Source organism: Pseudophryne corroboree, chromosome 10 (genome assembly GCF_028390025.1).
Source record: "Pseudophryne corroboree isolate aPseCor3 chromosome 10, aPseCor3.hap2, whole genome shotgun sequence".
NCBI lineage: Eukaryota > Metazoa > Chordata > Amphibia > Anura > Myobatrachidae > Pseudophryne > Pseudophryne corroboree.
The window spans coordinates 71,480,020-71,552,108 of NC_086453.1; the positions used below are offsets into that span (position 1 = coordinate 71,480,020).

At 44.4% G+C, this 72,089-nt stretch overlaps 1 protein-coding gene across 1 annotated transcript; it reads left to right on the forward strand.

Moving 5' to 3' along the window:
* The first annotated feature begins 397 nt into the window (after positions 1-397).
* On the forward strand, positions 398-33,945 carry LOC134967025 (phospholipase A2 inhibitor and Ly6/PLAUR domain-containing protein-like). Its single transcript, XM_063944017.1, has 5 exons — positions 398-505; positions 927-1,043; positions 9,204-9,353; positions 26,007-26,150; positions 33,769-33,945. The coding sequence occupies exons 1-5, from the start codon at positions 454-456 to the stop codon at positions 33,900-33,902; spliced, it is 597 nt and encodes a 198-aa protein (XP_063800087.1). The 5' UTR covers positions 398-453; the 3' UTR covers positions 33,903-33,945.
* Positions 33,946-72,089: the final 38,144 nt, after the last annotated feature.

The following is a 72,089-nucleotide window of genomic DNA, read 5'->3' on the forward strand; positions in this document are numbered from 1 at the left end:
TTAATAAGCACAAGATTCTAAATGCAGATGAGGCGTAATGAAGTTCTGGGGTGAAGCGACGATTCTAGAATCTTCTACCATGTGTGATATTATGAAATACTGCATGAGGTGATACGCCAATATTTGTTCATATTTTGGAAGCCAGGCTGTGGTCATTACACACATCAACATCTAAACCAGCAAGCCACTCTTTACATGCTGTGTGCAATTCTCCACTTCCTTTTAATTTTTATGCAAATCCCGCTGTGCCTATTTCCCTAGCCAAACAATGGCAAAAATAAAAATTTTCAGAAGGTATCTCTTGCCAAAGAACGTCAAAGAAAACAGAACTCTTGGCACATTGTCATATAGAAAAAGGTATAAGTTTCAGTTCTGCAGTGGGAGACTCACAACACAAGAGACACAGAAGATACAAGATTTACTAATCTACATATTACTGCAACATCATTAACCATGAAGCTTGTCCCCGTCTTCATAACAGTCATCGCTGGATTTATTGCTACAGGTGAGTGATTAAACCATCCCATAATTTTATTGCTGGCAAATTAGTTGTCTGCCTCAGACTTTATAGCATAGATACATATATTCAAGCCAACTCTGTTTTGGTTGTGCAAAGAACACATCCATAATGGAGATCAATGCTCTCAAATATAGCTGTTCAATCAAGCAGTATTCACAGGAAGATTGCAAATAAAAGCACCAAGGACAAACACGTTTGGATAACACTGTACTGGAGAGAAGAATACAGTGACATAAGGACAGTACTGTATGTAAGTCACTACTGGTGCTACTTGAACTTGTGTTAATGCTTTACCTTAGTGTTACAATAATTTAGTGCATCAGTGACCTGTATATAGTGCTGCAGCCCTTCTCTGTGATATAAAGAATTGTAACATAAATAATACTTTCTCATCATTTTGCTTTAGGGAAAGCTCTGAGCTGTAACACCTGTAAGGCGTTTGCTCCGGACTGTATAGGGGAGTCTTGTGAATGCAAAAATGGAGAAGACACCTGTGCAAAAGTGATTGAATACAACACTGTTTGTAAGTACTGAAAAACATGTGGTCTATGCAATTTTCTGACAAAACAAGTAGAAATGTACAGTAGGCATGAATGTACAGTCTATGGTGAACATAATAGCTTAGGTAATTAGGATTAAGTATTTTAAAAGCAGTCCAGACACAATAATGCCCTTTATTAAGTAGTACTATGCTAGGCATCATATTGTTATCTCACAGTTGAGGTTAAAAGCAAATTGAAGGAATTGTAACCTGCTTCTTTGTTACCTGCTCTGACATACCAGCTGGGTACACACCTAAAGATTTATCTGTCCAATCTATCTGATGGGAACAAAACACTGGTAATGTATGGGAGCATATGACAATCAACGATTTTCTCCCAAACACAGGATAATAGATGTAACCCCCCCCCCCCCTTTTAATCCCAGGGGTATATGGGGTACCTACAATACTGTCAATGTGCCTCCAACCAAGTATTGCGAAGTATTTATGGGCCTACTTGGGAAAACACATGTGTAATGGTACCATTGGAATGTAATGGTGCAATAAGAATTTTGTACAAGAGTACACAGTTAAAGAAACCAATAGTGGTGTTTATTTTCCACTGGCCCCTTTAGCTGACCTTTTCTCAGTAACCGCTAACACGTTCATGCGAGAATCACATTAACATGACATACAGATATTTATAATGGTTTGATGTATTCTGAGTAAATCATAAACTGCTTACTATTCATATTTGTTATGTATTCAGTATATAGCAGAATGTACTTCTATAGGTATAAAGCTTACATTACAACACAATGAACCTCTGAAAATATAATGTTGCAATTAAACCCAGGTTTAAATTAGCCTCTTTAGGTACTTTAATAACTTTAGTGCACTCGTTGGGGCCCTTCTTTTTTGTAAATCCAATATAGATGTGGCTCATGACCAATTGTCATACGACTTTAGCTGAAGAAATATGTAACATTCCCATATCTTGGGTTACTCCTGCGGGTATATTTACTAAAAATCGATTTTGATCAATGTTTGGATGATTTTTGATTGATTTTGTCTTTAAGGGTCTAAATCACACATTTACCAACAGATGATGTTTGACATTGTTTTAAAAAAAATTCAAAAATCATCTATAAGTAAATGTGGAATTTAGACTTTGAAAAACAAAAATCGACCAACCATCGACCAAAAATCTACACATATTTGATTTTTAGTAAATACATTGATTACCACATTTACTAACATATGCTTTTTGGCATATTTTTTTAACAGGATTTCAAAAATCATCAGTTAATAAATGTGTGATTTAGACCCTGAAACACAAAATCAATCAAAAATTAAAATGAATTAAAAAAAAAAAAACAATAAATAAAAATCGATCAACATCAACCCAAATTGACTTTTAGTAAGTATACCCCCTGATGTCCAGATAAGGTCTAATTTTTCAACTTTAATGCATGTTTTTGACATTCACAGAATACATTTGTGTTAAAGATTTTCTTACTCTAAGCCATTTTTTTCACTTTATATGTCTCTGGTGCTACTGAGAGTGTGAATTCCAGGAGACAGAATATGAATTTGCCATCAAAACATATTTGGATAGTGTACAAAATCTGTATTAGACATAAAAAGTAATATTAGTTGTCTACACATATGGTGGATTGGGTATGGGATCCCAAAAGTTAGAATGCCAACCAACGGTGCAAGTATGCGGGTACGCTCGGCTATGGAATACCCATAAGAATTTGGCAGCGGGTATGCAGTACCACCTGCCACACACTTTGCCATTACCACAATTATAATGTGCCACAAAGCAACAAGACCATGGTGCTTGGCAGCATGACGGCACCTCCCACTTTGTCAGGGTTACTGGGAGTGCGACAGTGGCTGTATTTTACTGTTATAATGGAGGCTTTACTATCTATTGTTATTAAATTGGGGGCATTACTATATATTTCTATTATACTGGAGGTATCACTATATATTTTTATTATACTGGAGGCATTAGTATATATGTTTAGCCTTGTCTCCAGATTTAAAAAAAAAAAGGTGCTGTCGTGTGGCCACGCCGCTAGTGTCATGTAGCCACTCTCACTAGCAGTGTGTGGCCACGCCCCCTCACAACACATGACCACGCCCATTTTTCGGCACTCAGTACCACTAAGAAAATATTTCTACTTGCACCACTGATGCCAGCAGTTAGAGGACCGGCAGCGGTATCCCGACTGTCAGAATCCCAATTTTTTTTAGTAGGTACTGTATGCTATCCATACCCCTTCCCCTAACCCTCCCTGCCCACAGTCTAACCCTAACCCTCCCACAGCCTATCCCTAACCTTTGCTACCTGTAGCCTAACTCTTCCCTCCCGCAGCGTAACCCTAACCCTCCCTACCTGCAGCCTAACCCTAACCCTCCTCACCACAGCCTAACCCTAGCCCCCCATCCCACAGCCTAACCCTATCCCTCTGACAGCCTAACCCTCCCCTCCCACAGGCTAACCCTATCCTCCCCTCTAGCTGCATATCCCTAACATCCCATCCCGCAGCCTAATCCTAACCATCACTACCTGCAGCCTAACACTGACCCTCCCTACCTGCAGCCTAACCCTAACTCCCCCCTACCTGCAGCCTAACCCTGCCTACCTGCAGCCTAACCCTAACCCTCTCCCTACTGTCTAACCCTAACCACACAGAGCTGTTTCTTCCAATGGGCTTAATGGGTAGTTGCGCGAGGGTCCTAAGAATTTCAAGGACCCTGGCCGATACACGCCACACCCTTACACCCGACATCACAGCTGACTATAGCAAATCCACTCACTGCCCCCGCAGATTGCAGCACCGCAGATCAGTGAGAGCTCCAATCTGTGGCGGAGGGGCCCTTTTAGGAAAGGGGTCTGGGGTACTTACCCCCAGGCCCCCTACCCTAATCCGGTTCTGGTCTGCAGCAAAAGGGCATCAGAAAAGTTAAAAAAAATGGTGTCCCTCACCCGCTGCTTTTGTAGCTCTTCTGCCACCTTCGATGTTTTCTTATGAATTATATTTTTAATATTGTGAATAAATTTGTTATCTTTTAATAACTGGCCAGCTGACCTTTTTCTGGGTGATTCTTTTTTGGTGTGAGGGTATCTCTTGCCTCTCTACCTGGTACTGGATTGGATCAGCAACATAAGAGGAATGGCATATCTATAAGGAAACCGTATATATATATATATATATATATATTTAAGAGAAATTACCATCTCTATGGATAATTAAGTGTAATTTTTTAAAAATATTTTTTAAATATAACTTAATCTCATTCTACTATTTGTATGTGCACTTTGGAAATGTGTTTGTGTTTATCTATTTCTTGGTCCCTACTAACAGAGGTTCCTCCAAGAGTTGCAGCTAACTTACTAATCAGGCACGAGATAAGGGTATTTTGTTGTGTGTGTATGTATGCAGAATATATATATATATATATATATATATATATAAAAAAGAAAAAGATTCCCCGGGAGCTAATGTGAATCTTTGGTATATCTAACGTTTTTACTTATACAATGACACAGTCATAAGAATCAACTTATTTATTTTATAAGATACAATAAAATAAGCTGTACCACAATGTATCCTAAATTGACAATAAACGATGTTTTTTACAAATGTTTGTATTGGTGACAATTCATTTCAATCATAGATTGACATAATGATTATTCATCCTTATAGAAATGACAAAATCGCTGTCTCAACCCAACGCGTTTCGTCTACAGACTTCATCAGGGGTTTATTGAAATCAAAGGTTCACAATATGGATAAGCAAATTAAGTGTGTCTTCAAGAGATAATTAAAACACTTAAAAGTGGTGTCGAATTCGATTTCACCACATGGAATATCAATTGGACAAAACATCAGATGTGACCAGTTCAATGTGTTATCCACTATACGGACTTAGTTTGATGATTTTAAAAAATATTTTGTATTCGAACCAATTGTATGAAAATTAGCTCGTAAAGCAGCTATTCAATAAATCTCATCCAAGCGTGAATTCAACATAAGGTAGACAACTGTAATCGTACCTCTCCACCTTCTGCAATGCTCCTAGCTGCTGAATATTATTATTATTATATATATATATAAAAAAGGAAAGAAGTTATAGCGACACAGGACGGAAAACCTAAACTTCCATCGCATAATTGGGAAAACCTATTAAATATTGGAATAATGATACAAAAATACATAAACTCAGATAACTAAATAAACCATATTGTTATATCATAGATGTCACATATGCTCTATAATCGCTAATGTTGGCCCATGGAGATCCATGCTGTGTCGCCCATAACTTATTTCATGGTAAATCTAATTCACTATAATCACAAGATACCAGGCCCTGCCTAGGCCTAGGGATCATTAGATAAATAGCTCGTAAACGAGCCATTCATAAAAAGACATTCATGGCAGAGTGCTCATTGAGGCCTTTTGGTGAGACAGTATTTAGGTGTGAAATCCAGAAGCTTTCTCTTTTACGTAAGGCTAAGGTACGGTCACCCCCATTTGGTAGGGGCGGGACCCAATCAATCAATCTGCATTTCAGATTTGCCACCTGATGACCTCTCTGGAGGTAATGTCGGGCTACCGGTTTATCTGTGATGCCCGTTTGGATTGCTGTTCTGATGGATAGCCGATGATTTGCCATCCGTTCCCTAAAGCACCGGGTTGTAAGCCCTACATAGCATAGTCCACAAGGACATGTGAGTGTATAGACCACAAAATCCAGTCTACAATGTAAGTGGTACGTTATCTTGATTTTCTTCCCTGAATGCGGGTGGGGAAAGGTAGAACCGGTAAGTAGGGATCTACATGTCGTACACTTCCCACATGAGAAGCAGCCAGGTTTGCTGCTCATAATCTGGAGAAAATTACGTTTAATTTCAGGTACCATTGTAGGCCTCATCAGCATTTGTTTAAGGTTGGGTCCTCTTTTGTATGCCATCATAGGTGGATCCATGTGTACAAAGGTTGGGCGACACAGCATGGATCTCCATGGGCCAACATTAGCGATTATAGAGCATATGTGACATCTATGATATAACAATATGGTTTATTTAGTTATCTGAGTTTATGTATTTTTGTATCATTATTCCAATATTTAATAGGTTTTCCCAATTATGCAATGGAAGTTTAGGTTTTCCGTCCTGTGTCGCTATAACTTCTTTCCTTATATAAATATATATATATATATATATATATGTTTTTTATAATTAGTATCCAGTGAGTTTTGCCTGTATACTATGACTGCCACACTCCACCTATAGCGTCTATTTGTATTTGTGTCTCTGAGCATGCTTGCTAGGTGTGATTGTACCGGTACGAATCGGCAAACGGACCGGTTCTTATGATTTAAATATATTTTTGTCCCTATTAGCAGATACGGAATTGCATGAGTGTGCATCCTTTAGATTTTATACTAATCCCGTGATAACCTAGTACTGTCTAGAGATTTTATCCCCCTAGGTATTGGATCACAATGGGTATTCCTTCCATTATTTGGTCTGCTGTGGTGTGCCAGATGAGGGAACCTTTTTTGCACTTAATTGGCAGTATAAAGCCCCTGAATAGCGGAGCGGATTATGTCTATAGATGGAATACGAGTTCTGTTTTGTCCCTCAATGGTCTCCGTAGACTGTGACACGAGTGAACATGGCACTTCCGGGCTTGGAGCTGTGGAACGCATTGCGTTCCACACACGGCGCGATCAGGTATTTGACCGTACCGAGCTGTGTTAAGCAGCTCGGATGGTCTCTATGGTTGCACCGTAAGTATGTTTGGCTGTGGGGAAATGTGCACATGTGGGATATTCACACTTAAGTGGGAAAATGTGGAGGGGAATTTGCTGTGGTCCGTCCCGGCACTTCCGGGGTAGGGGTATATAAGTCTGGTCTGTTTGCTAGTTAAAGATGTGGCTGTAGAGGGTGTCAGCATTGCTCACATTGTGGGTGAGTACTGAACTATACATGAAGGAGCCGTTAGTAGACCTATACACTTTTGGTCATTGGAGGATGTATGAATTGTTTGTATTATTATTTTTACAGTGATTTCCTATGTTGTCTGAGTTGCTCCGTGATTGTGTGTTTAAGTAACCACACCAGTAAGTATTGCAGTCTATGTTGTCTCACTGGTGGTACTTGGAATATGGGGATTTATTTATTCCAATGGTGTATGTGGTTATGCACATGCAGTTGTGTGTGTATATATATGTGTATGTATATATGTATATGTATGCATTTTTATATATATATATATATATATATATGTATATATGTTTTATCTAATTCATTTTTGCAGAATCCCATTAGAAGTAAGCCTGACTAAACCATACAGCACATTTATTGTCTGAACATGACATATTGATTTTCTGAGTAAGTGGATGTTGTTACTAACACCCCCTTTACAACAGCTGTTGCACAATTCTGAGATATCTATACCCCACATTGGTGTTAATTGACTAGTATCTGGAGCTGGTGTGCACACTTGGCAAGCATTGACAGAGGCGTGGTATTGTATTTGAACCACATTGGGTGTTAAGAGATTTCTGCATTTAAATGCTGTCGGAGTGTGGTAGTCCATATATGTGTTTTGTGTTTTGTGTGTTTGTTCCTGTAAGTGAGTTATTTTATTTATTTTTCTTTGTTCTTTTGTAGTAATCAATATATGATGCTTTCAAAATATTGTATGTAAATCGAAGCCTGTCTTGAGAAAGATCCCTGAATGAGGATCGAAACGTCGACCTAATGAGCCGAATATAGACTGAAATAAAGCTGTTGTGAACAAATTGAAGTTGCTGACTGTTTGAACTCGACGAGTGCACCTCCACACTGTTGGATTCTTGTTTAAATTTTGTGGGTCTACCCGGTTAGGGAGATTTCCACTAGGGAGCACCTCACTGTTGTTTATTTTTCTGATGTGAGTGCAGGAACATACATGTTATATATATATATATATATATATATATACATACATATACCAACATATGACTTTCTATCATTTTACAGGCTGTGTTTCAAAGATAAAAGGATTTTTCTCATGCACTCTGTGGGCTATTAGTAACAAGAACTATATACTATATAATAATAGAAAATTTAGAGCTCTTCATTACATATATTTTGCAAAAAATATGATAAGACTAGTCCACTTCACGGCGGCTCTATTGGTGGAGGGACCTTCAGCAATAGAGCCGCCGTGAAGTGGCCTGGGGGTTTATCATATTTTTTGCAAAATATATGTAACAAAGAGCATTAAATTTTCTATTATTATATAGTATACAGTTCTTGTTACTAATAGCCCACAGAGTGCGTGGGAAAAATCCTTTTATTTTTCTTGTCTAGAAGTAACCCCCTCCGGCAGCACCTGAGGAATGTTACCAGTTTGATTAGAGCAGTTTGCCATTATATATGTGTTTCAAAGATGATGGGAGCTGATTATCTCTCCCCAAGTGTGTGTTTGGTGTATGACCTGCACTAGAACTGTTTTACACATGTTGTTATATGGTGTACACGTGTCTGAGGAATGTTCCCATAGTTTCCCTTATTTTACAATTGTTACACAAAATAATGTTGCTTTTTAACAGGAAAGGAAATACAGGGCTTTATTCAGACCTGATCGATGTGCAAAATCGAACGGTGGCCATTATCAAATGACTGCGCGGGCATACAGATCGTAATGCGCAGGCGCGAGGCCAAACTGTGAAAAAATCCTGAGTCTTTTTTGATCGCTCTGCAAATGCGGTTTTATTGACAGGAAGCCAACATCTGGGAGGGGTATCTGGCCGTTTTCTGGGAGTGTCAGGAAAAACACAGGCGTTCCCAAGCGTTTTTATGGCGGGTGTGTGATGTTATCTCTGGCCCGATCAGCTTGATTCTATCGCACTGTAGGAGTAAGTCCTGGGCTACGCACAGACTGGAAAAAACATTCGATGGTGAGTGAGTTGCGAATGGATTTGCAGCTGACCGGCGTTTGCAACGTTTTTTGCACTGCATATGCAGACATGCACAGGGCGGATTTTCACTCTGAGCGGCGACTGTCTGATCGCAAACCTCTGCAATTTCACACAACAGCGATCAGGTCTGAATTAGGCCTACAATTAGATTCAAGTTACAGAGCGATTTACAGCAGATCTACAAGATGTTGCTCTTTGTTTTTCTCCCAGATGATGACTTGATAATCACAGTGAAGAAAGGATGTTTGAATGGTAATATGACTTGCGGCAATTACTATGGTTTGGATACATATGGCTTTTACCTAGATATATACACTGAGTGCTGCACAGGAGACAACTGCAATTGTGGTTTAATTGAAGGTGAGTATTTCACTTATTCTACTCATTAATCTGTAAATCTGCTTACAGAAAAGTGGCATTAATATTACATGGGCTAATGTGTACAAAACATGTGAGGGGTCAATGGCAAATCAATAGTAGTGTGCCTCATATCTCAGTGTGCCTCATGTCTCCACAAGGGAACAATGTAGCACATAAATGTTTCAGAACTGGTAAAAATATTTTAATGATGGAGGAGAGGCAAACCTATACAGACAGGCAGCACTACACAGACAGGCAGCATTATGCAGATATACAGACAGAGAGCACTATGCGGACAAGCAGCACTATGCAGACAGGCAGCACTATGCAGACAGGCAGCACTACACAGACAGGCAGCACTACACAGACAGGCAGCACTACACAGACAGGCAGCACTATGCAGTCAGGCAGCACTATGCAGTCAGGCAGCACTATGCAGTCAGGCAGCACTATACAGTTTTATGAGCCACGGCAGTGGCTCATTCCTGTTTTGCATTTTGGTTATGAATCACAAGCAGTGGTTCATTCCTGTCATGTATTTCATGTTACAGTTCTCTTGCAGGCCAGGATTTCCCTTTGCTCTGGTTTAGAAGATTCTTGTTTGCTGCCGGTGGTGAGTCTGTGTAATTGCAGCCTGTTTCCATGTGTTTAGCCTCACCTGACTGTTAATTGCACCTGTCAGTTGTGCAGCAGGGCAGCTGCACAACATAATTAATTAGGTTCTCTGCAGCTATTGGAGGGCTGCCTGTTATATTCTGTATCAGTGCATTACACAGACGCCGGTGATAGTTTCTGTCCAGTTTCTGTCTAGCTGCTTCCAGCCTTGAAGCATTCTGATCCAGTGTCTGATCCAGTGTCTGATCCAGTGTCTGATCCAGTGTCTGATCCAGTGTCTGATCCAGTGTCTGATCCAGCTTCTTGCCTTGAAGCGTTCCTGTCCTGAAGTCCAGTGGCTGTTCATGAGTCTGATCCCGCATCCTGTTCCTTGGTGTCCACTACTCAGTCATTGGAACTCTGCCTGTCCTCCGGTCCTGAGAGCCTGTGTCAGCTACATTGGGGGTTCCTGTCCGTTTGCCAGTATTTGTACCGGTTTCGTGAGTAGCGGCTTTGCCGCGTCCGTCGGCCAAGGCCGCTGTATTCTTTAGTTATTCTAGTTACTGGTGTTTTGCAGAGGGTTCTGCATACGCTGTCACCGCCGGTACACAACAGTATTGTGTCGGCGTGTGGACAGCATTACCTTGGTTGTTGTTTATCCTGGCGGCTGTGCCGCATGTACGTTTCGTTTTAGGTCTCTTTGTAGCCCCTAGCTCTCAGTTTGGTTTAGTTAGAGGTCCCCTTGTTATCATCCCGTCTCGGTTCACGCCTTGTCTCACATTAAGACCTGGGGGCATCGGAGTTGGGCAGACTTAATCCGCCTTTCAAACGCAGCTGCCGGAGGCCCAAGAAACCATAGTCTCGCAGGCGCGAACTGACCACGCGGGTGAAACAATGGAGGTAGGTTGCTAGGGGTTACCATCACACCTGGCCATTACTTCAGCGTCACGTTCTGGTGCTTTGGAGTTGCTACACTACACCTCTTTGTTCAAAGAACCAAGAATGTAACATACAGAGTCAGACAGGCAGCAGCACTACACAGACAGGCAGCAACACTACGCAGTCAGGAAGCACTATGCAGACAGGCAGCACTACACAGACAGGCAGCACTCATAATAATAATAATAGCACTATAATTATACATATGTTACCTTATACTGTACAGGACTATGGGGGTAATTCCAAGTTGATCGCAGCAGGATTTTTGATAGCAATTGGGCAAAACCATGTGCACTGCAGGGGAGGCAGATATAACATGTGTAGAGAGAGTAAGATTTGGGTGGGTTATTTTGTTTCTGTGCAGGGTAAATACTGGCTGCTTTATTTTTACACTGCAAATTAGATTGCAGATTGAACTCACCACACCCAAATCTATCTCTCTCTGCACATGTTATATCTGTCTCCCCTGCAGTGCACATGGTTTTGCCCAATTGCTAACAAAAATCCTGCTGCGATCAACTTGGAATTACCCCCTATGGTGTATTTTCTACAGTGCATTTGTCATGAAGCAGTGATTGCCGCGCTTACTGCTGCATCCCTCCCTTGGTGTGCGGCGGATGTTTGGCGGCTGCAGTGTAGGTAGGCATCCTTCCTGCACCTCTGTCTTTTGGTCCGTTGGCGGCTGCGGGCCTATGTCGCAGCCATTGTCCCAGCGGTTAGCTGAACATAGAGGCCAATCACAGGGTCAAGCAGGTCATGTGACCTCCTGCTCCAATGCGAGTGGGACGGGAGGTTTAAAGGAAGTGCTGGGCAGAGCCTCGACGCCTGGATATCACCGCTCCCCAGCTACAGTCAGGCTCATGCTGGTTCTCTGTTTATCCCTGGAGGATTCTGTTGTATAATCAGTTGTATTCAATACCAGTCCAAATCTCCGTTACGCTACCAGTAATACTAGTACCCAGCACGGTTCTCAATTTGTGTTGCCAGTCATATCCGGTACCCAGCCCAGTTCACAGTACACTACCAGTAATACCGGTACCCAGCCCGGTCCACAGTTGCGTAACCAGCAGTATCCGGTACCAGCCCTGATTTTAGTGCACCACCAGTAATACCGGTATCCAGTCCGGTTCCCAGTTGCATTATCAGATATACCGGCACCCATCCCAGTTCTGAAGTTGCGGTACCAGTTATATCCGGTACCAGCCTGGATTGCAGCGCACTACCAGTTATACCGGTACCCAGCCCGGCTCTCAGTTGTGTTACCAGCTATATCCGGTGCCAGCCTGGATTGTTGTGTGCTGCCAGTTATACCGGTAATCAGGCCGGTCCAGTCCTTTCCGGTGACCAGCCCTGTTCAGTCCTATCCATTAATCGGTCTTGAAAAACAAAAGGTTTGAAACTAGCGCTGTAAGGAGGCTAATGATCTATAAGAAATTTTGGATACAAAGTGGAAGAAATGATTCACACTGAAATGGAGACGTGGATTCAATTATCCTCATTACCTGCAAAACATTGTGTTCTTTTCTTATTGGAATGGAACTTACATTGCGTTCCTTCCACGAATGCACATAAAGGTATCTTTCACTCAGCTCAAAACTTCTATTCTTGGAATACAACAGGGAGATATCATAGATAGATGACACATATCATTTTTGTCACGAGTGCATGTAACAGTATCTTTGGTTTTTCTAATCACAGAAACGTTGATCCTCATAAGGATTTTTTCAAAGGAATTTAATAACAAACAGGGTTCCACATAAAATCACAAAACAGGAGCAGAGAATGTCAGTGTGTGCCAGATCCCTTGGAGCGTTTTGGGCTCACACATACGTCTTGGCTGCAAACTCGGATTCATAGTGAAGATGACAAGAAAAAGTCCAAATCCTCCTGGGTATTAGTCTGATACACACGTTCCTCCTCACACGGACAGCTTCAATGCGTTTCTGGGATCACTATCCCCTATGTCAAGAAGTGCTGTCCCACTAACAGAGCAGGGATTTTATCCCTCCTCACTCCCGTCACATGTCATCCTTCAATTAAAAACACCTGATCATATTATCTCGGCACCATACAATTCTCATTTTAGCTTCTTTTCAAACCCTAGTTTGATTTAGTGCCAGTTTTAGTGACAAGCTAGAATGGAATAGTTTTTCATTATTTTAAAATGAGAAATACTCCGGAATTAACCCTTTAAAATCGTAGATACATTCCCATTCCTACTTCTAGTAAAAATAGTATACTACATCCTCCTGCATTTATAAAAGGCGGTGTAGAGGGATTTATTAATATTATTATAAAAGTTTTTTAAGAAAAGTTTTTCTTATATTTTTTTTTTTAAAGTAAGTCTGCGCCCGATATAATGCTCGGGAGCAGATACCACGTGACTACTGGCAGCCAATCAACAGGCTTGAAAACAGCTTTACAGCATCAAATACAAAGTATAAATACAAGTAAAACATAATGTATCACTTTTAAACAAATTCCATTTTTTTATTTAGTACACATGTATCCAAATATACACGTGTATCGAATTAAAAAACCTGCCCACATAGCAGGACTCAGGGAAGTTCATTGAGTACTCAAAACGGCCACCCGTGAGTCTCCCCTGGGCCGATAGTAACATTAGTCCCGATCCACTTTACTATTGGTACAAAGAAATACTGAATCCATATTCAAAAACAGGATATCCATACAACATAAGATGGTTTCTTTCAGATGTGTATTTAATCCACAAGCCTGCTACAAACTTAGTATGATCTTCATAATGGACATATAGGGGTATATTTACTAAGTTCCCGATTTTGACCGAGATGCCGTTTTTTCTTCAAAGTGTCATCTCGGTAATTTACTAAGCAAAAATCACGGCAGTGATGAGGGCATTCGTAAAATTTTGGAAGTCCTAGGAAAAAATCACGAATCAATATACCATCGGTCAAATACGCCTGCAATTTGGTAGAAATCGGGAATTTACTAAAAAGTGCAAAACACAAACACTGCCGACAATAGCCAAACACTGCCGTGATGAAATACAAATCGTGAAAAAGTGCTAAAAAAAAACAGACCTGCTTTTTTATCCCGTGTTTGTATAGGCATGCACGGATCCATGAGATCCGTGGATGTTTTTCAGTGGGAAGGGGTGGGAAATGTTTTAATTTTTCCCAAAAAAAAAATGCGTGGGGTCCCCCCTCCTAAACCAAACCAGCCTCGGGCTCTTTGAGCCGGCCCTGGTTTCAAAAATATGGGAAAAAAATTGACAGGGTTTCCCCCATATTTAAAAAACCAGCACCGGGCTCTGCGCCTGGTCCTGGTTCCAACAATACGGGGGACAAAAAGCGTAGGGGTCCCCCGTATTTTTGAAACCAGCACCGGGCTCCACTAGCTGGACAGATAATGCCACAGCCGGGGGTCACTTTTATACAGTGCCTTGCGGCCGTGGCATCAAATATCCAACTAGTCACCCCTGGCCGGGGTACCCTGGGGGAGTGGGGACCCCTTCAATCAAGGGGTCCCCCCCCAGCCACCCAAGGGCCAGGGGTGAAGCCCGAGGCTGTCCCGCCCATCCAATGGGCTGCGGATGGGGGGCTGATAGCCTTTGTTGAAAGTTATGAATAATGTTTTTAGTAGCAGTACTACAAGTCCCAGCAAGCCTCCCCCGCAAGCTGGTACTTGGAGAACCACAAGTACCAGCATGCGGCGGAAAACTGGGCCCGCTGGTACCTGTAGTACTACTACTAAAAAAATACCCCAATAAAGACATTACACACACACCTTGAAAGTATAACTTTAATGCATACATACACACCACCATATACACATACTTACCTTATGTTCACACGAGGGTCGGTCCTCTTCTCCATGTAGAATCCATGGTGTACCTGTTGAAAAAATTCTACTCACCAAATCCAGTGTAGAGGGCTCCTCAGATAATCCATATGTAATCCACGTACTTGTAAAAATAAAAAAACGGGACACCCGACCACGAACTGAAAGGGGCCCCATGTTTTCACATGGGACCCCTTTCCACGAATGCCAGAAACCCCCTCTGACTGATGTGCTCCATTGTAACCAATGGTGGGAACTTTGTGGTCAGCGGTTGACCGTAAGTGACCTCACCGCTGACCACAAAGTTCCCACCATTGGTTACAATGGAGCGCATAGGCGCTACATTGTAACACTGCCGTGTGCCGCCTGTCAGACAGTACAGGAACACACAGCCGATCAGGAGGGTGCCACAACGTGGCGCTCCCTGATTGGCTGAAGAAACCCACTTAGACATCAGTCAGAGGGGGTTTCTGGCATTCGGGGAAAGGGGTCCCATGTGAAAACATGGGGCCCCTTTCAGTTCGTGGTCGGGTGTCCCGTTTTTTTATTTTTACAAGTACGTGGATTACAAATGGATTATCCGAGGAGCCCTCTACACTGGATTTGGTGAGTAGAATTTTTTCAACAGGTACACCATGGATTCTACATGGAGAAGAGGACCGACCCTCGTGTGAACATAAGGTAAGTATGTGTATATGGTGGTGTGTATGTATGCATTAAAGTTATACTTTCAAGGTGTGTGTGTAATGTCTTTATTGGGGTATTTTTTTAGTAGTAGTACTACAGGTACCAGCGGGACCGGTTTTCCGCCGCATGCTGGTACTTGTGGTTCTCCAAGTACCAGCTTGCGGGGGAGGCTTGCTGGGACTTGTAGTACTGCTACTAAAAACAATATTCATAACTTTCAACAAAGGCTATCAGCCCCCCATCCGCAGCCCATTGGATGGGGGGACAGCCATACTGTCCGAAACAAAAAAAGGGTTGATTTATAAAAAGGGGTAAAAAAAATATATGCCGTAAAAAAAAATATATTTTTGTTTTAGCTGGCTTGAGGATTATATATCCATACATGATATAGCATATACAAACATTAGCATGGATATTATATTTTCTGGATGTATGATCTTAATATCCTTTTCCAAATATGGCATATCGAGTTCGCAGTCCATTAGAATGGTGCACCTGTAAACAGCTCATTTGATCATGAAAATATCGACAGACATACATATAAAGAAATTCTGTTAGTACACAGTGGTAAACTAAATTCATACAAAGGGCGGGATTCAATTCTTTTCACCCCTTTCCACACCCGTTCTGTTTCTGCCCTCAGGGATGTTGTATCATTACTTCAGCCTGCTACTTCCGGAGTAGCGAGGCATCCAACCCTTTACACAGCTAAACCTGATTACTATGGGCGCAATATGCGCCATAACGGAGATCATTTGAATCTCACCCAAACAATATTTTACAAGAACCATTTTGTCTCAAAATCCATGTTCAGGCCGTGCGGTGTAAGTGTCTTTAACTCATAAATAGTTTGCATTTCTTATTTGGCCAATCTTTCTTCCGAAATTTTTACCCTCCAATTCCCTTTAGCAAATCTGATTCCACAAAAACTGATTAGGTTCCAAGTATAGAAGTTTTGAGCTGAGCAACAGATACCTTTATGTGCATTCGTGGAAGGAACGCAATGTAAGTTCCATTCCAATAAGAAAAGAACACAGTGTTTTGCAGCTAATGAAGATAATTGAATCCACTTCTCCATCTCAGTGTGAATCATTTCTTCCACTTTGCATCCAAAGTTTCTTATACATCATTAGCCTCCTTACAGCTTTAGTGTCAAACTTTTTGTTTTTCAAGTTGTTCCTAGAGTTTCGGGTGTACTCTCTTTTTGTTTGAAATCTGATGCTACTGTTTGCTATAGGGGCGCAAGGCTTTTTCCATTGTTTTTGTGATTACTCATTAACCGATCTTGTCCAGTCCTATCCAGTAACCAGTCCGGTTCAAAGTCTCCAGCTTCCTCTCCAGTGCCAAGCCACTCCGGGAAGCTCATGGTTAAGTTATATTGAGTTTCTGCATGAAGAAGACTTACATCCGACCACCACAGTTCCGTCATGACACCAGTTCCTCTTCCCGACCATCGGAAGAATCCCAGGGTGCACTAACACTTACTCCTGTGACAGCATTGCGTTACTAATCTGGTACATTATCATGCATGTACTAGCAGTATTTACTATATGTATGTATTAAGGGGTTCAGTCCACGTACCCCAACTAGAGATTGGCCACAATCCTAAACTGGGCAGCAAGATGCAGTCAGGCAGCACTACGCAGACAGGCAGAGATCATCTTAATTATTATTTTTGCTCAGTATTCACTACTGAAAGAGAGGCGAAGGGGCCACAGTTCAGTTGCTGGGATATTCTGGAAAATTAAGTACATTTACAGAGGAGAAGGTCCTAACAAAACTCTCAAAGCTGAAAGTGGACAAATCTATGGGGCCAGATAGGATACATCCAAGGATACTAAAAGAACTTAAAGAGGTGCTGGCAGCACCATTAACAGAATTATTCAACCAGTCATTAGCTACAGGAGTAATTCCAGAGTACTGGAAAAGGGTGAACATAGGGGGTAATTCAGACCTGATCGTAGCAGCAAATTTGTTAGCAGTTGGGCATAACCATGCGCACTGCAGGGGGGCAGATATAACATGTACAGAGAGAGTTAGATTTGGGTGGAGTGTGTACAAACTTAAATCTAAATTGCAGTGTAAAAATAAATCAAGCAGTATTTACCCTGCACAGAAACAATATAACCAGCCAAATCTAACTCTCTCTGCAAATGTTACATCTGCCACACCTCCAGTGCACATAGGGAGTCATTCTGAGTTGATCGCACGCTGCAACTTTTTGCAGCCCATGCGATCAACTTGACGTCACCTATGGGGGAGTGTTTTTTTGCATAGCAAGACTGCGATCTCTTGTGCAGCCCTGCTACGCAAAAAAAGTTTTGTGCAGAACAAGACCAGGGTGAGTGTTACTTACCCTGTACGATGAATCCAGCGTTGAAGGTCCCGGATTTGACATCAGACATCCACCCTCCAAATGCTTCGACATGCCTGCGTTCGCCATACTACTCCCAGAAAATGGTCAGTTTACGCCCCGGAACACCTTCCTCTTGTCAATCTTCTTGCGGTCGCTGCTGCAACTGCTTTTTTTGACAGTATAATCACTGCCCAGCACCGGCCGGCTGCTGTGTATGTGCAGAAATGACCAGTTCGCACCACTGCGACAAACAGCAGCGTGCAAATGGGTCAGAATGACCCCCATGGTTTTACCCAACTGCTAACAAATTTGCTGCTACAATCAGGTCTGAATTACCCCCATAGTCCCACTGCACAAAAGAGGGAGTAAGGAAGAGGCAAACAGCTACATACCAGTGAGTCTTACTTCAGTAATAGGGAAATTCATGGAAACACTCTTCAAAAGAAAGAGTTGTAGATTATCTCAAATCCAGCAATTTACAGTATGTCATGACTGTGGTTTTTGTGAACCTGGCATGTTTATGAAGTCTGTGCGGGTAACTGGAGGACTATGTGTATATTTGGCTGGTCTGTGGGAATCAGTGAGATGAAGTAGTAAGGAGCAATCCCTGACCGGGGATCGAACCCAGGCCTCGGCAGAGGGAGCTGTATCCTGACCACTGGATCACCAGGGACTTTGTGTTGATATCAGGAAGGTGAATGTATTGGTGAGAATGAACTGGATATACTGTCACAGAAGTAGGTGTTTGTGTAACTATAAAATAGGTTATCTGGAGTTGCGCAGATCTGGGGAAAGAGCTGAAGACGAACCGGACTGGTTACCGGTGAGACTGGAACTGGGCTGGTTACTGGCCAGACTGCGAACCGGGCTGGTTACCGATGAGACTGAGAACCACATTGTGAACCAGGCTGGGTACCGGTATAACTGGAAACGCAACTGTATGTAGAACAATGGCTGTGACTTTTAGATGAGGCTGAAGATGAACTAAAGACTGTGGCTGTGTCTTTAAGACGAGACTGAAGAATACTGCAGCTGTAGCTTTAAGATGAGACTGATACTGGATATAACTGGTAACAAAACTGTAATCCAGACTGGGTAACGAAAGAGCAGAGTTTTACAGGAACTAGTAAGTGACTGATCAATACTTTGGCTGTGGCTTTAAGACGAGACAGATGAATACTGCAGTTGTGTCTTTAAGACGAAACTGAGGAATACTGCGGCTGTGGCTTTAAGACGAGACTGAAGAATAATGCAGCTGTGGCTTTAAACCCAGGTATCCACTGCCTACAAAATTGTGACATGCCTAGAAATGCGCGCACATCTGTCTGTGTTCTAGGTAATGGATGTTTTACCATCAGCTCCACCCTCTGAGGGTCTAACTGTCTTTGGCCTGGTGCCAAGTAATGACACAAATGTTTAACTTTGTCAGTACACAGCTGAATTTTGTCCTGCGACACCTTGTGACTTGTTTCTGCTTGACACCTTGTGACTTGTGACTTGTTATCTGACACCGATGCTTCAAAATGATTTGAAGCACATCAACAGGTCATTCACATACTGGATAAGGACTGAGACAGCTGTTGGTACAAAAGATTTCAGGTTATTTTGCAGGTATTGCGAATGCAAACTTGGGCTATCTATATAGCCTTGACTTAATCGTTTCCAGGTATAATGAACTCCCTTAAAGGTAAAAGCAAACAGGTATTGAGAATCAGTATGTACAGATGGAGCCTCCTTTATCTTTGCCTGCCAGAATGCAGGCGTGCACTCCCGGCGTGACTAGGTGATCCGTCTGCTTAGTCACACCGGGAGTGCACAGAGCCACTTCTCATTGCATTCTCATTGCTTCTCATTCTCATAGGCGCGCACGCCTGTATGGAGACTCTCTCCATTCAAGTGAATGGGGTGCATCTCCATCTGGTCGCGCACGCCCGTCCAGACAGAGATGCTCACAGCGTAAAGGCGTGGTCGCACCTAGTCACAGACAGAGCCACGACTAGTGTGGCTCCATCTGTATTGGCACTGAGAAGGCACTACATAGATCTATAACCATGAAATACAGATGGGTCCACGGTTATCTTGGCTAGTTTGCTGTGCCTAGGCACAACATGGTTTATTAACATAAACCCTTCATCTATTGTTCTCAGCTGCAATACAATACAGAGAACAATACAGCAGGGGATTAAGTCCGACTGGCCAGTCTCAGTTAATCCTATTAAAGGTCAAGATAAAAATGGACCCATCTGTATGTAGTGTCTGTGGGAATCTGCATCAAAATGGTGTCTGGATTAGGCACCACTGGAAAATGCAATTCCACCATCTTATTCAAGGCCCTTAAATCCTGAGTAAGACGCCATTTAGTTGGTTATCTCTCTACAAGTCTTATAACATCTGCCATTATTAGTCCATGGGGTATATGCAATTGTGGTCGAATTCTGGCTGGAATTCGACCGTTTTTGGATTCGACACAATTCGACAGGCGAAACTCTCCCGCCGGGACCCGAATTCAACATATTCAGTAAATAACGAATTCGACAGTACCACTGTCAAAAAACGGACCAAATGACGAATAGTGTGCGGCTTGGATTCGACTTCATGGACGGCACAAAAGTGTTCAATAAATCCAGAAAAAAAAATGCGTGGGGTCCCCCTCCTAAGCATAACCAGCCTCGGGCTCTTTGAGCCGGTCCTGGTTGTAAAAATACGGGGGAAAAATGACAGGGGTTCCCCCGTATTTTAACAACCAGCACCAGGCTCTGTGCCTGGTCCTGGTGCCAAAAATACAGGGGACAAAAGACGTAGGGGTCCCCCATATTTTTAACACCAGCACCGGGATCCACTAGCCAGAGAGATAATGCCACAGCCGGCGAACACTTTTATATTGGTCCCTGCGGCCGTGGCATTAAATCCCCAACTAGTCACCCCTGGCCGGGGTACCCTGGAGGAGTGGGGACCCCTTAAATCAAGGGATCCCCCACTCCAGCCACACAAGGGCCAGGGGTGAAGCCCGAGTCTGTCCCCCCCATCCAAGGGTGGCGGATGGGGGGCTGATAGCCTTTTGTGTCAAAAAAAAGAATATTGTTTTTTGTAGCAGAAATACAAGTCCCAGCAAGCCTCCCCCGCAAGCTGGTACTTGGAGAACCACAAGTACCAGCATGCGGGGGGAAAATGGGCCCGCTGGTACCTGTAGTTCTACTACAAAAAAAATACCCAAATAAAAACAATACACACACTGTGACAGTACAACTTTATTACATACATGCACATCAACATACATACATACTTACCTATGTTGACACGAAGAGTCGGTCCCCTTCTCCACGTAGAATCCATGGGGTACCTGTAAATAAAATTATACTCACAACAATCTAGTGTAGATCGGTCCTCTTCTTGTTTGTAATCCACGTACTTGGCAAAATAAAAAAATGAAAAACACGATCCGTGCACTGAAAGGGGTCCCATGTTTACACATGGGACCCCTTTCCCCGACTGGCGGGACCCCCCGTGACTGCTATCAAAGAGGGTCCCTTCAGCCAATCAGGGAGCGCCACGTCATGGCACTCTCCTGATTGGCTGTGCGCGTCTGAGCTATCAGTCAGGCAGCGCACTCGAGATACAATGTAGCGCAGAGGCGCTCCATTGTATCCAATGGTGGGAACTTTGCGGTCGGCGGTAGACCACAAGAGTGACCCCACATAACCTTGCGGTCTACCGCTGACTGCAAAGTTCCCACCATTGGATACAGATTGTATCTCGAGTGCGCCGCCTGATAGCTCAAATGCATGTCAACATAGGTAAGTATGTATGTATGTATGTTGGTGTGCATGTATGTAATAAAGTTATGCTGTCACGGTGTGTGTGAATTGTTTTTATTTGGGGATTTTTTTTGTAGTAGAACTACAGGTACCAGCGGGCCCGTTTCCCTCCCGCATGCTGGTACTTGTGGTTCTCCAAGTACCAGCTTGCGGGGGAGGCTTGCTGGGACTTGTAGTTCTACTACAAAAAAAAATATATTTTTATACACAAAAGGCTATCAGCCCCCCCATCCGCCACCCTTGGATGGGGGGGACAGCCTCGGGCTTCTCCCCTGGCCCTTGGGTGGCTGGAGGGGGGGGGCTTGATTTAAGGGGTCCCCACTCCTCCAAGGTACCCCGGCAAGGGGTGACTAGGTGGGGATTTAATGCCACGGCCACAGGGACCGATACAAAAGTGTCCCCCGGCTGTGGCATTATCTCTCTGGCTAGAGGAGCCCGATGCTGGTGTTACAAATATGGGGGACCAATACGTCTTTTGTCCCCCGTATTTTTGGCACCAGGACCAGGCGCAGAGCCCGGTGCTGGTTGTTAAAATACGGGGGAACCCCTGTCATTTCCCCCCCGTATTTTTACAACCAGGACCGGCTCAAAGAGCCCGAGGCTGGTTATGCTTATGAGGGGGTACCCCACGCATTTTTTTTCTGGATTTTTAACCGTTTCACACTCCTTCCAACTGAAAAACATGCACTGATCTCTCCATATTATTGTACTTAGTAAAAAAAATATATATTCTTTTTAAAATCGATTAAATAATACTTGTGGCTCTCAAATAGACAAACCAAGTAGATAATCCCTTCAAATATAAATAGATATGCTATTAGCAATAAAAAAGCACCAAAAAATACATGTTTTTAACAAATTTTATTAGATCACGACAGAAAAATGAGGCGGAATGAAATTGACGAAATGACTGTCGAAAAGCACTCTTGTCAAATCGACATTCTTCAACTGAATATACTTTTGTCGAAAAGCCGCATTTTAACATTGCAGACATGTCGAATTGAAAAAATGTCGAATTGCCAAAAGTCGAAAATGAAACGGCAGGTTTTTTGTCGAAAAGTACTGTATTGAATTGTCAAATCAAATTCGACAGTTTTTTTGTGTTGAAAATGACCAGTTTTTCGACATTTTTGGCAATTCAACCGCAATTGCATATACCTGTGCCCCAGTGATCTTTCCAATCTCACATATTATTGGCTTTGATATACACTGGTTGTCCAAACAAGTACTGTGTTGAAACATGATCCAGGTTGATGGGATCAAAAGTGCTATTATTTGTGATAATTTGTCAGGTAATTAATATGTAAATCTATAGAAAGAGTCTAGACAATTCTTATGTACAGCAATTTTTGCTAAATATTGATATATAATCAGAGACTCATTTTTCATATTGTTGCCTGTATTAGACAAAAGTAGCTGCATATTTTTTAAAATTTATGTTGTTTTCACACTACATGGAGTAAAATTACACAGAGCTGTAAGTAGACATTTTAGTGCCCTTTGCCAGAAGAATTGGTTCCACACACACCCCATATTTAAAATAGAGAGTGACTGTATGGAGAAGATGTGTGGCCACAGAATAGTAGCAATTCACATTACAGTAAATTGCATAGTAGTGTCCATTATTCCCATCACACCTCACAGTAATGTCCATTAGTCACATTACACTGCACAGTAGTGTCCGCTATTCACATTACACTGCACAGTAGTGTCCATTATTCACATTACATCACACAGTAGTGTCTCTTCTTCATAGCACACCTCACAGTAGTGTCCGTTATTCACATCACACCGCACAGTAGTGTCCGTTATTCACATTACATCGCACAGTAGAGTTCGTTATTCACGTTACACCGCACAGTGGTGCCCGTTATTCACATTACATCGCACAGTAGAGTTCGTTATTCACATTACACCGCACAGTAGAGTCCGTTATTCATATTACACCACACTGTAGTATATGTTATTCACATTACACTGCACAGTAGTCTTTGTTATTCACATTACACTTCACAGTAGTGTCTATTATTCACATTACACCATACAGTAGTGTCTCTTCTTCATATCACACCTCACAGTAGTGTTCATTATTCACATCACACCTCACAGTAGTGTCTGTTATTCACATTACACCTCACAGTAGTGTCCATTATTCACATTACGCCTCACAGTAATGTCCATTATTCACATTACACCACACAGTAGTGTCTATTATTCACATTACACCTCACAGTAGTGTCAATTATTTATATTACCTCCTCCTCATTCATCATCAACCCCCCCCCCCAAAGCTGCAGTGCATAACCATCATCATCACCTTACCTGTGGCACTATACCATGGAACTGCTCCACAGCTATATCTGATGGCAGTCACTCCTTTCAGAATAAGGGAGTGGGGGGGGGAGGTGGAGCTTGACTTACACAGGCACAACTGAGGTTGCAAACAAAAAGAAGGTGCGGGACGCACGCTGCTGAGAAGTACAGTATATTAGTAATATACATCATAGTGGGTGCTGAGCAAAATGACGTAGCAGCCACCTCCAACAACAGTGCACCTGCATTGTGGGCAGAGCACCGCTTGTACCACTCTAGTTAAGGCAGAGGCGTAGTGTGGAGCTATGGCTCCTGGAGCAAGCTCACGTCACGGCGCTCCTTCTCCCGCCCTGGGCAAAAATAGGTGGGGCAGATCCTGAGAAGAGGGGAGGCAGATGCTGGGCAGAGAGAGAGGGGGGGGGGGCAGATGCTGGACAGAGAGAGGGGGGAAACAGAAAGTGGGCAGAGAGAGGGGGACAGATGTTGGGCAGAGAGAGGATGGGGCAGAGAAAGGGGGGCCGATACTGGGCAGAGAAAGGGGGGCAGATGCTGGGCAGAGAGAGGTGAGGACTGATGCTGGAAAGAGAAGAGGGCAGATGCTGGAGAGAGAGGGGGGTAGGTAGATGCTGGGGAAAGAGGTGGCAGATGCAGGTGGCAGAGAGGAGGGGGGGTTGATGCAAAGCAGAGAGGAAGGGGGCAGATGCTGTGGAGAGAGAATAGGTGGGCAGATTCTTGGCAGAGAGGGGGGCATATGCTGGGGAGAGAGGGGCAGATGATGGGCAGAGAGATGCTGGGGAAAGGGGGGCAGATGCTGGGCAGAGAGAGGGGGGACAGATGCTGGCCAGAGAGAGAAAGGAGAGGGGGAGTAGATGCTGGCCAGAGAGAGGAGGGGCATCAGATTCTGGGGAAAGAAAGCAAGGGGGGCAGATATTGGGGAGAGAGGGGGCAGATGATGGGCAGTGAGGGGGGCAGATACTGTGCACAGACTTTACATAGAATGAAACATGTACAGTAGCAGTGAGAGAGAGGCAGAGGCTGCATAGAGAGGTGGCAGAGTTAGGCAGGAGCTATGGAGACAGGAGCAGTTACTGTGGAGACAGAGGAGGTAGGCTTAATACTCACAGACAGGGGCCATGCTGTGAGATCCTCCATGTTCCAGCAGGGGTCAGAGGAGCATGTGACAGCTCCTCCAATCAGGGGCTCTTCTAATCAGCATGTGCCGAGTTCCTCCAATCACAGCTCGGCACATGATCTTCTGACCCCATTGCTGAGATCAGGGAGGAGGAGACTGAGGCTCGGCACCACTGTGAGTTGTAGGGACTTCCCCTGCTGCTGCTTGTTTGCTCACAGTGAGTCATATAGGTTCTAATTCCCCCTCTCATCCCTCTGCTGCCAGCGACGCTGCTTGTCATGCAGTGTGACAGGCATAGCGGCAGCAGAGCAGGGAGAGCACCCGTCATTGCGCCTCCCTATTTTGCAGACTGTGCTAAGTGGGTAGCGCCGGGCCTGCCCGCAGCGCTGCTAGGCGCCCTCTGAAGTTTCCGGCGCCTGGAGCTTGCGCTCCACCGGAACGTCCCTCGCTACGCCCCTGAGTTAAGGCCCTGATACTACAGTAACTTTATGCTATAGACCATGTATACCACATCACAAATTGTTCTCACTTTTCCTTTTAAGGATATAGAAATAAAAGTAAACTTTCACAGTTGATAATCATTTCACAGTATACTGTAGGTTATGTGTACCCGCAAGAGTGTTTGTTGTTTTGCCTTCACAAAAACTCTTTTGTTCAAATCCGCTCCAAAATAGTATTATTATTATTATTATTATTATTATTATTAGAATTTCTATTTGGAGACACAATGAGGCAGATGTATTAAGCCTGGAGAAGGCATACGGAAGTGATAAAGCAATGGTAAGTACAAGGTGATAACGCACCAGCCAACCAACTCCAATATGTAAATTGACAGTTAGGAGCTTATTGGTTGGTGCATTTATCACCTTGCACTTATCACTGCTTTATCACTTCTTTATCCCTTCTCCAGGCTTAATACATCTACCCCGCAATATCTTTACCTGCTTTTGGTATTTGCAATACTTTGTAATAATTGCTTGTCTCCCAATGACTAGTGCCCTGGAAAAATATGACAGAGAATGGATATCAGTGTGACTCCTGTTTTGCTCAGGATAGTCTTAACTGTACACAGAAACCCATGAAGTGCACCGGTAACAAAACCTCGTGCCTCAGTTATAATGGAAAAGCATCTCGGCCAGGTATTGTCATTGCTCACTGATAACTCTCTAATACCCCTTTCACACATGTTTGGTATGGGATCCCAGCGGTCAGCATACCAACGCTGGGATCCCAGCCGCTAGATTGCCGCTTGCCACAGGTTCTATACGCACTGTATGGGTGCGGTGTAGTATGGTATGCTGGCGGCTGGGCTCCCGGTGGCCAGCATACCGGTGCCGGAATCCCGGCATACCGACAGCTTGTTGAGCACAAATGAGCCCCTTGTGGGCTCGCTGCGGGCACGATGGCGTGCTATGCGCGCCATGCTATCTATTCTCCCTCCAGGGGGGTCGTGGATCCCCAAGAGGGAGAAAAGGTGTCGGTATGCCAGGTGTTGGGATTCCGGCACTGGTATACTGTGCGCCAGGATCCCGACAGCCAGCAATCTGAAGACCACCCTATGGGTGTTGTGGACACTCGCGAGTGGGAATAGCCCCTGTTAGCCGGGATTCTGGCTGGCGGCATTGTCAGTGGTTGGGATTCCGGCATCAGTGTCCTGACCGCTGGGATCCTGAGTGCCAGCACTGTAACTACATCCCCGTTCACACATGCATCTAAAGCCAGAATTTTGGCACGTGATCATGCCTCATCTCGGGATTTCTGCACATGTGACTGTGGAGCCAGTGTTACAGTATTTCTTACCTACAACTTTGTGCAATAAACTGGGCTGTTGGGGTGAGAACAATCAGGATCATATATGTGTGTGTAAAGCTGACTCTTATACCAGCCAGTGCCCCCCAGCAATTGATCTTGCAGCACCTCACTGCCCCATACTTGATAAAAGCTTTATTAAACAAAAAACAATTATACAAAAAATCTGCCTCTAAGTTCAACTCCTAGCAATGCGTAATTTCCGAGAATGTGCATATACCACATCCACTCTGGAATTCCCCAGTGACTTTGTTAGATTCTTCATTCCTTCATATCAGCAGTGTCTCCCCTTTGTTTGTTTTTTTAAACTAATTCACTCCATAGGCCGGATGTAATGGCTTTCGAGACGGCCGGCCGGAGGCGGATTTAGACCTAATGAGGCCCTAAGCAAGGCACCAATTTGGGGCTCCCTTCCTCATACAATCCATAACACTATATCCTGTCATCACCACCCCTGGCTGTACCTGTTGTGTTTGTGACTCCTTCCCTCGCTTATCAATGAGGCAGTCGCAGCACCGCAGATCCTCTTTTCATGCAGCATGGGAACCGATACTGCTCTCTCCCAGCAGCTGCGCTGCTGCTGGGAGAGCTGCTGCTACTGGTGGAGGGTGGAGACCGCCGGCATCCCAGCTGCTGGTATCCCTTACCCAACCCGCTGGCAGTGGACATGTACCCCCCACTGTGAGAGGTTTGTGTTGCAGTTTCAGAGAGAGAAGGAAGCCAACAACAAAGAGGAGAGAGAGAGACTATGAACAGGTGCAAGAAACCGGCGGTAGATGTTTAGAGAGATAGGGAGAGAGAATAAGAGAGGCAGAGAGGTAGAAAGGCAGAGAGAGGGACAGAGAGAGAAGATAAAGAGAGACACACAGAGAGGAGAGAGAGCACAAGAGAGGCGAAGAGATAGAAAGGCACAGGGTGGGGCAGAGCGAGAGAGGCAGAGAGAGGAAAGAAAGAAGGACAAAGAGAGAAGAGACTGAGAGGAACAGAGAGGAGAGAGGGGGTAAAGAGGAGAGAGCACAAGAGAGGCAGAGAGATAGAAAGGCACAGGGTGGGGCAAAATGAGAGAGGCAGAAAGAGGGGCAAAGAGAGAAGAGAAAGAGAGAAAAGGGTGGAACATAGTTGAGCCAGCTGTACAGAGATACGACTAATACTGCAATGTAAAAAAATAAATTTATATATATATATATATATATATATATATATATATATATATATATATACAGTCCATGGCAGCCGGCACTCCGCAATAGATCAGGCAACTTCTCTCCGTGCCAGATGAAAAACAATTATATAACATCCAAGAATAACGGCACTGGAGACTGTCAGCGAGTATAAATGCTGTATTAGAAGGTACCTTCTAATACAGCATTTATACTCACTGACAGTCTCCAGTGCCGTTATTCTTGGATGTTATATATATATATATATATATGGATGTGGTGTAGACCCAGTTCTGCGCTAAAAGTGAGCTACAACCTTAAGACGTGCTCTCTGTTAGCTGGAGTACAGAAAATAGAATACAAAACACAGAATGTCTAAGGGAGCTGTATGTGTTGTTAAATAGGAATACTCTAGCAAATTTTGACAACAATATTATAAAAAAAACGTTCATTTCATTCACATATTATCCATGCACAGTGCACTTTAGTGAACATAAATTGCCACATACAATTCGAGCAACAAACATGTTTAAAATACAGATTCCAATTCTGTAGAAGACATAGGTGGTCATTCCGAGTTGTTCGCTCATTATTTTTTTTTCGCAACGGAGCGATTAGTCGCTAATGCGCATGCCCAATATCCGCAGTGCGACTGCGCCAAGTAAATTTGCTATGCAGTTAGGTATTTTACTCACGGCATTACGAGGTTTTTTCTTCGTTCTGGTGATCGCAATGTGATTGACAGGAAGTGGGTGTTTCTTGGTGGAAACTGGCCGTTTTATGGGAGTGTGTGAAAAAACGCTACCGTTTCTGGGAAAAATGCGGGAGTGTCTGAAGAAACGGGGGAGTGTCTGGGCGAACGCTGGGTGTGTTTGTGACGTCAAACCAGGAACGAAACTGACTGAACTGATCGCAGATGCCGAGTAAGTCTGGAGCTACTCAGAAACTGCTAAGAAGTGTCTATTCGCAATTCTGCTAATCTTTCGTTCACAATTTTGATAAGCTAAGATTCACTCCCAGTAGGCGGTGGCTTAGCGTGTGCAAAGCTGCTAAAAGCAGCTTGCGAGCGAACAACTCGGAATGAGGGCCATGATACAATCAGTGTATTCCATCCAATAGTATCTTATACAGGATGTCTGATGTTCTCACAGCTAAAACAATACCCTTTTTTTAGCTGTGAGAACATCAGACATCCTGTATAAGATACTATTGGATGGAATACACTGATTGTATCATGTCTTCTACAAAATTGATATCTGTATTTTAAACATGTTTGTTGCTTGAATTGTATGTGGCAATTTATGTTCACTAAAGTGCACTGTCCATGGATAATGGGGGTAATTCCAAGTTGATCGCAGCAGGAAATTTTTTAGCAGTTGGGCAAAACCATGTGCACTGCAGGGGGGGGGGGGGGGGGCAGATATAACATGTGCAGAGAGAGTTAGATTTGGGTGGTTTATTTTGTTTCTGTGCAGGGTAAATACTGGCTGCTTTATTTTTACACTGCAACTTAGATTGCAGATTGAACTCACCACACCCAAATCTATCTCTCTCTGCACATGTTATATCTGCCTCCCCTGCAGTGCACATGGGCCCTCATTCCGAGTTGTTTGCTTGCTAGCCGCTTTTCGCAGCAGTACACACGCTAAGCCGCCGCCCTCTGGGAGTGAATCTTAGCTTAGCAGAATTGCGAACAAAGTATTCGCAATATTGCAAAAAGATTTTTCTGTGCAGTTTCTGAATAGCTCGAGACTTACTCTTCCAGTGCAATCAGTTCAGTGCTTGTCGTTCCTGGTTTGACGTCACAAACACACCCAGCGTTCACCCAGACACTCCCCCGTTTCTTCAGCCACTCCCGCGTTTTTCCCAGAAACGGCAGCGTTTTTCACACACTCCCATAAAACGGCCAGTTTCCGCCCAGAAACACCCACTTCCTGTCAATCACACTCCGATCACCAGAACAAAGAAAAAACCTCATAATGCCGTGAGTAAAATACCAAACTTCTTAGCAAATTTACTTGGCGCAGTCGCAGTGCGAACATTGCGCATGCGCAATTAGCGGAAAATCGCTGCGATGCGAAGAAAATTACCGAGCGAACAACTCGGAATGAGGGCCATGGTTTTGCCCAACTGCTAAAAAAGTTCCTGCTGCGATCAACTCAGAATTACCCCCAATATGTGAATAAATTGAAAGTTTTTTTATTATACTGTGGTCAAAATTTGGAAGAGTATTCCTATTTAACAACACATACAGCTCCCTTAGACATTCTGTGTGTGTATATATATATATATATTAATTTTTTTTATAAGCACCCCATGTTCTCACACAGGGCCGGTGATAGGGTGTTCGGCGCCCCCCCTGCAAAGTGCAAACTATAAATTTGTGCCCTCCCATACTGCACAAAGGGTCAGTGCATAATGCCCGCCAGTAGTATCATCCTTATACGTAATGACTGCCAGTAGTAGCGTCCTTATACATAATGCCCGCCATAATGCACGCACATATACACACCTCACACACAACACATACACACTCCACTCACCTCACACAAACCATACCTTCCAACTTTTGTCTTGTCGACAGCGGGACTCTGCGCTCCGATCTGAAAAGGGGGCGTGGCCTCGACTGTAATGGGTGTGGCCTCGCTTGAGTGGGCGTGGCCTCGCCAAATGGTCCGTTTTTTTTCTTTTGGGGGCGTGCCCAGCGCTCTCGCAGCAGCTGGGCAGCCTCCGCTCCCCTCCTAGCTCTGAATACATGCCGTGCGCGTATGGGAGGTATGCACAAACACATACACACACACACAACACATTTCTCATCTTCCACTTACCAAGTCTGGCTGGCCGTCACTGCAATGCTTGCGCTCCCACTGTTCAGCTGTCTGGTCCCGTGTAGCTCCACCCCTCTTTCGTGTGTAGCTCCACTCTCATGCTGTCATAGCTCCTCCCCTTCTTCAGGACCCACACTGCACACACATAGCCGCTGTCATAGGTGATGAGGGGGGGGGGGGGGGAAGGCTTTTTGTGCTGCCGGCGCTGCTGCCTGTCATACAGTCACAGGCACAGCAACAGGCAGAAGCAGCAGGGGAGAGAGGGTGGCGCAGTAGTGGGGAAGCAAAGCAGGGAGAGCGCCTCTCTCTAGCCTGGCACCTACCTGCTTTGCATCCCTTCGCTGAGCGGGTAGCGTCAGGACTGTTCTCACATAATAGTCAGGTAGCAGCAAACACTCCTCCGTCTCATTCCTATTTACAGCTTCCCCTAACTCACTCCATACAGTGTGTTACACTGGCCAGTACCATGCTCTGGTACAATAGCTCTCCCCCACCGCCAATATCAACTGCCCGCCCTTTGACTGTCAGTTCCTCAGAGAAAGCTGATCTATGGCCCTAAGCTCCTCTCTCAGTTATGAGGAGCCATCAGCAGGTTCCATCAGAACACCCTGCTCTCCAGCTGTGCCTGCCGCTGCATCACCTTGAGCTTGTTCCATCAGCGACAGGATACTGCGGGTAACCATAAGGAGGGTGTGCGATCCTGAAATGCCAGCTCCCCCTACCACTCTGGTGCATTTCTATTGGTCCATGTGACCACAACCCGCTTCTTCCAGTTTCTCCTCAGCCACACAAACCCGACAGGGCCACTGCCAGTTGAAAAAAATATACTTCCTGTCTGCGGGCCCCTGGGACCCACCGGGTCCTAGGCACCGCCTAGGTAGCCTAGCGGTAAATTTGCGTCTGCGGCCGGAGCTCCAAGCCTCCGGCCAAATTCACACTTTTTTTAAAGCAGCGAATGTTTACAAGGCAAAACCGGCTCGCAAGCCATTACATCCGGCGCCACATATGGATTTTCTGTGTCCATGTGTATTACGTTGCAAAACCTGTTTAGGAACTCAATGCAAGGGCAACTAGTAGACTGTATCAATGTACCCAACTAGGAGACCAAAGTAAGTACCGTATTCTACAGGTATGTAGATATAGCAGAGTCACCAAGCCTTACCCTAACTTAACTTCATCAGAGGGCCGTCTTTAGTGACATTTCCCTTCAGATAAATAGCTGGCACCATCTTAACAGTAATATATTCAGAAAAATGGCGCCCACCCATCGAAAGAGAAGACTCTGGCACTGTGCTCTCTAGTGCACATGTACCAGCTTCCCAAATATCACTGGAAGATGGCACTGGCTGAAGAGGAGGGACCCGCATCTAACAAGTAAGGTAGGAAGTGGGTGCCCCATCCCCTGATTAGAATGGTGCCCCCTGTGGAGCGCACCATTTTCTTACTTTTTAGGGGGTCATGCCCCCATTCATTACCGGGGCCTGGCATGGCTGTCATCACCCCTGTCTTTAAGGACTAGACTGTCTCCACCACCTCAGCTCCCATGGGTGCTACACTTTGGGCTTTGGGATGAAATTATGAAGACTGTTGCATACCCAAAAGAGACAGCTGGACTATCTGTCAACACATATAATTATGTGTGGTCCATAGATGGAGGATGACAGTGACTTTGACGCAGGCATGTCCGGAACATTGGCGGGGTGGGCCACGGTGGCTGTGTGATGTCCCATGCATCCGCTGCACCCCAAAACATGGCGGTCGGGCATCTTCCTTCACAGCTAGACTGCAAAGGCAGAGGGCTACCCTTATCATGCAAGCGCTTCGTTGTATAGCGAAACACTCGCATTTTGGTGTAAAGGGTTGTAGTTGCGCAATTTTTCGCACAACTACAACTCATGCTGAATCAGGACCTAAGTTAGATGTAGAGTCACAGTGTCCTCAGTGACACAAGGATGTCTGGATCTGGGTCCTTCCCCTCACTTGGCTTATGGCTGGATATAAATCAGGAATTGCAGATGCCTGATGTAATAATCCTACAAATGCCTTGTTGCAGTCCTTTGCAATTATTTTATTTCATTTTGTTAGTGTGTTATTATTATACTTTAGTTGTTGTTACTGTGATGTTTTATTACTCTATTGTAGCTACCATTTTACTGTAACACCTGACATCTAAATACTGTGTCTTTACAGTACATCTAAAAGATGGCTTGTGGGGTTGGGTAAATTAACAAGATTGGGTCTTTGCAAATGTACCTATAATTAGCGGTGGCTCCTAAATATGCGGAAGAGGGGGGCTGCCGCTGCCGGGTCCGCCGGTGGAGGCGGAGAGCCCCTGCTGCAGCCTCCACTGACCGGATCCCGGCACCTTCAGGATGAACCTGATAGGAGTCAGTACCAGCGCATGCACACAAGCGACCGCTTGGCTGTGCTTGCGCAAAACCATTGCTTCTATGACCTGCATCGGCTGCAGTTCATAGAAGCTGGCTAGGGCTGATGAGGCAGGGAGCTGGCTTCCTACAGGAAGCCAGCTCTCTGCCTATCACAACCCGGTCTGGCAGTCCCGGAGGGAGGAAACACCTTCCAATGGGACTACCTGTAGTATCTGTGACTTGCAGTTAGGACTTCCAATAGGAAGTCACTACCAGTCACAGTGAAGCCAGTGCAGTCTCACGGGCTGCATTTGGCTTCACTGACAGTGAGCTGGGTGCCGTATTTTACCTGGGGGGCTACAGTGCTGCAGCCCACAGGTAAAAAACGCCACTGTGGCTATAATTTAAGTCACACCATGACACTCACTATGTTGTGCTAAGAGGTCAGTTAATGGAACACATATACAGTAACCTGAAAATAGTATTTTCCTTTATGACAAGTGAGATATATTTTAAAGTGGCTTTTACTAAGTATTTGATACATATTGATAATAATTGTTTTTGTTTTTACATCTTGGTCTCTTTTTGCAGGAAAAGCAATAAGGGATTATGCTTTCTCTGGCTGTGCCACGCCGGAATCATGTGAAGTTGCGATGCGTTATTTAATAGGAACTGCGGCATATAATCCAAATGGGCTGAGTTGTAAAGATGCATTGAAAATCTGAGATGCAATTGCAGTAAAATAAAAAGAATTGCACATCAAACATGCACAGTTGTGTAGCTGCGTCTTCATTGCTAATCTGTTACTAACACAACTGACCATAGAACTGAATATAAAGAATACTAAATTGCGCTATGAACGGGATTTCTTTTTAGCAGCTCAATTCAAAGTTTTCATATGGTGTGAACATAAAAAAGCGCTTGATATGTGTCAATATGTGTATGCGCAAAACCTGTGAAAATAGAAAGATTAGTAAAAATGTTTACAGCCCTTTTAGGACTATTTGGAATTGGATTGCAGTTCAGCCAAAAAGAAGATCAGGATAACTATCTACCCCTATCTAATTAATTAGTCCGTGAGTTGTAAAAGACCAATACTTATGTTAGGAGTATCTTACCCCTGTTCGTTCTTGCTTATTGGCAGCGGTCCCGGCACCCGTAGCACACGGTGTTGTTATTAGGTAGGTGGCTGATTTCTAGCCGCTCTTTGATTAGCGGCAGGGCGGCTGGCGGACGGCTGACAGATGGCGGCTTTAATTGACGGCTATCTGGCTGCTAGTTCCCCGTCCAAGCGACTGGTGGCCGGCTAGCGGCTGACGGCTTTAATTAGCGGCTAGCTGGCTGCTGGTTCCCCGTCCGAGTTTGCACAGTATGGTTTTGTCAAAATCAGTGCATAGCAGGGGTTCCTCAGTGTGTAATCCAACGCGTTTCAGGCAAAAGCCCTTCATCTAGGATAACTAGTGGACTTCCTCAATCCCTTTTTATAGGATAAAAAACTTTATTAAAAAAACGGAAATTCAATTAAAACAGGCGGTTACCATGTGTCCTGATTTTTTGTTAAAAATAAAAAAAAGAGGAAAGCTGTCCATAAAATAACTTTTTTCTTTAGATGTATATATGGTTTTGTGCAATTCTAATAAAATGTTGATTTTATGATATATTTATGCTAATTTTATAAAAAGGCATTAAGTTCTATGTCAATATTTAACCCCTTAGGAGTTAACGTATCCATGTAATAAATCCATTTTGTTTCTTTTTGTCTCAAAATTTGTGAAATGTCACCTCCTCTCCAATTATTTCCCACCTTTTGTATGCCCATAAATTTTAACTTTGAAGCATCTTTGTTATGACAGTCTAAAAAATGTTTGGACACACTGTGGGTCTCCAAACCTTTTTTAATATTTAGTATGTGCTCAGATATACGAGTCTTCAATTTTCTTTTAGTCTGTCCTATGTACTGGTGTCCACAAGGACACTCTAACATGTAGATTACTTTTTCAGTGTCACAGGTAATTCTGCCTTTTACATCAAATTCTTTTTTTGTGACATTAGATATGAATTTCTTTATGGGCTGTACTGATGTTTGCTTAGTTGTCTTACAAGCTATACATTTTAAGCAAAAGAAACTTCCCTGATTCTCCTTTAAAATGGTATCTTCAGATGGTATATAACTTTTAACCAGACTCTGTTTAAGATTCTGTGCTTTTTTGTATATGATCTGTGGTTTATCTTTAATCAGTGGTTTTAATTTGGCATCCAGTTGTAAAATGTGCCAATGTTTATTTATGATTTTTTTCAAAAGCTTGATGCTGACTGTTATATTGGGTGACAAAAGCCAATTGGTAGTTGTTCTCCATATTTTTAGATTTATAAGAGATTAAATCTTTTCTATCTATGTCTGTAACTTTCTTAATTTCTTCCTGTAGATTGATTTCGTTATACCCTCTTTCTACAAACTTATTTTTTAAAGAGTTACTTTGTGCCACAAAAGTATCATGTTTAGAGGAATTTCTCCGAAGTCTCCTAAACTGGCCACCTGGAATGTTTCTAATCCACTTATTAAGATGATTGCTGTTATGGGAAAGGATATTGTTGCCACTTACTGTTTTGGTATGTGTTCTGGTGTGTATTTTATTTTCCTCAATGAATATTTCTAGATCAAGATATATAACCATTTTTTTGCTTATTGTGAATGTGAATTCTAAACCATAATTATTATTCTCCATATGAGATAGGAAATCTTTCAGAATGCTTTCTGGACCTTTCCATATAAAGATGAGATCATCTATATATCTCTTCCATATTAATATGTTGGGAAGAAATGGACAGCTTTCCTCTTTTTTTTATTTTTAACAAAAAATCAGGACACATGGTAACCGCCTGTTTTAATTGAATTTCCGTTTTTTTAATAAAGTTTTTTATCCTATAAAAAGGGATTGAGGAAGTCCACTAGTTATCCTAGATGAAGGGCTTTTGCCTGAAACGCGTTGGATTACACACTGAGGAACCCCTGCTATGCACTGATTTTGACAAAACCATACTGTGCAAACTCGGACGGGGAACCAGCAGCCAGCTAGCCGCTAATTAAAGCTGTCAGCCGCTAGCCGGCCACCAGTCGCTTGGACGGGGAACTAGCAGCCAGATAGCCGTCAATTAAAGCCGCCATCTGTCAGCCAGCCGCCAGCCGCTGATCAAAGAGCGGCTAGACATCAGCCGCCTACCTAATAACAACACCGTGTGCTACGGGTACCGGGACCGCTGCCAATAAGCAAGAACGAACAGGGGTAAGATACTCCTAACATAAGTATTGGTCTTTTACAACTCACGGACTAATTAATTAGATAGGGGTAGATAGTTATCCTGATCTTCTTTTTGGCTGAACTGCAATCCAATTCCAAATAGTCCTAAAAGGGCTGTAAACATTTTTACTAATCTTTCTTTTTTCACAGGTTTTGCGCATACACATATTGACACATATCAAGCGCTTTTTTATGTTCACACCATATGAAAACTTTGAATTGAGCTGCTAAAAAGAAATCCCATTCATAGCGCAATATAGTATTCTTTATATTTTAACCTTATTGCTTTGCTACCGGAATTGCTGCTACAAAATGAATGGGTACATTACAGATACACACAGAGATAGGATCCAAGATATATTTAATATTGAGACCCCTCTACCGGAACCCCAAATAGAGGATGAACGTTTTTGTTCATTATTTTTAAAGTTAGAAAAGAATTACACCAATGAAATTAAACATTGGTGGGAAATAACTACATTAACAAAGTACTTGGAATTAGGAATGATACCGAGAGGTTTACGTATCCAGAAGAATCCCAGTTTTGAACCTATGCAAACCAATTTCTATGAACAATGGAATAAAATTCTGGATACTTGTTCAAAGGAATTGATGGTTCTTATTATTAAAGATAGAAAAAAAATCCTTAGAAGTTTTGAATGAAAAAATAAAGGACACAGAAAACAAATTTGAACCTTTAAAGAGTATGACTGATTATACAAATTTGATGAAAATGACGAACACCAAACTATTAAAGCTTGAAAACGACATTATATTTCAAAAGCAAAAGAAATTTCAAAGGGACCATAAAGAAAAAATACTTATCCCAAAAGATGAGAGGAGAAAAATGGGAAACCCGCTGAATCAGCAAAATAATGAAAATTCACACAAAAAAAATTGGCACAATCAACAATCACTACAACAACAATACAATCAAAGACGTACATACAATCAAATAAATACAAGAACTTATAAAGAACCTCTGATTAAAAAACCACCTCCGCCAGCATCACAAAAAAGACGATACGCCTCATATGACTCCAGAAATTTTGAATTTAACACCAATAATACAAAAGATTGGAGACAAGAATCATTTGAAAAAGGTGAGAAAGCAGCGGAGAAACAAGAGAGTGAAGAATATCGCTCACTTATGGGAAAAATTGGGTTAGCAAGTACAAACTCCACACATAAGAAACGACCGCTCTCAATCACAGAGGAAGATGAGGAAGATAATGAGAATTTTTTAGACCATCCCACGAAAAAAGACAAGCCACCGGAATGGACAGAAGTTATCAGCAAGCGACAGAAAAAAACATCATTGTCCCCCGGAGAAGGGGTGTCAGGGGTGGCAAGAAGAAGAAACAACTAACAAAAAATCCAGTAATCCAGAATGCAGAAGAAGAAGGAATTTTTAATCTCAGTAAAATAGATTTAACTCCTCATCAGATATCTTTATTATCAAAAGGATTGACATTTTCACCACAATCAACTGCCAACCCATTTGATCTTTACATTGATCCACAGAAATTTATACGAAAATTATGTATAAAAAAGTTCTTTTCCACTCAGAAGGACAACATCTCCAGCGAATCTGTCAATAATGAATTTCAACATAGCCAGTTTAGACCGTCATCCACCTTTTTTCCCGCACATATCAAAGGCCCACATATCAACACCTTTGAGAAATTGGTAGATAAAGATATCAGGGCCCTTACAGGGAAAGAAAAGAAAAAATTCAATTTATCTAAAGAAGAACAAGGGGCTTTAAAAGAATTAAAATAAGATTTTACTTACCGATAAATCTATTTCTCGTAGTCCGTAGTGGATGCTGGGACTCCGTCAGGACCATGGGGAATAGCGGCTCCGCAGGAGACAGGGCACAAAATTTTAAAGTTTGACCACTAGGTGGTGTGTACTGGCTCCTCCCCCTATGACCCTCCTCCAAGCCTCAGTTAGGATACTGTGCCCGGACGAGCGTACACAATAAGGAAGGATTTTGAATCCCGGGTAAGACTCATACCAGCCACACCAATCACACCGTACAACTTGTGATCTGAACCCAGTTAACAGTATGACAAACGTAGGAGCCTCTGAACAGACGGCTCACAACAATAACAACCCGATTTTTTTGTAACAATAACTATGTACTAGTATTGCAGACAATCCGCACTTGGGATGGGCGCCCAGCATCCACTACGGACTACGAGAAATAGATTTATCGGTAAGTAAAATCTTATTTTCTCTGACGTCCTAGTGGATGCTGGGACTCCGTCAGGACCATGGGGATTATACCAAAGCTCCCAAACGGGCGGGAGAGTGCGGATGACTCTGCAGCACCGAATGAGAGAACTCCAGGTCCTCCTTAGCCAGGGTATCAAATTTGTAGAATTTTACAAACGTGTTCTCCCCTGACCACGTAGCTGCTCGGCAGAGTTGTAATGCCGAGACCCCTCGGGCAGCCGCCCAAGATGAGCCCACCTTCCTTGTGGAATGGGCCTTGACAGATTTAGGCTGTGGCAGGCCTGCCACAGAATGTGCAAGTTGAATTGTGCTACTAATCCAACGAGCAATCGTCTGCTTAGAAGCAGGAGCACCCAGCTTGTTGGGTGCATACAGTATAAACAGCGAGTCAGATTTTCTGACTCCAGCCGTCCTTGAAATATATATTTTCAATGCTCTGACAACGTCCAGCAACTTGGAATCCTCCAAATCGCTAGTAGCCGCAGGCACCACAATAGGCTGGTTCAGGTGAAACGCTGAAACCACCTTAGGCAGAAAGTGAGGACGCGTCCGCAGTTCTGCCCTGTCCGAATGGAAAATCAGATATGGGCTTTTATACGATAAAGCCGCCAATTCTGACACTCTCCTGGCTGAAGCCAGGGCCAGTAGCATGGTTACTTTCCATGTAAGATATTTCAAATCCACCGATTTGAGTGGCTCAAACCAATGGGATTTGAGAAAATCCAAAACTACATTAAGATCCCACGGTGCCACTGGGGGCACAACCGGGGGCTGTATATGTAGTACTCCATTTACAAAAGTCTGGACTTCAGGAACTGAAGCCAATTCTTTCTGGAAGAAAATCGACAGGGCCGAAATTTGAACCTTAATGGACCCTAATTTGAGGCCCATAGACAATCCTGTTTGCAGGAAATGTAGGAATTGACCCAGTTGAAATTCCTCCGTCGGGGCCTTCCTGGCCTCACACCACGCAACATATTTTCTCCAAATGCGGTGATAATGTTGTGCAGTCACCTCCTTCCTGGCTTTTACCAGGGTAGGGATGACCTCTTCCGGAATGCCTTTTTCCCTTAGGATTCGGCGTTCAACCGCCATGCCGTCAAACGCAGCCGCGGTAAGTCTTGGAATAGACACAGTCCCTGCTGAAGCAGGTCCCGTCTTAGAGGTAGAGGCCACGGATCTTCCGTGAGCATCTCCTGAAGTTCCGGGTACCAAGTTCTTCTTGGCCAATCCGGAGCCACGAGTATCGTTCTTACTCCCCTTTGCCGTATAATTCTCAGTACTTTTGGTATGAGAGGCAGAGGAGGAAACACATACACTGACTGGTACACCCATGGTGTTACCAGAGCGTCTACAGCTATTGCCTGAGGGTCTCTTGACCTGGCACAATACCTGTCCAGTTTTTTGTTGAGGCGGGACGCCATCATGTCCACCATTGGTCTTTCCCAATGGACCACAATCATGTGGAAGACTTCTGGATGAAGTCCCCACTCTCCCGGGTGCAGATCGTGTCTGCTGAGGAAGTCTGCTTCCCAGTTGTCCACTCCCGGGATGAACACAGCTGACAGTGCTAACACATGATTTTCTGCCCAGCGGAGAATCCTTGCAGCTTCTGCCATTGCCCTCCTGCTTCTTGTGCCGCCCTGTCTGTTTACGTGGGCGACTGCCGTGATGTTGTCCGACTGAATCAACACCGGCTGACCCTGAAGCAGAGGTTTTGCCAGGCTTAGAGCATTGTAGATTGCTCTTAGCTCCAGTATATTTATGTGAAGAGACGTCTCCAGGCTTGACTCGTGCATGGAATCTGCCGAATGGAATCGCTTCGTAAGAAGCTACCATTTTTCCCAGGACTCTTGTGCATTGATGCACAGATACTTTTCCTGGTTTTAGGAGGTTCCTGACTAGATCGGATAACTCCCTGGCTTTCTCCTCCGGAAGAAATACCTTTTTCTGAACAGTGTCCAGAATCATCCCTAGGAACAACAGACGTGTCGTCGGGATCAGTTGGGATTTTGGAAAATTCAGAATCCACCCGTGTTGTTGGAGCACTACTTGGGTTAGTGCTACTCCAACCTCCAGCTGTTCTCTGGATCTTGCCCTTATCAGGAGATCGTCCAAGTAAGGGATAATTAAGACGCCTTCTCTTCGAAGAAGGATCATCATTTAGGCCATTACCTTGGTAAAGACCCGGGGTGCCTTGGACAATCCAAACGGCAGCGTCTGAAACTGATAATGACAGTTTTGGACCACGAACCTGAGGTACCCTTGGTGTGAAGGACAAATTGGAACATGAAGGTAAGCATCCTTGATGTCCAAGGACACCATAAAATCCCCTTCTTCCAGATTCGCTATCACTGCTCTGAGTGACTCCATCTTGAACTTGAATTTTTGTATGTACAGGTTCAGAGATTTTAGATTTAGAATCGGTCTTACCGAGCCGTCCGGCTTCGGTACCACAAATAGCGTGGAGTAATACCCCTGTCCCTGTTGTAGGAGGGGTACCTTGACTATCACCTGCTGAGAATACAGCTTGTGAATGGCCTCCAATACCGTCGCCCTGTCGGAGGGAGACGTTGGCAAAGCAGACTTTAGGAAACGGCGAGGAGGGGACATCTCGAATTCCAACCTGTAACCCTGAGATACTACCTGCAGGATCCAGGGGTCCACCTGCGAGTGAGCCCACTGTGCGCTGAAATGTTTGAGGCGGCCCCCCACCGCCCCTGAGTCTGCTTGTAAGGTCCCAGCGTCATGCTGACGCCTTTGTAGAAGCCGGGGAGGGCTTCTGCTCCTGGGAAGGAGCTGCTTGTTGCAGTCTCTTACCCTTTCCTTTGCCTCGGGGCAAATAGGAATGTCCTTTTGCTCGTTTGTTCTTATAGGAACGAAAGGACTGCGGCTGAAAAGCCTGCGGCTTTTTCTGCTGGGAGGTGACCTGGGGTAAAAAGGTGGATTTTCCGGCCGTTGCCGTGGCCACCAGATCCGATAGACCGACCCCAAATAATTCCTCCCCCTTATACGGCAATACTTCCATATGTCGTTTGGAATCCGCATCACCTGACCACTGGCGCGTCCATAAACTTCTTCTGGCAGATATGGACATCGCACTTACTCTTGATGCCAGAGTGCAAATATCTCTCTGTGCATCTCGCATATAAAGAAATGCATCCTTTAACTGCTCTATAGTCAGTAAAATAGTGTCCCTATCCAGGGTATCAATATTTTCAGACAGTGACTCCGACCAAGCCACGCCAGCACTGCACATCCAGGCTGAGGCGATTGCAGGTCTCAGTATAACACCCGTATGTGTGTATATACTTTTTAATGTATTCTCCAGCCTCCTATCAGCTGGATCCTTGAGGGCGGCCGTATCAGGAGACGGTAACGCCACTTGCTTTGATAAGCGTGTGAGCGCCTTATCCACCCTAGGAGGTGTTTCCTAGCGCGCCCTAACCTCTGGCGGGAAAGGGTATAATGCCAATAACTTCTTTGAAATTAGCAGTTTTCTATCTGGGGTAACCCACGCTTCATCACACACTTCATTCAGTTCCTCTGATTCAGGAAAAACTATCGGTAGTTTTTTCACACCCCACATAATACCCCTTTTTGTGGTACTTGCAGTATCAGAGACATGCAAAGCCTCCTTCATTGCCGTGATCATATAACGTGTGGCCCTACTGGAAAATACGTTTGTTTCTTCACCGTCGACACTGGATTCAGTGTCAGTGTCTGGGTCTGTGTCGACCGACTGAGGTAAAGGGCGTTTTACAGCCCCTGACGGTGTCTGAGACGCCTGGACAGGTACTAACTGGTTTGCCGGCTGTCTCATGTCGTCAACCGACTTTTGTAGCGTGCTGACACTATCCCGTAATTCCATAAACAAAGCCATCCATTCTGGTGTCGACTCCCTAGGGGGTGACATCACCATTACAGGCAATTGCTCCGCCTCCACGCCAACATCGTCCTCATACATGTCGACACACACGTACCGACACACAGCAGACACACAGGGAATGCTCTGATAGAAGACAGGACCCCACTAGCCCTTTGGGGAGACAGAGGGAGAGTTTGCCAGCACACACCCAAGCGCTATAAATATATATAGGGACAACCTTAATAAGTGTGTTCCCTTTATAGCAGCTCAAATACTATAAATATCGCCAATAAGTGCCCCCCCTCTCTGTTTTTACCCTGTTTCTGTAGTGCAGTGCAGGGGAGAGTCCTGGGAGCCTTCCTCGCAGCGGAGCTGGGCAGGAAAATGGCGCTGTGTGCTGAGGAGAATAGGCCCCGCCCCCTTTTCGGCGGGCTTCTTCTCCCAGTTTTTTTGGAACCTGGCAGGGGTTAAATACATCCATATAGCCCCAGGGGCTATATGTGATATATTTTAGCCAGAATAGGTATATTACATTGCTGCCCAGGGCGCCCCCCCCAGCGCCCTGCACCCTCAGTGACCGCTGGTGTGAAGTGTGCGGAGAGCAATGGCGCACAGCTGCAGTGCTGTGCGCTACCTCATGAAGACTGAGACGTCTTCTGCCGCCGGTTTCTGGACCTCTTCTCTATTCGGCATCTGCAAGGGGGTCGGCGGCGCGGCTCCGGTGACCCATCCAGGCTGTACCTGTGATCGTCCCTCTGGAGCTAGTGTCCAGTAGCCTAAGAAGCAAATCCATCCTGCACGCAGGTGAGTTCACTACTTCTCCCCTAAGTCCCTCGTTGCAGTGAGCCTGTTGCCAGCAGGACTCACTGAAAATAAAAAACCTAACAAACTTTTTCTAAGCAGCTCTTTAGGAGAGCCACCTAGATTGCACCCTGCTCGGACGGGCACAAAAACCTAACTGAGGCTTGGAGGAGGGTCATAGGGGGAGGAGCCAGTACACACCACCTAGTGGTCAAACTTTTAAATTTTGTGCCCTGTCTCCTGCGGAGCCGCTATTCCCCATGGTCCTGACGGAGTCCCAGCATCCACTAGGACGTCAGAGAAAAGAAGATAGCCGCATCATATTCAAACCAGCCGATAAAGGTGGAGGACTGGTCATAATGGATAAAGAAAATTATGAAAAAGAAATTGACAATTTACTTTCAGATACTGAAACATATCAAATACTTCAAGGTGATCCAACTGACCAATACAAAAGGGAACTTGAAGAACTGTTACAAAAAGGTTTGCAAATGAATATCCTAACCCAAAAGGAATTTGATTTTCTTTTTAGAATACATCCAAAAATACCCACTTTTTACCAGTTGCCTAAACTTCACAAAGACTCACAGAACCCACCAGGACGTCCAATAGTGTCGGGTGTAAATTCCCTATCCTCCAATTTATCAAAATATGTGGATTTTTTTCTTCAGGAATTAGTAACAGATCAGAAAAGTCATCTGAAAGACACTATAAGTATCTTGCAAACATTGGAAGCAATTGTTTGGAATAAGGACTATATTCTAAGTACATGTGATGTACGATCTTTGTACACCTGTATTGCACACGACATTGGTTGTGAAGCTAATAGACATTTTTTGTCCAAAAATACAAACCTACCTAATGCCCAAATAAATTTTATCATGGAATGCATTAATTATATTCTGACACATAATTATTTTTGGAATGATAATACATTCTATAAACAGAAGAAGGGTGTGGCAATGGGTTCTTCATTCGCACCGAGTTACTCTAATCTTTTTGTGGCTAGGTGGGAGGAGGAATTCATCTGGAAGAACAATCCCTTTCTTCCCAACATATTAATATGGAAGAGATATATAGATGATCTCATCTTTATATGGAAAGGTCCAGAAACCATTCTGAAAGATTTCCTATCTCATATGGAGAATAATAATTATGGTTTAGAATTCACATTCACAATAAGCAAAAAAATGGTTATATATCCTTTCCCATAACAGCAATCATCTTAATAAGTGGATTAGAAACATTCCAGGTGGCCAGTTTAGGAGACTTCGGAGAAATTCCTCTAAACATGATACTTTTGTGGCACAAAGTAACTCTTTAAAAAATAAGTTTGTAGAAAGAGGGTATAACGAAATCAATCTACAGGAAGAAATTAAGAAAGTTACAGACATAGATAGAAAAGATTTAATCTCTTATAAACCTAAAAATATGGAGAACAACTACCAATTGGCTTTTGTCACCCAATATAACAGTCAGCATCAAGCTTTTGAAAAAATCATAAATAAACATTGGCACATTTTACAACTGGATGCCAAATTAAAACCACTGATTAAAGATAAACCACAGATCATATACAAAAAAGCACAGAATCTTAAACAGAGTCTGGTTAAAAGTTATATACCATCTGAAGATACCATTTTAAAGGAGAATCAGGGAAGTTTCTTTTGCTTAAAATGTATAGCTTGTAAGACAACTAAGCAAACATCAGTACAGCCCATAAAGAAATTCATATCTAATGTCACAAAAAAAGAATTTGATGTAAAAGGCAGAATTACCTGTGACACTGAAAAAGTAATCTACATGTTAGAGTGTCCTTGTGGACACCAGTACATAGGACAGACTAAAAGAAAATTGAAGACTCGTATATCTGAGCACATACTAAATATTAAAAAAGGTTTGGAGACCCACAGTGTGTCCAAACATTTTTTAGACTGTCATAACAAAGATGCTTCAAAGTTAAAATTTATGGGCATACAAAAGGTGGGAAATAATTGGAGAGGAGGTGACATTTCACAAATTTTGAGACAAAAAGAAACAAAATGGATTTATTACATGGATACGTTAACTCCTAAGGGGTTAAATATTGACATAGAACTTAATGCCTTTTTATAAAATTAGCATAAATATATCATAAAATCAACATTTTATTAGAATTGCGCAAAACCATATAAACATCTAAAGAAAAAAGTTATTTTATGGACAGATTTCCTTTTTTTTATTTTTAACAAAAAATCAGGACACATGGTAACCGCCTGTTTTAATTGAATTTCCGTTTTTTTAATAAAGTTTTTTATCCTATAAAAAGGGATTGAGGAAGTCCACTAGTTATCCTAGATGAAGGGCTTTTGCCTGAAACGCGTTGGATTACACACTGAGGAACCCCTGCTATGCACTGATTTTGACAAAACCATACTGTGCAAACTCGGACGGGGAACCAGCAGCCAGCTAGCCGCTAATTAAAGCCGTCAGCCGCTAGCCGGCCACCAGTCGCTTGGACGGGGAACTAGCTGCCAGATAGCCGTCAATTAAAGCCGCCATCTGTCAGCCGGCCGCCAGCCGCCCAGCCGCTGATCAAAGAGCGGCTAGACATCAGCCGCCTACCTAATAACAACACCGTGTGCTACGGGTGCCGGGACCGCTGCCAATAAGCAAGAACGAACAGGGGTAAGATACTCCTAACATAAGTATTGGTCTTTTACAACTCACGGACTAATTAATTAGATAGGGGTAGATAGTTATTCTGATCTTCTTTTTGGCTGAACTGCAATCCAATTCCAAATAGTCCTAAAAGGGCTGTAAACATTTTTACTAATCTTTCTTTTTTCACAGGTTTTGCGCATACACATATTGACACATATCAAGCGCTTTTTTATGTTCTGACCATAGAACTGGCTGTTCCACAATTTAGTCATTTTTGAAAGATCAGAGCTCCCCAAACATAAAGTTGTATATAGGGACCAATCAGATTCTAGCTATCATTACGTAGTGCTTTCTATGAAATTATAGCTAGAATGAGATTGGATGATATGGGCAACATCTCTACTTGCCCACTTTTTGAAGGTTTGATACATATTCCAGTTAGTATCTAAAGCTAACAGCAAACATGATCCATTTACTAGGCCACATTGGTCTGTTCAATGGGGCAAATTTGTCATGTGTAGTGAACATGACCTGAGATTTGAGATCAGGACCAAGCAGTATGAGCTTCCACACCATGGGAACAGTAAGGTCCAAATGCCTCAAGCTGGTCTTCACTCTCATGACATGAGACCAAAATCATTACCAATTTGTGGGCAGAGTAGTAGACCTGAGGATAGCACATAAACTTGACAATCGGCTGCATGCTAATGTAATAGACAAAAACAGGCAACATTTTTACTCAGTGTAATAGATAAATATACAGTGGGGCAAAAACGTATTTGGACAGCAACCATGTGATGTTATTTCCAACATAGATACACTTCAACTGTGAGGGACTGAATCTGAAAATAAATAAATAAATAAATAAAATAAAAAACAGGAAATCACATTGTATGATTTTTAAACAATTTATTAGTATATTCTTGCGGAAAATAAATATTTGGACAATCAAAAAGTTTAACTCAATACTTTGTAATATAACCTCGGTTGGCAATTACAGAGGTCAAACGTTTCCTGTAGTTCTTGACCAGGTTTGCACACACTAGCAGGTACAGTATTTTGGCCCACTCTTCTATGCAGATCTTCTCTAGATCTGTCATGTTTTGGGGCTGTCGCCGGGCAACACAGACTTTCAACTCCCTCCACAGATTTTCTATTGGGTTGAGGTCTGGAGACTGGCTAGGCCACTCCAGGACCTTGAAATGCTTCTTAGATGCCTGGATAGTGTGTTTGGGGTCATTGTCATGCTGGAAGACCCAGCCACATTCCATCTTCAATGCTCTTACTGAAGGCAGGAGGTTTTTGCCGAAAATCTCACAATACATGGTCCCATTCATCCTCTCCTTAATACGGATTGTCCTGTCCCCTTTGCAGAAAAGCAGCCCCAAAGCATGATGTTTCCACCATGCTTCACAGTGGGTATGGTGTTCTTGGGATGCCATTCATCATTCTTCTCCCTCCAAACACGGCGAGTGGAGTTTGTACCACAAAAGTTAAATTTTGCTCTCATGTGACCACATTACATTCTGGCAATCCTCCTCTGGATCATCCAGATGGTCACTGGCAAACTTTAGACGGGCCTGGACATGTGCTGGCTTAAACAGGGGGACCATTCGGGTTCTGCAGGATTTCAATCCATGACGACGTAGTGTGTTACTAATGATAACCTTTGTGACTGTGGTCCCAGCTCTCTGGAGGTCATTGACCAGGTCCAAACGTGTAGTTCTGAGCTGATTCCTCACCGTACTCAAAATCATTGATACCCCACGAGGTGAGATCTTGCATGGAGCCCCAGGTCGAGGAAGATTGTCAGTGATCTTGTATTTCTTCCATTTTTTTATAATTGCACCAACAGTTAATCTTTTCTCACCAAGCTGCTTGCCTATTGTCGAGTAGCTCATCCCAGCCTTGTGCAGCTCTACAATTTTGTCCCTGTCATCCTTAGATAGCATTCTGGTCTTGGCCATGGTGGAGAGGTAGCAGTCTGAGTGTTTGAGGGTGTGGACAGGTGTCTTTTATACAGATAACCAGTTCAAACTGGTGCCATTAATACAGATAACGAGTGGAGGATAGAAGAGATTCTTAAAGAAGAAGTAACAGATCTGTGAGAGACAGAAATCTTGCTGCTTGGTAGGTGTCCAAATATTTATTTTCCACAAGAAAATACAAGTAAATTGTTTAAAAATCATACAATGTGATTTCCTGTTTTGTTTTTTGTGGGGTTTTTTTTTCAGATTCTATCTCTCACAGTTGAAGTGTACCTATGATGGAAATTACAGACCTCCCTCATCTTTTTAAGTGGGTCAACTTGCACAGTCGGTTGCTGTCCAAATACTTTTTTGCCCCACTATATATGTTGATATATATATATATATATATATATATATATAAACAAGAGTCCAATAGTGTGGAGGTGCACTCGTCGAGTTCAAACAGTCAGCAACTTCAATTTGTTCACAACAGCTTTATTTCAGTCTATATTCGGCTCATTAGGTCGACGTTTCGATCCTCATTCAGGGATCTTTCTCAAGACAGGCTTCGATTTACATACAATATTTTGAAAGCATCATATATTGATTACTACAAAAGAACAAAGAAAAATAAAATAAAATAACTCACTTAAAGGAACAAACACACAAAACACAAAACACATATATGGACTACCACACTCCGACAGCATTTAAATGCAGAGATCTCTTAACACCCAATGTGGTTCAAGTACATTGCCACGCCTCTATCAATGCTTGCCAAGTGCGCACACCAGCTCCAGATACTAATCAATTAACACCAATGTGAGGTATAGATATCTCAGAAATGTGCAACAGCTGTTGTAAAGGGAGTGTTAGTGACAACATCCACTTACTCAGAAAATCAATATGTCATGTTCAGACAATAAATGTGCTGTATGGTTTAGTCAGGCTTACTTCTAACGGGATTCTGTAAAAATGAATTGGATAAAACATATATACATATATATATAAATGCATGCATATATACATACACATATATATACACAACTGCATGTGCATAACCACATACACCATTGGAATAAATAAATCCCCATATTCCAAGTACCACCAGTGAGACAACATAGACTGCAATACTTACTGGTGTGGTTACTTAGACACACAATCACGGAGCAACTCAGACAACATAGGAAATCACTGTAAAAGTAATACAAACAATTCATACATCCTCCTATGACCAAAACTGTATAGGTCTACTAACAGCTCCTTCATATATAGTTCAGTACTCACCCACAGTGTGAGAAATGCTGACACCCTCTACAGCCACATCTTTAACTAGCAAACAGACCGGACTTATATACCCCTACCCCGGAAGTACCGGGACGGACCACAGCAAATTCCCCTCCACCTTTTTCCACTTAAGTGTGAATATCCCACATGTGCACATTTCCCCACAGCCAAACATACTTGCGGTGCAACCATAGAGACCATCCGAGCTGCTTAACACAGCTCGGTGCGGTCAAATACCTGATCGCGCCGTGTGTGGAACGCAATGCGTTCCACAGCTTCAAGTCCGGAAGTGCCATGTTCACTCGTGTCACAGTCTACGGAGACCATTGAGGGACAAAACAGAACTCGTATTCCATCTATAGACATAATCCGCTCCGCTATTCAGGAGCTTTATGCTGCCAATTAAGTGCAAAAAAAGTTCCCTCATCTGGCACACCACAGTAGACCAAATAATGGAAGGAAAACCCATTGTGATCCAATACCTAGGGGGATAAAATCTCTGGATAATACTAAGTAGTCACGGGATTAGTGTAAGATCTAAAGGATGCACACTCGTGCAATTCCGTGTCTGCTAATGGGGAAAAAATGTTTAAATCATAGGAACCGGTCCATTTGCCGATTCGTGACGGTACAATCACACCTAGCAAGCATGCTCAGAGACACAATTACAAATAGACGCTATAGGTGGAGTGTGGCAGTCATGGTATACAAGCAAAGCTCACTGTATACTCATTATTAAAAAACATATATATATATATATATAGGGAAAGAAGTTATAGCGACACAGAACGGAAGACCTAAACTTTCATAGCATAATTGGGAAAACCTATTAAATATTGGAATAATGGTACAAAATCACATAAACTCAGGTAACTAAATAAACCATATTGTTATATCATAGATGTCACATATGTTCTATACTCGCTAATGTTGGCCCATGGAGATCCATGCTGTGTCGCCCATAACTTATTTCATGGTAAATCCAATTCACTGTATTCACAAGATACCAGGCCCTGCCTAGGCCTAGGGATCATTAAATAAATAGCTCGTAAACGAGCCATTCATAAAAAGACATTCATGGCAGAGTGTTCATTGAGGCCTTTTGGTGAGACAGTATTTAGGTGTGAAATCCAAAAGCTTTCTCTTTTACGTAAGGCTAAGGTACGGTCACCCCCATTTGGTAGGGGCGGGACCCAATCAATCAATCTGCATTTCAGATTTGCCACCTGATGACCTCTCTGAAGGTAATGTCGGGCTACCGGCTTATCTGTAATGCCCGTTTGGATTGCTGTTCTGATGGATAGCCGATGATTTGCCATCCGTTCCCTAAAGCACCGGGTTGTAAGCCCTACATAACATAGTCCACAGGGACATGTGAGTGTATAGACCACAAAATCCAGTCTACAATGTAGGTGGTACCTTATCTTGATTTTCTTCCCTGAATGCGGGTGGGGAAAGGTAGAACCGGTAAGTAGGGATCTACATGTCGTACACTTCCCACATGAGAAGCAGCCAGGTTTGCTGCTCATAATCTGGAGAAAATTAAGTTTAATTCCAGGTACCATTGTAGGCCTCATCAGCATTTGTTTAAGGTTGGGTCCTCTTTTGTATGCCATCATGGGTGGATCCATGTGCACAAAGGGTAACTTCTGATCAGTTTTTAGTATTGGCCAATGTTTACGCAGTGTCTTACGTGTGAAATGTGCATAGTTGTCGAACTTCGTGGTAAAGACCATACGATTCTCGTTGGTAGCAACCCCTGGTTCAGTCCTACTATATATATTCCTGGCTTTGCGAAGACTATTACTGATCACTTTAGTAGAGTACCCTCTTTCACTAAACCGCTGTCTCATCTCTTCCAACTGTTTCTCCCTAATTGTTCCATCATTGTTGATACGCATCACTCGTAAAAACTGCGAGATGGGCAAATTAGCTTTCAGCGAAGGAGGATGAAAACTACTGGTCAACAGAATGGTGTTTCTATCAGTAGGCTTCCTATACACAGATGTCACAAATGCTTGCTCTACAATAGATACCTGGACATACTGTCTCACCAAAAGGCCTCAATGAACACTCTGCCATGAATGTCTTTTTATGAATGGCTCGTTTACGGGCTATTTATTTAATGATCCCTAGGCCTAGGCAGGGCCTGGTATCTTGTGAATACAGTGAATTGGATTTACCATGAAATAAGTTATGGGCGACACAGCATGGATCTCCATGGGCCAACATTAGCGAGTATAGAACATATGTGACATCTATGATATAACAATATGGTTTATTTAGTTACCTGAGTTTATGTAATTTTGTACCATTATTCCAATATTTAATAGGTTTTCCCAATTATGCTATGAAAGTTTAGGTCTTCCGTTCTTTGTCGCTATAACTTCTTTCCCTATATATATATATATATGTTTTTTAATAATGAGTATCCAGTGAGCTTTGCTTGTATACCATGACTGCCACACTCCACCTATAGCGTCTATTTGTAATTGTGTCTCTGAGCATGCTTGCTAGGTGTGATTGTACCGTCACGAATCGGCAAATGGACCGGTTCCTATGATTTAAACATTTTTTCCCCATTAGCAGACACGGAATTGCACGAGTGTGCATCCTTTAGATTTTATACTAATCACGTGATAACCTAGTACTATCTAGAGATTTTATCCCCCTAGGTATTGGATCACAATGGGTATTCCTTCCATTATTTGGTCTACTGTGGTGTGCCAGATGAGGGAACTTTTTTTGCACTTAATTGGCAGCATAAAGCTCCTGAATAGCGGAGCGGATTATGTCTATAGATGGAATACGAGTTCTGTTTTGTCCCTCAATGGTCTCCGTAGACTGTGACACGAGTGAACATGGCACTTCCGGACTTGAAGCTGTGGAACGCATTGCGTTCCACACACGGCGCGATCAGGTATTTGACCGCACCGAGCTGTGTTAAGCAGCTCGGATGGTCTCTATGGTTGCACCACAAGTATGTTTGGCTGTGGGGAAATGTGCACATGTGGGATATTCACACTTAAGTGGAAAAAGGTGGAGGGGAATTTGCTGTGGTCCGTCCCGGTACTTCCGGGGTAGGGGTATATAAGTCCGGTCTGTTTGCTAGTTAAAGATGTGGCTGTAGAGGGTGTCAGCATTTCTCACACTGTGGGTGAGTACTGAACTATATATGAAGGAGCTGTTAGTAGACCTATACAGTTTTGGTCATAGGAGGATGTATGAATTGTTTGTATTACTTTTACAGTGATTTCCTATGTTGTCTGAGTTGCTCCGTGATTGTGTGTCTAAGTAACCACACCAGTAAGTATTGCAGTCTATGTTGTCTCACTGGTGGTACTTGGAATATGGGGATTTATTTATTCCAATGGTGTATGTGGTTATGCACATGCAGTTGTGTATATATATGTGTATGTATATATGCATGCATTTATATATATATGTATATATGTTTTATCCAATTCATTTTTACAGAATCCCGTTAGAAGTAAGCCTGACTAAACCATACAGCACATTTATTGTCTGAACATGACATATTGATTTTCTGAGTAAGTGGATGTTGTCACTAACACTCCCTTTACAACAGCTGTTGCACATTTCTGAGATATCTATACCTCACATTGGTGTTAATTGATTAGTATCTGGAGCTGGTGTGCGCACTTGGCAAGCATTGATAGAGGCGTGGCAATGTACTTGAACTACATTGGGTGTTAAGAGATCTCTGCATTTAAATGCTGTCGGAGTGTGGTAGTCCATATATGTGTTTTGTGTGTTTGTTCCTTTAAGTGAGTTATTTTATTTTATTTTTCTTTGTTCTTTTGTAGTAATCAATATATGATGCTTTCAAAATATTGTATGTAAATCGAAGCCTGTCTTGAGAAAGATCCCTGAATGAGGATCGAAACGTCGACCTAATGAGCCGAATATAGACTGAAATAAAGCTGTTGTGAACAAATTGAAGTTGCTGACTGTTTGAACTCGACGAGTGCACCTCCACACTATTGGACTCTTGTTTAAATATTGTGGGTCTACCCGGTCAGGGAGATCTCCACTAGGGAGCACCTCACTGTTGTTTATTTCTTTGATGTGAGTGCAGGAACATACATGTAATATATATATATATATATATATATATATATATATATATATATATCTCCTATATAATAGCCCAGATCTGTGACTTTGTGCTTCATTTGCTAACGCTGGGCAGAGTCAAAACACTGGGCGGAGTTAGTCAAATGAGTCAGAGATCTGGGCAAATCTATAGGAGACTTGGAGCAGGAGCAGATGGTATGGGCATGGCACAGGCAGGGGTGCATACCTCCCAACTTTCTTCAGGCAGGAGGGACACACGCACAGCAAAAAGGGGGCATGGCTAACGGTAAAGGGGAGTGGCTTCGCGGGTGGACCCGCGATCGCGAGCCACGCCCCTGTTTTCGTCAGTGAGGGGGCATGCCCAGCGCTCTGTGAGCTGCTGGCATGCCCCCAGCGGCGGATTATGAGTCACTTGAGACAGGAACCCTATCTAATTGCTGTGCCTGCTGTGGGTTTGGGGGCGTGGCCTAATCGCGGACTTTGTAGTCACGCCCCCGCATGCAAATTTCGTGTTTTTTTTTTAAGGGATTTTGGCCCCCCAGCTAGGGGTAAATCCAGAGGGGGTGGTCGCTCCCCCCTACACACCCGCACAGGCAGAAGAAAGCAGGGAGGCTGCTGCTGCCTCCCTGCAACACCACAGGCCTGCCAACACGCAGCAGCACAATGCTACCGCTGTTACTGGCAGGATGGGGGAGCTTCAGAGCTGGGGCAGAGCTACTCCAGCTGGGGGCCCACCTAAAACTGTGAGGCCCGGGGTACGTACCCCCTGGGCCCACCCTTAATCTGTACCCCCTGATGCCCTCTCTCCCTCTGTCTCCACTAAATAGACGCTGTGTGCATGCTAAGCAGAACAGTGAGTACAAGAGCTTCCCAACTGCCCCACCCACCGCGGGACACTGCGGCCCGCGCAGAGGCGGAACTACCGGCAGTGCAAGCAGTGCGTTGCACTGGGGCCCGCCTCTGTTCAGGGGCTCAAGCATATAATGAGTCAAACTGACTCATTACATGCCACTGTGCGCTGCGGGCAACCGCTGCCCGCAGCGCACAGCCGCCCGGAGAGAGAGGAGCGGCGCGCACTGCAGCGGTACGGGGTAAGGTGGAGGACGGAGGTGAAGGAGGGAGCCGCAGCAGCGCTTTGTTACTGGAGGAGGCGCTGCTGCTGCTGCTCCTCTGCTTCACTATAGGCTGTCTCTGAGAACAGCCTATAGTGAAGCAGAGGGGCAGCAGCAGCAGCGCCTCCACCAATAACACAGCGCTGCTGCGGCTCCCTCCTCCACCTCCATCCTCCTCCTTCTCTACTGCCCGGGAAGCTGCACAAGGAGCCTGAGCCAACAGAGAGGGTAAGTATAATTTTTCTTTCTTTCTTTCTTTCTTTCTTTCTTTCTTTCTTTCTTTCTTTCTTTCTTTCTTTCTTTCTTTCTTTCTTTCTTTCTTTCTTTCTGTCTCTTTCTTTTTTTATTTGTTGGGACTGCCTGCCGCAATGTGTAAAAAGGGGGAATCAGCCTGCCGCAATGTGTAAAAAGGGTGGACTGCCTGCCGCTATGTATAAAAATGGGGAATCTGCCTGCCGCTATGTATAAAAATGGGGAATCTGCCTGCCGCAATGTGTAAAAAGGGGGAATCTGCCTGCCGCAATGTAAAAATGGGGAATCTGCCTGCCGCAATGTGTAAAAAGGGGGAATCAGCCTGCCGCAATGTGTAAAAATGGGGAATCTGCCTGCCGCTATGTATAAAAATGGGGAATCTGCCTGCCGCTATGTGTAAAAAGGTAGAATCTGCCTGCCGTAATGTGTAAAAAGGGCACGCTGTCTGCCGTTATGTGTAAAAAGTGTATGCTGTCTGCCGTAATGTGTAAAATGGGGATGCTGTCTGCCGTTATGTGTAAAAAGTGTATGCTGTCTGCCGTAATGTGTAAAATGGGGACGCTGTCTGCCGTAATGTGTAAAAAGTGCACGCTGTCTGCCGCTATGTGTAACGAGGGCACGCTGTCTGCCGCTATGTGTAACGAGGGCACGCTGTCTGCCATTATGTGTAAAAAGTGTATGCTGTCTGCCGTAATGTGTAAAAAGGGGATGCTGTCTGCCGCTATGTGTAACGAGGGCACGCTGTCTGCCATTATGTGTAAAAAGTGTATGCTGTCTGCCGTAATGTGTAAAATGGGGACGCTGTCTGCCGTAATGTGTAAAAAGTGCACGCTGTCTGCCGCTATGTGTAACGAGGGCACGCTGTCTGCCGTTATGTGTAAAAAGTGCATGCTGTCTGCCGTTATGTGTAAAAAGGGGAATCTGTTCGCTGTAAGGTGTAAAAGGGTCTCTACCTGGTGTAGTGGTGCTACTGTGCGGCGTAATTTGAAGAATGGAGACTACTGTGCACCGTTTTATGAATTGGTATTATTTTGTGGACACACCCCTTCCCCACGAAGCCACGCCACTATGTATTTTTGCGCGCGCCTATGGCGCGCACTGCCCATAGGGTGGACTTGGATGGGATGGGGGGGGCCCAAAGCATTTTGTCGCACCTGGGCCCACCGCTTGCTTGTTCCGCCACTGGGCCCGCGAGTGGGACAGGCCCCCAAAAATGGGACTGTCACGCTAAAATCGGGACAGTTGGGAGGTATGGGGGTGTGTGAGGGGGTATGCCATACAGACAGACGGGCACCGGCTCACTGTGTACTTGACCCCCCCACATCAGCATACTCAGCAGGGGCTCTCTGACGCGGAGGAGCGTCACTTTCTGGCACACTCCACGCTTCTTAGCTGCAGTTTTGTGGGGCACCTGCCGCTGTGCAGGTTCCATACTGACTCTGTTATCTCCAGCCCCGGCAACCCCAACGCTAGCTTCAGCGCTGCCGCCCGCAGTGAGGTGCGCCCAGCTCCTTCACACTCTTTAGCCGGCGGGCAGTGCTGCAGAAGTCCACGCTGCTTGCAGGCTCCGACCCCCTCCTCCCTCCAGCCGCAGCGTCTTCTGGGAGCTAACCAGTCACTCCCAGTCTCCCCTTACCACAGTGCCCGGCAGCCGCGAGGTCCCCGCCGCTTGCATGCTATGAACCCCTCCTCCATCCAGCCGCAGCGTCTCCTGGGGGCTAACCAGTCACTCCCAGTCTTCCCTTACCACAGTGACCGGCACCCGCGAGGTCCGCGCCGCGTGCATGCTATGACCCTCTCCTCCCTCCAGCCACAGCGTCTCCTGGGGGCTAACCAGTCACTCCCAGTCTCCCCTTACCACAGTGCCCGGCAGCCACGCGAGGTCCGCGGTGTGTGACTGAGGAGTGGGGGGGAGGGATGCGGACGGGCAGAGGAAGCAGGACTCCAGCCTGAGAGAGTCAACCATGCCAAGTCTCCACCAGCAGCAGATCCAAACAGGTTGGAGTGGAACAGCAGCAGCCAGCAGCAGTGACTCCGGTAAGACACATCTGTCTGTCACCACTGTTTTGTCCGTAATACCAATCTCTCCCGTGCCCTGTGTTCTGTCATGTCCCTGTCACCCCTGGCCTTGCCCTGTCACCCCTGGCTTTGCCCTTTCACCCTTATCCTTGCCCTGTCACCCCTATCCTGGCCCTGTCACCCTTATCCTGGCCCTGTCACCCCTATCCTGGCCATGTCAACCAAATCCTGGTCCTGCCGCCCCTACCCTGGCCCTGTCATCCCTATCCTGTCCCTGTAATTTCTGTCCTAGCCCCATCACCCCTGTCCTTGCCCTGTCACCCCTGTCCTTGCCCTGTCACCCCTGTCCTGGCCCCGTCACCCCTGTCCTGGCCCCGTCACCCCTGTTCTGACCCTGCCACCCCTGTCCTGGCCCTGTTACTGCATACCCTCCAACTACCTTTTTGGCAGGTACAGTACCCGCAGCGCCTCCAGACCTCTCCCCAATGCACCACACCTCCGCACCTTCCCCTCCACCACATGCGACACTCCACCCCTCCCCCACACGTTGTGCCTCCAGACCCCCCTACACCACCAGCGGCTCCCACTCCCCCACCACCCACAGCACCTCCAAACCCCCTCCACCATCCACCCCCTTATATGTCTCCCCCCACACCTGCCCCCCTCCACCCACAGCATCTGCAGACACCCTCCTCCATTCGCGGTCCCCCCCTCACCAACCCATGGCACCTCCGCACCTTCCCCTCCATCACCTGCAGCGCCTCCAGACCCCCTTCCCCGTCCGCCGCACCACCCGCACCTGCCTCTCCCCCACCGCGGTGACTCCGGACCCCCCACCCCACCCCCGGCACCCCCGCCCCTTCCCATCCCACAGCACCTCCGGAACCCTTCACCCATCCGCAACATCCCTGCACCTGCCCTTCCCCCATGGCACCCCTGCACCTCCCCCACCTGCAGTGCCTCCGGACCCCTCACCCATCTACAGCCCCCACTCTTCTATCTCTCCCCCACCCGCAGCACATCCCAACCCTTCCCCATCTGGGCCCCCCCCCGCTTCTGCCCCCCCCTCCACCTGCAGCATCTTCAGACACCCTTCCCCATCCGCAATCCCCCCCGCACCCGCTCATTCTGTACATCGTGCCCTGCAGGTGCTGTTCACGCCGTCGCAAGGGGCTGCGCCTCCTTCACCATCGCACGCCCTTTCATTGTGCAATATTTACAAAAATACAGACTGAATAAAACCAGTGGCGCAGACAGAAAGAACATGCATATAATAACAAACACCACAACCTGATTCACTTGTTCATGGGTGCTAGTGTTGCTTCGTTAGTGAATGTATCCATTCTCGATATTGACCTCAAAAAGAGAATGATTGATAGTGCAACACCGTTTGATAACAAAAGGATCTCAATTTTTATTAATATTCCACTCACATGAAGGGACTTAGAAATCGCATATATTGAATTCCACAATACAGCCAAGCTCGTACTTCTTTCCCGTGTTTCTTTAGGTCAATACCTCGGGAGAAATATCATTAGTGCAACACTGTGAGATTTTTTTACACAGTTTTAATTTTTTAAAAGCACACTCACATTACACACAAAAAGTAACAGCATAAAAACATGGGGGTTTCTGTTCCTCACAAACAGCAGAAATGAATCCCAGAGAGAGTCTTGGAAGTCCACACCGATGGTAAGAGTCCCAGTTCCACCCCTCCGAACTTTCCGCGATCACAGGCACCTTGCTTAACGCGTTTCGGACCTCCAATAATTCGGGTCCTTCCTCAGAAGCATACTCTTTTTGAAGTCAATATCGAGAATGGATACATTCATTAACGAAGCAACACTAGCACCCATGAACAGTGAATCAGGTTGTGGTGTTTGTTTTTATATGCATGTTCTTTCTGTCTGCGCCACTGGTTTTATTCAGTCTGTATTTTTGTACTTGTCTTTTTGTGCTTTGGTGAAATCCCTTGTTTAAAACTGGGCTGCACTCAGAGTGTTTATTGCGCAAAAATTGGTTATTCCCTCTCTACAGTATTCATTGTGCAATATTTAACCACTAACAAAGGAATGCAGGTAACACTCCATATAATACAAATATTGAACCCCATATAGGCATGCAAGGGTTAAAGGGGCGTAGCCCCTTGCGACGGTGTGAAGAGCGCCCGTAGGGCGCGATGAAGCACCTAGTATATATATATATATATATATATAGAGAGAGAGAGAGAGAGAGAGAGAGAGAGAATTGCTGTCTTATTAAGTTGCTGAATTAAAGTTTCATTTTAAAGATAATTTTCTTAATATATGTTGATTTGTGCACGGCAATGCTGCCTCTTTCTTTCATGTCATACAATCTGCTAGATTCTACAAGAAAGTAGAGGTAGCGGTCTCCAATTGCATGAAAAGAGATTTTTGATAGCAAAAAGCCTAAGGGTCCCATTTATCATGGATTACATATTGAATGCGATCTGCGTGGAATCTTACCACCCAGGATCGTATTGCAATATGCGATCCAATCAGATGAATGTATCACCTGGCATCCGCACGGGCAGGGGCACCGGAAGGAGACCGCCCATGCAATGTTCTCTGCGTGAAACCTGTGTATATGTGGTCACACGTGAGTGCGATGCACTGAGGCATTTCCGGTGGAGGATTTCTGGGGAACCCAGCCGGATCTACTTTCCCAGATCTGCAGCCCATTGGCTACAATAGACTTCCGCTGTTAAAAGGTTGCAGTAGTTGTGGGAAACAATATCGGGAATCAGGGACCTGGATGCAGTGGGCAACGCCATCTTCAGATGGTATTTTCCTATAGAAGCCTATGGATTTCTTTCACATTTCACTGCTGAGAGAGAGCCAACCGGAGCCCTCCTAGTGCCAACTGCAGCGCACGCGTCACTCTTAAGGCCCATACACACTTGACAATGCACACGTCGTTAATGACTGTCGTTAACGACTTCCCTTGAACTTCCCTTGAACAGCTGAGCAAACGACATGAGCATACACACTACCAACGACCAAAGACCAAAGACCAACGACCAAAGACCATTCATTGTTGAAGCATCCAAGCTGAACAGTTTATTAAAATAATGAGCTGGGAACAGGGCTGGTGAACAGTGGCTTGGTCGTTGGTCGTTCACACCATACACATTCAACAACGTCTCTGGTCGGTAACGACCATAGTGGAAATTGAGCATACATGCTCCACAGATAAGCGAGGGTCGTTAACGTCCCGCGGGGCCGCTCATCGGTGGTCGTCGGATGCATACACACTTGACGATATAATGAGCGACGTCGTTGATGAGGGCTGAAATGAACGACGTCGCTCATTTTATCGTCAAGTGTGTATGGGCCTTTACACTCTTACTGCAAGAGCTGTCCTTCATGATGTTCTTCACGCATACGGCGTTAGTTAACACTGCTATGCATAAGTGATGTGCACCGGAAATTTTTCGGGTTTTGTGTTTTGGTTTTGGGTTCGGTTACGCGGCCGTGTTTTGGGTTCGAACGCGTTTTGGCAAAACCTCACCGAATTTTTTTTGTCGAATTCGGTTGTGTTTTGGATTCGGGTGTTTTTTTCAAAAAAACCCTAAAAAACAGCTTAAATCATAGAATTTGGGGGTCATTTTGATCCCATAGTATTATTAACCTCAATAACCATAATTTACACTCATTTCCAGTCTATTCTGAACACCTCACACCTCACAATATTATTTTTAGTCCTAAAATTTGCACCGAGGTCGCTGGATGGCTAAGCTAAGCGACACAAGTGGCCGACACAAACACCTGGCCCATCTAGGAGTGGCACTGCAGTGTCACGCAGGATGGCCCTTCCAAAAAATACTCCCCAAACAGCACATGACGCAAAGAAAAAAAGAGGCGCAATGAGGTAGCTGTGTGAGTAAGCTAAGCGACCCTAGTGGCCGACACAAACACCTGGCCCATCTAGGAGTGGCACTGCAGTGTCACGCAGGATGGCCCTTCCAAAAAATACTCCCCAAACAGCACATGACGCAAAGAAAAAAAGAGGCGCAATGAGGTAGCTGTGTGAGTAAGCTAAGCGACCCTAGTGGCCGACACAAACACCTGGCCCATTTAGGAGTGGCACTGCAGTGTCACGCAGGATGGCCCTTCCAAAAAATACTCCCCAAACAGCACATGACGCAAAGAAAAAAAGAGGAGCAATGAGGTAGCTGTGTGAGTAAGCTAAGCGACCCTAGTGGCCGACACAAACACCTGGCCCATCTAGGAGTGGCACTGCAGTGTCACGCAGGATGGCCCTTCCAAAAAATACTCCCCAAACAGCACATGATGCAAAGAAAAAAAGAGGCGCAATGAGGTAGCTGTGTGAGTAAGCTAAGCGACCCTAGTGGCCGACACAAACACCTGGCCCATCTAGGAGTGGCACTGCAGTGTCACGCAGGATGGCCCTTCCAAAAAATACTCCCCAAACAGCACATGACGCAAAGAAAAAAAGAGGCGCAATGAGGTAGCTGTGTGAGTAAGCTAAGCGACCCTAGTGGCCGACACAAACACCTGGCCCATCTAGGAGTGGCATTGCAGTGTCACGCAGGATGGCCCTTCCAAAAAATACTCCCCAAACAGCACATGATGCAAAGAAAAAAAGAGGCGCAATGAGGTAGCTGTGTGAGTAAGCTAAGCGACCCTAGTGGCCGACACAAACACCTGGCCCATCTAGGAGTGGCACTGCAGTGTCACGCAGGATGGCTCTTCCAAAAAATACTCCCCAAACAGCACATGACGCAAAGAAAAAAAGAGGCGCAATGAGGTAGCTGTGTGAGTAAGCTGAGCGACCCTAGTGGCCGACACAAACACCTGGCCCATCTAGGAGTGGCACTGCAGTGTCACGAAGGATGGCCCTTCCAAAAAATACTCCAAAAACAGCACATGACGCAAAGAAAAAAAGAGGCGCAATGAGGTAGCTGTGTGAGTAAGCTAAGCGACCCTAGTGGCCGACACAAACACCTGGCCCATCTAGGAGTGGCATTGCAGTGTCACGCAGGATGGCCCTTCCAAAAAACACTCCAAAAACAGCACATGACGCAAAGAAAAAAAGAGGCGCTATGAGGTAGCTGTGTGAGTAAGCTAAGCGACCCTAGTGGCCGACACAAACACCTGGCCCATCTAGGAGTGGCACTGCAGTGTCACGCAGGATGGCCCTTCCAAAAAATACTCCCCAAACAGCACATGACGCAAAGAAAAAAAGAGGCGCAATGAGGTAGCTGTGTGAGTAAGCTAAGCGACCCTAGTGACCGACACAAACACCTGGCCCATCTAGGAGTGGCACTGCAGTGTCAGGCAGGATGGCCCTTCCAAAAAATACTCCCCAAACAGCACATGACGCAAAGAAAAATGAAAGAAAAAAGAGGTGCAAGATGGAATTGTCCTTGGGCCCTCCCACCCACCCTTATGTTGTAAAAACAGGACATGCACACTTTAACGAACCCATCATTTCAGCGACAGGGTCTGCCACACGACTGTGACTGAAATGACTGGTTGGTTTGGGCCCCACCAAAAAAGAAGCAATCAATCTCTCCTTGCACAAACTGGCTCTACGGAGGCAAGATGTCCACCTCATCATCATCGTCCGATTCATCACCCCTTTCACTGTGTACATCCCCCTCCTCACAGATTATTAATTCGTCCCCACTGGAATCCACCATCTCAGATCCCCGTGTACTTTCTGGAGGCAATTGCTGCTGGTGAATGTCTCCATGGAGGAATTTATTATAATTCATTTTAATGAACATCATCTTCTCCACATTTTCTGGAAGTAACCTCGTACGCCGATTGCTGACAAGGTGAGCGGCGGCACTAAACACTCTTTCGGAGTACACAATGGAGGGAGGGCAACTTAGGTAGAATAAAGCCAGTTTCTGCAAGGGCCTCCAAATTGCCTCTTTTTCCTGCCAGTATACGTACGGACTGTCTGACGTGCCTACTTGGATGCGGTCACTCATATAATCCTTCACCATTCTTTCAATGGTGAGAGAATCATATGCAGTGACAGTAGACGACATGTCAGTAATCGTTGGCAGGTCCTTCAGTCCGGACCAGATGTCAGCATCAGCAGTCGCTCCAGACTGCCCTGCATCACCGCCAGCGGGTGGGCTCGGAATTCGTAGCCTTTTCCTCGCACCCCCAGTTGCGGGAGAATGTGAAGGAGGAGATGTTGACGGGTCGCGTTCCGCTTGACTTGACAATTTTCTCACCAGCAGTTCTTTGAACCTCTGCAGACTTGTGTCTGCCGGAAAGAGAGATCCAACGTAGGTTTTAAATCTAGGATCGAGCACGGTGGCCAAAATGTAGTGCTCTGATTTCAATAGATTGACCACAAGTGAATCCTGGTTAAGCGAATGAAGGGCTCCATCCACAAGTCCCACATGCCTAGCGGAATCGCTCTGTTTTAGCTCCTCCTTCAATGCCTCCAGCTTCTTCTGCAAAAGCCTGATGAGGGGAATGACCTGACTCAGGCTGGCAGTGTCTGAACTGACTTCACGTGTGGCAAGTTCAAAGGGTTGCAGAACCTTGCACAACGTTGAAATCATTCTCCACTGCGCTTGAGACAGGTGCATCCACCTCCTTTGCCTATATCGTGGGCAGATGTATAGGCTTGAATGGCCTTTTGCTGCTCCTCCATCCTCTGAAGCATATAGAGGGTTGAATTCCACCTCGTTACCTCCTCTTGCTTCAGATGATGGCAGGGCAGGTTCAGGTGTTTTTGGTGGTGCTCCAGTCTTCTGTACGCGGTGCCTGTACGCCGAAAGTGGCCCGCAATTCTTCTGGCCACTGACAGCATTTCTTGCACGCCCCTGTCGTTTTTTAAATAATTCTGCACCACCAAATTCAAGGTATGTGCAAAACATGGGACGTGCTGGAATTTGCCCAGATGTAATGCACGCACAATATTGCTGGCGTTGTCCGATGCCACAAATCCCCAGGAGAGTCCAATTGGGGTAAGCCATTCTGCGATGATCTTCCTCAGTTGCCGTAAGAGGTTTTCAGCTGTGTGCGTATTCTGGAAAGCGGTGATACAAAGCGTAGCCTGCCTAGGAACGAGTTGGCGTTTGCGAGATCCTGCTACTGGTGCCACCGCTGCTGTTCTTGCAGCGGGAGGCAATACATCTACCCAGTGGGCTGTCACAGTCATGTAGTCCTGAGTCTGCCCTGCTCCACTTGTCCACATGTCCGTGGTTAAGTGGACATTGGGTACAACTGCATTTTTTAGGACACTGGTGAGTCTTTTTCTGACGTCCGTGTACATTCTCGGTATCGACTGCCTAAAGAAGTGGAACCTAGATGGTATTTGGTAACGGGGGCACACTACCTCAAGCAATTGTCTAGTTCCCTGTGAACTAACGGTGGATACTGGACGCACGTCTAACACCAACATAGTTGTCAAGGCCTCAGTTATCCGCTTTGCAACAGGATGACTGCTGTGATATTTCATCTTCCTCGCAAAGGACTGTTGGACAGTCAATTGCTTACTGGAAGTAGTACAAGTGGTCTTCCGACTTCCCCTCTGGGATGCCGATCGACTCCCAGCAGCAACAACAGCAGCGCCAGCAGCAGTAGGCGTTACACTCAAGGATGCATCGGAGGAATGCCAGGCAGGAGAGGACTCGTCAGACTTGCCAGTGACATGGCCTGCAGGACTATTGGCTTTCCTGGGTTAGGAGGAAATTGACACTGAGGGAGTTGGTGGTGTGGTTTGCGCGAGCTTGGTTACAAGAGGAAGGGATTTACTGGTCAGTGGACTGCTTCCGCTGTCGCCCAAAGTTTTTGAACTTGTCACTGACTTATTATGAATGCGCTGCAGGTGACGTATAAGAGAGGATGTTCCGAGGTGGTTAACGTCCTTACCCCTACTTATTACAGCTTGACAAAGGCAACACATGGCTTGACACCAGTTGTCCGCATTTCTGTTGAAATAATTCCACACAGAAGAGCTGATTTTTTTGGTATTTTGACCAGGCATGTCAATGGCCATATTCCTCCCTCGGACAACAGGTGTCTCCCCGGGTGCCTGACTTAAACAAACCACCTCACCATCAGAATCCTCCTTGTCAATTTCCTCCCCAGCGCCAGCAACACCCATATCCTCCTCATCCTGGTGTACTTCAACACTGACATCTTCAATCTGACTATCAGGAACTGGACAGCAGGTGCTCCTTTCAACACTTGCAGGGGGCGTGCAAATGGTGGAAGGCGCAAGCTCTTCCCGTCCAGTGTTGGGAAGGTCAGGCATCGCAACTGACACAATTGGACTCTCCTTTGGGATTTGGGATTTCGAAGAACGCACAGTTCTTTTCTTTTTTCTAGTGAGAGGATGAGTGCTTCCATCCTCATGTGAAGCTGAACCACTAGCCATGAACATAGGCCAGGGCCTCAACCGTTCCTTGCCACTCCGTGTCGTAAATGGCATATTGGCAAGTTTACGCTTCTCCTCAGACGCTTTTAATTTTGATTTTTGGGTCATTTTACTGATCTTTTGTGTTTTGGATTTTACATGCTCTGTACTATGACATTGGGCATCGGCCTTGGCAGACGACGTTGATGGCATTTCATCGTCTCGGCCATGACTAGTGGCAGCAGCTTCAGCACGAGGTGGAAGTGGATCTTGATCTTTCCCTATTTTTTTAACCTCCACATTTCTGTTCTCCATATTTTAATGCGCACAACTAAAAGCCACCACAGGTATTCAATGTAGATGGATGGATAGTATAGTATTATATATTACTTATGGACGACGAGTGCACTGATGACACAGAGGTAGGTACAGCCGTGGTCTACCGTACTGCTTATATATATATAATATACTGTATATAATGGACCTGGTGGACACTGTCAGCAGACTGCTAAACTAGTATGAAGAAAAAAAAAAACACCACAGGTATACAATGTAGATGGATGGATAGTATAGTATTATATATTACTTATGGACGACGAGTGCACTGACGACACAGAGGTAGGTACAGTCGTGGCCTACCGTACTGCTTATATATATAATATACTGTATAACGGACCTGGTGGACACTGTCAGCAGACTGCTAAACTAGTATGAAGAAGAAAAAAAAACGCCACAGGTGTACAATGTAGATGGATGGATAGTATAGTATTATATTACTTATGGACGACGAGTGCACTGATGACACAGAGGTAGGTACAGCCGTGGCCTACCGTACTGCTGCTTATATATATAATATACTGTATAACGGACCTGGTGGACACTGTCAGCAGACTGCTAAACTAGTATGAAGAAAAAAAAACCACCACAGGTATACAATGTAGATGGATGGATATACTATAGTATAGTGTTATATTACTTATGGACGACGAGTGCACTGACGTCACAGAGGTAGGTACAGCCGTGGCCTACCGTACTGCTTATATATATAATATACTGTATATAACGGACCTGGTGGACACTGTCAGCAGACTGCTAAACTAGTATGAAGAAAAAAAAACACCACAGGTATACAATGTAGATGGATGGATAGTATAGTATTATATTACTTATGGACGACGAGTGCACTGACGACACAGAGGTAGGTACAGCCGTGGCCTACCGTACTGCTGCTTATATATAATATACTGTATAACGGACCTGGTGGACACTGTCAGCAGACTGCTAAACTAGTATGAAGGAAAAAAAAACCACCACAGGTATACAATGTAGATGGATGGATAGTATAGTATTATATTACTTATGGACGATGAGTGCACTGACGACACAGAGGTAGGTACAGCCGTGGCCTACCGTACTGCTTATATATATATAATATACTGTATATAACGGACCTGGTGGACACTGTCAGCAGACTGCTAAACTAGTATGAAGAAAAAAAAAACACCACAGGTATACAATGTAGATGGATGGATAGTATAGTATTATATATTACTTATGGACGACGAGTGCACTGACGACACAGAGGTAGGTACAGCCGTGGCCTACCGTACTGCTTATATATATAATATACTGTATAACGGACCTGGTGGACACTGTCAGCAGACTGCTAAACTAGTATGAAGAGAAAAAAAACACCACAGGTATACAATGTAGATGGATGGATAGTATAGTACTATATTACTTATGGACGACGAGTGCACTGACGACACAGAGGTAGGTACAGCCGTGTCCTACCTTACTGCTGCTTATATATATAATATACTGTATAACGGACCTGGTGGACACTGTCAGCAGACTGCTAAACTAGTATGAAGAAAAAAAAAACCACCACAGGTATACAATGTAGATGGATGGATATACTATAGTATAGTATTATATTACTTATGGACGACGAGTGCACTGACGACACAGAGGTAGGTACAGCCGTGGCCTACCGTACTGCTTATATATATAATATACTGTATATAACGGACCTGGTGGACACTGTCAGCAGACTGCTAAACTAGTATGAAGGAAAAAAAAAACACCACAGGTATACAATGTAGATGGATGGATAGTACAGTATTATATTACTTATGGACGACGAGTGCACTGACGACACAGAGGTAGGTACAGCCGTGGCCTACCGTACTGCTTATATATATATAATATACTGTATATAACGGACCTGGTGGACACTGTCAGCAGACTGCTAAACTAGTATGTAGAAAAAAAAAACACCACAGGTATACAATGTAGATGGATGGATAGTATAGTATTATATATTACTTATGGACGACAATTGCACTGACGACACAGAGGTAGGTACAGCCGTGGCCTACCGTACTGCTTATATATATAATATACTGTATAACGGACCTGGTGGACACTGTCAGCAGACTGCTAAACTAGTATGAAGAGAAAAAAAAACACCACAAGTATACAATGTAGATGGATGGATAGTATAGTATTATATTACTTATGGACGACGAGTGCACTGACGACACAGAGGTAGGTACAGCCGTGGCCTACCGTACTGCTGCTTATATATATAATATACTGTATAACGGACCTGGTGGACACTGTCAGCAGACTGCTAAACTAGTATGAAGAAAAAAAAAACACCACAGGTATACAATGTAGATGGATGGATATACTATAGTATAGTATTATATTACTTATGGACGACGAGTGCACTGACGACACAGAGGTAGGTACAGCCGTGGCCTACCGTACTGCTTATATATATATAATATACTGTATATAACGGACCTGGTGGACACTGTCAGCAGACTGCTAAACTAGTATGAAGAAAAAAAAAACACCACAGGTATACAATGTAGATGGATGGATAGTATAGTATTATATTACTTATGGACGACGAGTGCACTGACGACACAGAGGTAGGTACAGCCGTGGCCTACCGTACTGCTTACTTATATATATATATAATATACTGTATATAACGGACCTGGTGGACACTGTCAGCAGACTGCTAAACTAGTATGAAGAAAAAAAAAACCACCACAGGAGTGTTTTTCAGGCAGACAAACGTATACTGGACTGGTGCTCACTGTCAGCAAAACTGTGCACTGTACTCCTGCTATAACTGCTCCCCAGTCCCCACAATTAGGCAGTGTGAGCAGTGCACTCAGCACAGATATATATCATGCAGCAGCAGTGCAGCACACTGAGCACAGATATGGTGGAGCGTTTTTTTCAGGCAGAGAAACAAAGGATTAAACTCACTGCACTGTACTCCCTTACAGCTGCTCCCCGTCCCCAATCCTCCCCACAATTATAACTAAGTCACTGAGTCAGTTTACTCTTTTCTTTTCTAATATAACGGAGAGGACGCCAGCCACGTCCTCTCCCTATCAATCTCAATGCACGTGTGAAAATGGCGGCGACGCGCGGCTCCTTATATAGAATCCGAATCTCGCGAGAATCCGACAGCGGGATGATGACGTTCGGGCGCGCTCGGGTTAACCAAGCAAGGCGGGAGGATCCGAGTCGCTCGGACCCGTGTAAAAAAATGTGAAGTTCGGGCGGGTTCGGATCCCGAGGATCCGAACCCGCTCATCACTACTATGCATATGGAGAGTAGTGGGATACATCGCAAGCAATATGCGATACTTGCTGCATCCCACCCAGTGAATCAAGATCATAAATCTTTTCAATACACAATTTGGTAATTAAAAGAAATCAAGAGTTTTGGTGACATATCTGGAATAAATGCTTCATACGGTTAACAAACAGACAAACTGTACTGTGTGTGTGTGTGTGTGTGTGTGTGTGTGTGTGTGTGTGTGTGTGTGTATATATATATATATATATATATATATATATTATACACACAAATATCCTTTGTTAGTTTTTTATTTTAAGATTGTACTGTATGTTGAATACAACCTACCTCTTGCAGCACTTTACATTCTCTCAACACAAGAAGATTAGCAACTTAAATACAATCGTGTCGGGGAAAGCTCAGCTTGGTGTGGTCGTATCTGAAGCAACCATGCCAGATGATGGATTAGATATATTTTTAAGACTGGTGGAACTACAGAACTCAGGAGATCCATGGAGAGGAGAGATCCTAAGGGGTCTACAGAGGAACTGAGGGCCTAATTCATATTTGTACATTAACCCGATGGCTAGTTTCAGCTATTGTAGGTACACCTCGATAGTTTGCTAGAACCTTGTGTGATTGGCTGCCCTAATTATCTTCTTGACACTGCTGCATTATTAAACAGGTTGAATGCGATCCCTGAGATTCCCCTGAATAGCTTTTTATGCAGTGTTGACATTTCACGTTTGTACACTGTTCCAAATGCTGATGGTCTCCATGCGGTGTATAAATTGATTTCTGATAATGTACTGTACGCAGAGCCTGATGTGAGACTTATTACTGCATTATTAGAGATGATACTAACTCATATTTACTTTATGTACAATTTATGTAGGATGGTACATTTTTCCTCCAACTGGCAGGCTGTGCGATGGGTCAAATGTGGCCGCATCATATGCCAATTCATATAAGTTCCAGGCTGAGAGTGAGATCTGTTTTGAAAATGTGGAGGTGTCTAGTCACACAGCCTTATATGTAAGGTACATTGATGATTTACTGGTGATATGGATAGGTACCAGGGACCAATTTATCACATTTGTTGATACACATAATTCATTTGTTAGTCCCATTAAAATCATCTACACTGTTGGATGCCAGTATACTAGATTTTCTGGATGCACAAATTACATTGAATGAGGGTGTCACTAGTACGAGCCTCAGCCATAATCCTACAGATAGAAACACTATCTTACACATGGGTAGTTTCCATCCTAAACTGCTGAAATATGGCCTTCCTTACTCCCAATGTACAGAGAATTTGCAGTGATTTGGGGATGGCTGAGAAGCATATTGATGATTTGATTAAAAAACTATTGTTTAGGGGTTATGAAGTTCGGTTTCTACAGAAAGCCAAAGCTCGGGTTATTTCAATACCTAGGGAACAACTACTTCAATAGAAGGTCAAAAATGTTAGTTCTAATCATATGCCATTGATGAATGTGGCCAGTGGCATTATCAGAAGTTACTAAACAACTACGGCCTATGTTGAAATCTGATAGTGACCTTAATTTGCCCACTTCTGATATATCTGGTACTCCAAAAACATCAGGAATAGGGTTGTCAAAACTGACATTATAAATCTTACCCAGAGTGAGTCCACTAATTTTCTTGACCTTAAGAATGGCTGTTATACATGTCTGAATTGTACCATATGTACTGTAGGTACACGCACCATTCATTGACTAGATTCGCGTTACAAAATGGTGATAGCGGCCCACCTGTGGTGGACCATTTCCAACAGGCAGGTCTTGGTATGTCTACCCTTAGATACATGATCATTGATCAAATCCCTTCTTCTATTAGGGGACACAATTAGAATCTCATATATAGAAAAAGATGAGAAATTGGGCGCTCCTTTATAAAGTGATCAAATCTATTAATATGGTCACCTTGATTATATAAATTAGCAGCTCCTATAGGACAATCTGGGTGTGAATTAAATTAAGCACAGCAATTGTTACTTCATCTATACAGCAACAAGGAAGAAGCACTTTAAAGCATAATAGTGTTTATTTACATATAAAATTATAATTACACACCAATTTTAACAAGTCAAATATGATAAAATAAAGAAATATCAGCAATTTAAAGCAAATAAAAGCTGCAGCATTTGTTTAAAACTATTGGTGTCCGATTTGTTTATTTGTAACTGATTAATGTCCGTTTGAATACCAAGCAACTTTGTATCAGTCTTGTTTAATCAAAGTCCCGGACTTTCAAAAGACATCCCGCAAGGAACGCTATGCTCAAGCCCCCAGTAATGCTTGAATGTATCTCTCCACAGTGGCTGATCAGAGCTGCAGTCAAGCAGACCTTGCGCCGAGCGCTTAGATTTAGTTCACTGCCGCCTCAATTGCGCTGATGTTACAGTAAGTGTCACGATCCGGGTATCTGGACGCCATTACTTACCCTTCAGATGCCTCCTAAGGCTGGCTCAGCATTCCAGGACCGGATCCCGCTGTTTCTGAGTTTCCACATGCAGAATGTCAGAGTGGTGATTTCATCAGCCGCGGCCTCCGCTGTGCCCGCGTGGTTAAATGTGCGCTTGTCAGTCTGGCGTCTCCTGTCTCCTGTGGCCGGCGTCGCCATTACTGTTTCAATTCTCACATGGATTACAAACCAAACTTCCCTCCAAGTGTCTGCATGGGCGCAGCCATCTTGGTTTTTGTCATCTGATCATTTCCACCAATCTGCTGTCTGTATTGTTGATTTGCATAATTGCCTAGCCAACCCCTTCCTTGCTGCAGGTATAAGTAAGCTGTGCCTGAACAAGGAAGGCGTCAGTGCTTTGGTTGTCTAACCTAGTTCCAGTTTGTCTCTCTCCTGTGGTTGTCTTCCAGGTTCCAGCTCCTGTCTCCAGACTTCTGCTATAGAGACCCGCACCAGCATTCCATCTGCGGTGTAGCCTGACTCTCCGATCCATTCTGGACTCACCTGTTTCCAGCTACAGCAATCACCTGCTTCCAGCCGAGCTTCCAGCAGTGTACAACTTCTCTTAAAGGGCCGGTGTCCTTTCTGCAGTTTACCACTCTCCACCGGTATTATTATTTCATCGCTCTCAAGTCAATCACCTGCTTCCAGCCCAGCTTCCAGCAGTGTACAGCTTCCCTTAAAGGGCCGGTGTCCTTTCTGCAGTTTACCACTCTCCACCGGTATTATTATTTCATCGCTCTCAAGTTCGTTTATTATTTAACTGGTTCCAGCCAGTATCCACTCCGTACCAACAACAGTCTGGTTCCAGCCAGTATCCACAGCAGCCGTTTTACCTTCAGCAGCCCAGCC

Excerpts from the sequence above, each read along its gene's own strand:
- LOC134967025 (XM_063944017.1), top strand. The coding sequence starts at position 454 with ATGAAGCTTGTCCCCGTCTTCATAACAGTCATCGCTGGATTTATTGCT. Across the intron at positions 1,044-9,203 it reads GATTGAATACAACACTGTTT|ATGATGACTTGATAATCACA; the intron begins GTAAGTACTGAA and ends TTTTTCTCCCAG. Across the intron at positions 9,354-26,006 it reads CAATTGTGGTTTAATTGAAG|TGCCCTGGAAAAATATGACA; the intron begins GTGAGTATTTCA and ends CCCAATGACTAG.